The following is a 72,089-nucleotide window of genomic DNA, read 5'->3' on the forward strand; positions in this document are numbered from 1 at the left end:
AAGTTTATTTACATTTGTAATTCATTCTCAAAGTGTTGTTTCCTAACTCTGTGTTTTAGAAATGTTACATCTACAAATTAAAGATGTATGTAAGAGTAAAATCTAGAGGGTATTAATTACTGTACCGGTGATCATAAATGGGGGTTAATTATTTAAATAAATATTTCACATATATACCCGGCAGGGTACATCATACAGTTGTATGTATATTTATACATCATTTGCAATTGCCACATGCAGTAAATACGTCACCGGTAATTGGTTACATTGTTAGAATTGATAGTTTAAAATTCAATTATGCAATTTAATATTTAAACATAGCCAAATCATTTAATTTGCTTTTCTAGTGTAAATGTATAATAATCAATATTATCAAAATTATACATGCTGGAACGGCGCCGTGATCATGAAAACCGAGAAACTGCGTAGAACGTACATGTATGCCATAATAGTTTCGATGCATTTAAAAAAGAAAGAGTTTTATCTTCTTCCTTGCACTTCATTTAGCTAGGAATTAGGTGAACGTATATCTACTCATTTTAAATTTATTAATTATTAATAAGTAGTAGTAGGCCTAACAATTTCCATTTAGGTATAATATATTTTTTTCACTGAAGACCAAGTTCCATATTTTACTCTAAATACATGCATGCATGTAATTTATAAATTACATATAACTGATTGTTACAAACTGAATGGAAGTCAAAATCTTTTCAAGTAAAAAATACACAATCATTACATTGATTCAATAGCCACTAATTTATAGAAAAAAAATACTCCTAAAATATATGTTGACGTGGCGCAGAGGGAGTGAGGTGATGCTAGTAAACCAAGGGGTCCAGGGTTCAATCCTGCTCATGGGGTTTTTAATTTCTTTTTTTTTCATTTTATTTTCTAGAGCAACAAGAGGCCCAGGGGCCACATCGCTCACTTTCATGAGCAACAATTGCCTTAATTCTGATCAAATTAGCATTACAGTATCAAAATATCTTGACAACTGAGTACAGTAGATCTTGCTAAAAAAAAAATGAAAAATCTGCCAATTTGTATCCACCTCTTATTCTTTGGTAAATACCAAGCCCCTTTTGTTGTTGTACCTGATAGAAGGTTTTTCTCTATTCCTATATAACCCCCCCCCCCCCAATTTCATGGCCCCACTTTTCTCTAGGGAATCATGGTTTCATCAAACTTAAATCTGCATAACCTGTGCTTTCACACTAAGTACTGAGTTTTGAACCGAAAACTTTCCCAGAATACTTTTAAAGATTTTCTCTTTATATTCCTATGTAAAAATTCAAACCGCCATCACGGTCCCGCCCTACCACTAGGGACTGTGATTTTGCAAACTTGAATTTACACTACCCGAGGATGCCTCTACACAAGTTTAAACCTTTTCTGGCCAAATAGTCTTTAAAAAGAAGATTTTTAAAGATTTTCTCTATATATTCCTAAGTAAAAATTCATCCCCCATTGTGGTCTCACCCTACCCCTGGACTATTATTTAAACAAACTTGAATCTATATGATCTGGGGATGCTTCCACTCAAATTTGGGCTTTCCTGGCCTAATAGTTTTGAGAAGAAGACTTTTTAAGATTTTCTCTATCGATAAAAATTCATCCCCCATTGTGACCCCGCCCTACCCCCAGGGACCATGATTTGAACAAACTTGAATCTACACTTCCTAAGGATGGTTACATGCCAATTTGCTTTCTTGGCCAAATAGTTTTAATAAGAAGATTTTTAAAAGATTTCCTCTATATATTCCTATATAAAACTTGATCCCCCAATTGTGGCCCCAACCTACCCCCAGGGACCATGATTTGAACAAACTTGAATCTACACTATTTGAGGATGCTTCCACTCAAATTTGAGCTTTCCTGGCCTAATAGTTTTTGAGAAGAAGACTTTTTAAGATTTTCTCTATCGATAAAAATTCATCCCCCATTGTGACCCCGCCCTACCCCCAGGGACCATGATTTGAACAAACTTGAATCTACACTTCCTAAGGATGGTTACATGCCAATTTGCTTTCTTGGCCAAATAGTTTTGAGAAGAAGATTTTTAAAAGATTTCCTCTATATATTCCTATATAAAACATGATCCCCCAATTGTGGCCCAACCCTACCCCCAGGGACCATGATTTGAACAAACTTGAATCTACACTATCTGAGGATGCTTCCACTCAAATTTGAGCTTTCCTGGCCTAATAGTTTTTGAGAAGAAGATTTTTAAAGATTTTCTCTATATATTCCTATGTAAAACTTGATCCCCCAATTGTGGCCCCGACCTACCCCCGGGGATCATGATTTGAACAAACTTGAATCTACACTACCTGAGGATGCTTCCACTCAAATTTGGGCTTTCCTGGCCTAATAGTTTTTGAGAAGATTTTTAAAGATTTTCTTTATATAGTCTTATGTAAAACATGATCCCCCTATTGTGGCCCCACCCTACCCCCGGGGACCATGACTGAACAAAATTGAATCTACACTACCTGAGGATGCTTCCATTTTAATTTGAGCTGTTCTGGCCTAATAGTTTTTGAGAAGAAGATTTTTAAAGATTTTCTCTATAAATTCCTATGTAAAACTTGATCCCCCTATTGTGGCCCCACCCTACCCCCGGGTACCATGATTTGAAAAACTTGAATCTACACTACCTAATGATGCCTCAACACAAGTTTAAGCTTTTCAGGCCGAATAGTTTTTGAGAAGAAGATTTTTGAAAAATACCAACAAATTTTCAATAATTCTCAATTATCTCCCCTTTAAAGAGGGCGTGGCACTTCATTTGAACAAACTTGAATCCCCTTTACCTAGTGGTGCTTTGTGCAAAACTTGGTTGAAATCTGCTCAGTGGTTCTTGAGAAGAAGATGAAAATGTGAAAAGTTTACAACAACGACGACATCAACGGCGACGACAGACAATGGACAAATTGTGATCCTTTTGCTCAGGTGAGCTAAAAAAGGTTAAGTTTACAATACAATAAGTTGTTAAAGTTGGTTTCTGGAAGAACAGACTTTGAAAATTTTCTTAATAGATATTGACAATTTTTATTTACTTTTTTAATCTTTAGTTTTTAAGATCTGTGTACAAACATAGAATTGTGAGCAAATCTCTGTATCTTGCTTATAATTCGAAGCTTACCACTCAAATATGGTTAGTAAATAGAAATTGTAAACAATTAAACACAAGAAACATGCACTATAACAAATAAAGAATACAATTTATTTTTTCGAAATGAATCATATATATACATGTACATGTATATACCTACATATTTCCGACAGCGATATCAAACTCTATTTAAACTGAATAAACTCGAGAAAATGCCGAGCATCTCAACAAAACCTATTGCATTAATCTACCATTACGCAAAAGATAATGCCGAATTACCGATAGAATGAATTTTATTTCAGTACTTTTTTGATACATCATATTTTGCTTAATTTGCGCAGGTAAACAGTAAACTGTTTGATTTACCGAAGTCTCTGTTTGATTTGATACGTAAAAATCACGAAATACAGACGATAGTTCCCAGGTTACAAAGCATAAATAATGAAAACGAAACGAAAATCAGAACAAGCTAACACCAACGTCATGTGTGAAAACTGTCAACGCATTCATGGCATTGAAATATTTAGCCTCAATTTACTTCACAAAATCGGCACGAATATATTTTGCATGTTTAAAAAATTTCCCTTCATTCGCGAACTGTTGCACAACAAGCAAATTCATCATAGTCAGATCGACCCTTTTTCGTATAATGTCATGGCTGCTTTAAACAAAGAACCTCGTTTTAGAAGTATGAAATACGAGTCTTGGTAAAATGGGTATGCAAACCCGGGCCGTGGCAAAATAAAAGCCGGGGCAGATCGGCAATCGTCAATTCCAAATACGCATTATTTTGCAGCAATATTTACAGCAAATACAAATATACTGGTCCATCAAATATCCTGAAAATTTAATGAGATTGGCAGATTAATAACTGCCAATCTTTTGTTTTGCCCAGGCCAAGTCTTGTCTACCAATTTTATCGGATGCCGAGCCCGAAGCTATTAAACGGATTGAAACACGCCTTTCCTTTATTATTATTTTCGTAATAACTCAGATTTGAAACAGAATCAGACCTTAATTTTTGCAATTTATATTTTCCTTCACATAAGGATAATTTATGCTAAGCTACGTTGAATTGGAATTAGTAGTTCTTGAGAAGAAGATTTTTAAAAATGCACCCCCCTTTTTCTACAGTTTCAAGGTTTTCTCCGCTTTGAATACAGATCGGACTTTTATTTCTGCAATTTATATTCGCCCTCCCATAAGGGTGCTTTGTGCCAAATTTGGTTGAAATTGGATAAGCGGTTATAGAGAAGAAGTTCAAAATGTAAAAAGTTTACAGACGGACAGACAGACGGACGGAAAGACGGACGGACGGACAGACGGACGACGGACAAAAAGTGATCAGAATAGCTCACTTGAGCTTTCAGCTCAGGTGAGCTAAAAACAGTTAAAATTCCTTTTCTGTCTTAAAGTTAATACATTTTGTTGGTAAATTAAGAACAATATTGAATTTTAAAATTTTTAATGGCTTAAAGGTGGCTTAAAGATGTTTGGACATTAAGGACCTATAAGATGTCTTTAAAGGTGGCTTTAAGGTGGCATAAAGATAGTATTTAAGCGGCCTTTAAGCCATCTTTACGCTTTCTTTAAGTCACCTTTAAGCAACACATATAGCTTAAAGGTGGCTTAAAGATCGTCTTTAAGCTACCTTTAAGCACCTTTCAGTTATCTTTAAGGAGAACTTAAAGATGTCATTCATCCTGTGTCCACTTTTTCCTTTCATTAGGATGTATTGGAAATCAAAACAAGCTGCACGTTCCTTTTGCCCCTGTCATATGATTGCACCCAAATACAAAACAAAGTGGCATCTCGTCTGCTGTCCGGAAGTTGTATATCGAAAGTGAAAGTTAACGAGACTTTCCGACCCCATACTGATACATCTGGAATTCCGACAAAATTGTAAGTGGATTTCAAAAACAAATTTCTGTTTCATTTAGCAATTCGTTATAATATTTTACGTTTATAACTACAATTTGTTCAAAGCGTCAAAAAGGAAGCGTTTTAGAGAATTTAAGAATATCACTCCTGTTGTTTCATTATCTATATAAACGTTGAAGTTTTCTAAATGGCATTGCATAGTAATTTTTTTCGCTACAGCTAGCATTTGACATCGGTCATATATAACCTTTTAAGAATATAACTCTAATTTAGGTAACATCTTAAACTATCCTTTTCTATTATTAATATCATTGGAATATTTTAAAAATTATGAAATTTCCTTTGTGTTGTTTTGGTTTTATATTTCATTTTAAACTACGGTTGTTCTTACTGAAAGCTTGAACGTTTGTATTGTCATGTAAGTCAACATTTTTGTCTATCTCTTTTGCTCAAAACATAATGATTAAGATATCAATCTATTACATTTACAAAGACTAATTCTTTTACGGCTTCCCAAAAATTGCAAACGTATTTTATCGTTTCTGTTTACGATTTCTCATTTTTAGTTTAAATTCTAGCGTAATGATGATTCATTGAGTGTTTGTTTTCTTATTTTACTGATTAAATAGAATGAACCAAAACCGGATTAATGAAAAATGAAATGGAACAAAACAAAAGTTTTACTCAAAACGTTGACACAAGACAATTGACAATCCAATTACATTGAACTGGTTTTTAAAACTTATCCTCACGTGTACCATTTCTTAAACTCTGTATGTGGAAAACATTTTAGCAGTCAAGCTCTTTACACATAAACTTTAAATGTCCGTTGTCAAAGGCTGACTCAACAATTTGATATCTCATATTTCTTTCTTTTTAAATCTAAAAATGTTTAAGGCCCATCTTAATAGGGCTGAATTTTAGTTCTGAGATATAAGAAAACGACAAATGTTTTGGTCTAGTTGTTTTACCTGTGATTTTTTTTTTGGAAATACGATATATAGATGATAAAGTCATACAATATAAGGGTTTTTAACAATTAACGCAAAATAGGGGAAATCTCATAATATGATATTTAGGCATTATAACTTGTTAACCAAAATCAAATGAATCTAACATTTTTTGTATTATAGAAACCAATTACAACTTATAAGCAAGCATCAAACATTATTGCTGAACGTATTAAAATAATCAATAGATTGACATATCAAGGATAACTGTATTTGTTGGAGAAAATATCAGATTACTTTATGACAAAATTCAATCAACGAACAAACGCATATACAAGAACCAAGGTTCCAAATGAAAGTTGACTTTGTACGAACCATTTTTATATATTCTTGTCACTTTTAATTTTTTTTATTTTATTTTATCTGAAAACTAAAAGAAAACAGAAGAAAACCATTGCATACTATCTTGTAATTGTTACAGGGATAGATATCTCATGATTTTCAAACACAAAAAAGCCATAGAATATAATTGCAAAAACACCGTTTCAATACTACAGATAGATGGTGGAGATTAATGGAAAAATATTCGATTTGTTTCTATATCAGAGAAGAATATAGAAACTTTACTTAAAGAATCAAATATTCAGCTGTACAAAATTTAAGATGCAACCAAGCAAATCAAAGTACTGAAAGTACACATAGGAGTTGAACATGGCGAAAATTTAAAAGCGATACCACTTAGAGTGGGAAGTTTGGTTTGTTTGTTGATTAAGAATTTTACACTCATATGGAGACGCAACCACTTGCTGGTGGAATATTGCATTTGTAACTATGCTCGGCACTAGGGCCATTGAGCAGTGAGGAAATTTTTCTAGTCTCATCCGAAGGACCAGTCTCCATAAGGTCCTACATGGATTTAAATCGGCGACAGAAAGTTTAGTGATCAAAAATTATCATATTTTACAGTTAGCTGTAGCAGATATTCATAGTATTGCACCAAACTTGAATTGTTTTAAAAGTATTTGAATATAATAATAGGCTCTTGGACCACAATGCTCGCCTTGTAAATCTAGTCCCGTTTTTGTTTTCAAAATCTTCACTTTTATGAAAGAAAAGTGACAACATACATGTGGAGTATGTTTCAACTAATCTGTCTTTTGCCTCACAGCGGACCGAAAGTGACGCACGATCATGGTTTTACCTGATCGGCACTAAGAATTAAAAAAAAATTATTCCTAAAAATTTCAATGTTCTATCTTTAATCGTCTTTTAGAAAAAGGGACAACAAAATCACCTTTTTAAAAAAGAAAAACGAACATAACGGCCAACCGGAAGTGACATCATCAACAAAAATGTACGTGATGAAAAACCTTGATATCTTGCAATGGTATTATTCGTAAAAATTTCATAAAAATCCGTTGTAGCATATTTGAGGTATTTGAGTTTAAAGAAAAATTTTAAAGTAAAAAAGGATAATTATAATAGTGAAAAATAGAGGAAAAAAAACCCTAACAAAAACAATAGGGTCCTCCGTTGGAATAACATTTCAGTGTATTTTTTAGAACAATAAAATTTATTTGATAATTAAAAAATCAACTCTTCTCCACCTAATTATGGCCTCATTCTCCCCCCGGGAATCATTTAGTTTGAACAAACTTGAGTCTACACTACTTAAAAATGCTTCGATCGATGGTAACCGAATAACAAAACTTCATGATAAATGCGATGTCTTCAATTTTTTTTAAGTCAACTTTCCTTACTTATGTAGCAATATACCTCCATCACCTGTATATAGTGTTTTTGTCTCTTAGTTCATTTGATATGCAAGGGTAAGCTCTTCGTATGAACAACTTTTAAGACGAGGCAAACTGCTGACAAACAAGTTGATAAAACATGACTATCAACAGTCTCGTTCGAAGTCATCTTTTCATAAGTTTTATGGTCGATACAATGACCTTGTCAGCAAATACAATCTTCAGTTCTATCGTATGCTGACTGACGTTTTTAATACTAGTTAATAGACCGTAATTAATCATCAAATACTCTACGTGTTTTCCGTGTGTTTTTTTGATTACGACAAAGAGCAAATTTCGGGTGTAACCGGTCAGCAGAAGATGGTCACTCCTCCGTGGCACCTGATCCTACCTCTATTTTTGGTCTGTGTTTGCTCTGCTCCTTTTTGTAATTTTCCTTTTCACTTTTGATTTTGAACGCTATTCGTTATCGCCATATGTCATTCCACACAAGATACAGTTTGTGTAGCCAAATTGTTTTCAAGAAAATTTTCAAAGATTGTTCTTTATAGAATACATGTCAAAATTCGACTCTCCATTGTTATTGCAGCCTTACCACAGGGATCATGATTTGAACAATTTTTGAATCTACAGTACCTAAGGATGCTTCCACTCAAATTTCTGCTTTTTTGTTCCCTATTTTTTCTGAATTTTTTTTGTTTACAATCGATGCAAAAATGCGGGTTAGATAAACCCAAAACATTCCAGGAATGAAACGAAATGGTTCCCTTTCTAAAGATGCAATTGGTGTGGGGGTTTTTGTGTGCTCATGCAGAAATTATTTTTATTCACTTTGAATATTTTAAAATTTGAAAGGTCACCGATTTTGCTGATGTAGATAGGCGAAGTTCTAAAGCTTTCTTACAAAATTGGGTCATTCATAAAATATTTCACACTGTAATGGCAAAAATAAATCGAACAATGCAGCTCTAACATAATTGACGTATATATATATATATATATATGGCAATATTTAGTATATACGTCCTTAGTATTACCAAAGACACACTCCTGAAAACCTCGAATATTGCTTTTTTTCAGATATATAATAACATTACCGGTTAATTAATTTCTACTATGCCGCAGACAATGCAAGTAGGTTTCGCCCTATATTCTGATCTGCGTCACTGTGTCGATATTTTTGTGCATATAATTGTTGTTCGTATTTTTTATCGTTAACAGATGGCGCTACACTACAAATTAGGTTTGTAACGCAAATTAAGGAGACATTTATGTTCTGTATAATTCAGTATTACTTTGAACGAGATAAAATATTCATGATATGTTTAATATATAGTTACATTTGCTTACACTTTAGATTATCAAAATTAGATCAGTACAGAAAAAATGACAGGAACTATTTGGTGGCGGATATTGAATTTATATATGGCTATATCAAGTTTCACACGAGTAAATCAGCCGACACAGGAGGCCCCATTGACGGCCACTATATAATCAATACAAATTACATCGCATGAAAAGTGCTGGATGACCAAATGAGATTTGCTATTGTTCAACTCCCAAAAATTTTAGACCAATTGTTTTCAATCAATTAGAGGTCTTTTTACCTTATTATTTTTATATATAAGACATTTATACTTCGATAGTATCGATAAAATTCTTCATTTGCGTAATGTTGAAAAAAATGATTTAAAAAAAATTTTAAATATAAATTTTGGTTTTGAGCAATACAGGTTATTTAATTCCAATGCTTCATATTCAGTACTTTGTGTTTAATAAAACTAACTATCCACTGTCTGTTGTAAATCAAATCAAATTTATCAATTTAAAATGCTTTTTCGTGTGTTATACCCAAAAACGACCGTTGACTTGTTAGATAATTTCATCTAACATTTGAACCTTTATTGCACAGAATCTTCGTATTCTTTTTGTAGTTTTGTTCATATATGCATATCAAAAATATGAGAAAAGTTGTATATTCGTCATCTTCATCCAAGTTGATGAGATTTCGAATCACCAGATCTAAGGAAAACGAGTCACAAATCCTTTTAACAAGACCTTGGACTTTTATAGGATGTAGCTATCTATTTCTTACGTCAAAACAAGTTAAAAATGACGCGGTTTCAAGCAAAATATGCACCAATGGCGTAGTCTTAACTTAAAAGCCAGACAGATATTGTTGATTTCCGAGAGCCATGGCTGAGTGGCTGACAATGAAATAGACAGGCCTGCGTCACATTGCTATTAAACACAACTACCCAAAGTCCAAGCTCTTGTTAGAATGGTTCTATCTGGATCGGAACATGCAAAACATTACCTAGACATTGACTGTCAAAAATATATTTCTTTTATTCAATAGAATAGCTGACAGGCTGAATGCCTTTTTATGCGTATAAGACAGTAATTTTCCTCTGCGTATGTGTATCATACGATTGTGGTCATTGTTCATTGCAGGAAATATGTCGCATATTTTATAGAAGTTACACAATTGTAGAAGGAAATACTGAAAACTCAGGCCAGTAAATTTACTGGAGATAATCAAACGTTAATCAAAGAGTATAACGCTAAGTGGTTTTTTTTTTGTTTTGTTTTTTTTTGGGGGGGGGTCCTTTATCGAATTGTTCTGTGCTGGAAATGAATAAAATTTCACGTTTGTCATATATCTATACTTTCTTCTCTTACGATCATTTGAACAACATCCCTCCGCGACGCAAAAATAGGACTTCATTGGAACAGACAACATCGAATCACGGTATCTATTGTAACCAATTTTAACCGGAAGTACCCCTGCTGAACATTTTTATTAAATCATGTGACCGCGGTGACTAAACGAGAAATAAAAACAGTGTTCCGGACGAACTCGAAACGTGTCTATTGTACATGGTGTTATCTAGTTCACTTCATGCAACAATAGTAAATTACGGTTCTCTCAAAGTCATATGTTTTCTTTGATTATTGGGAAACTTAAAAAGAAATTTCTTCATAATTTCTTGTTGCTTGTTTTAATAATGCAAATTCTGATGAATGTCTCAAGCTTACATAAATATACCCGTCTTTTTTTTATCAATTTATAGTACTCCTCACTTATCTTCCTTTAACTCTAGGCACTTAATTATTTTTATCTCTGCTATCACTATACATGTCCATATAAGTTACATACATTTTCTTCCTATTTTAACTATTACATCAAATATTTCTTCAAAGAATTATGAACAAGACTGATGAGTGTGTCGAACAACTGTATTTCTGTTTACTTTAGGAAGTAAATCCGGTCAACATGATTAGATACCTACCTTGTTTGTTGGTGGTCCTTATCAACTTAGAACCCACCATGTCTATGGACATGCGCTGTAAGTAACCATAGTAATTTAAATCATTGTAACAGAGCCTATAATTGTACACAGAAATCAGAAAAAGAAGCTTTGGTTTTTGTGTAAAACAATGAAGCATACATTCAAATTCCAATAATATTACTTTGGCTCAAAATGGTACATTTCAATTAAAGCTATAGATGTAGTATAACCCTAAAGACAATTGAAACTAGAAGCTAAAGTAAAATTAGTTTGAAAAAAAAATATTATATAAGCAATTTTCTTCACACTTAACCAAAGATTTTACAAAAAATCTGCTTGATATGTCTTTTAATGTTTTACATCGCTGAATTCACAATGGTACATGCATTTTATCTTTGCTTACGACATTGATAGATAACATGGACAACGTGAACACTCCACAAAGTATTTGTGGTTGCAATATAACGCTGCCTGTCGATAGATACAAGCATGAGCTTGTTTCGAAAGGTGAAGCAAACAGTGATTGTTCCGTCACTATGATGGTGGGCCTTTCCTCCGAGTTCAGTTGCAAAATCTGCGTCCATACGGTTGAATGGATTATGGAAGCAGATGACGTAATGAACATCACTTTCATTGGTGAAGCAGACAAGGTACGTCTTAAATATGACATATGAGCAGGTAAATAAAAATATCCTTTATATCAAATGTTGTACCTGTTGCTTTGATGTCAATCATGGTCTTAATACATGTAGTGTATTATATCTCTTGTCATTTAAGACGTGACAAAATGTTTTAATTCAATGAATCACTTCTATACTAAATATTGTTGCAATGTAGGAATTTTAGCTGTCTGCTCATTTATACCTTTCATTCAGCATAAGTTATCAGTCATTTTTCTAGACATGACTCTTTTATTTGTGCTTTCCATTCAATGACAAACCAAAAGCCAATAGAAAAAAGAACATGACCCATGGGTCTTCTTATAGGCGATTTCTGTGGAATCATCATGGTTCATGGGGGGGGGGGGGGCAATGTTTGTACCTTTCGATGGTAATCCTTACCCATGAAATGTTATCAACGCAAACCTATTTACAATTATTTGTTTAATATTTAGGGTCTTCCGTTTTCAACGGAAGACCCTCTTGTTATTCTTCGGTTTCTTTTTAGGGTCTTCCGTTTCCAACGGAAGACCCTCTTGTTATTCTACGGTTTCTTTTTCTTTATTCCTATTATTCTTTTTTTTCTTTTTCTGACTTTTTTGGAGCTTTATTTCTCAAAAACTACCCAACCGATCTGCACGAAATTTTAAGGAGTGATAGAACATCATCGTCGCTACATATCATTAAATTTTCAATTGATGACGTCACTTCCGGTTTCAGATATAGACGATTTTGTAAATTTTTAAGGGTCATTTTGTCCACGCATCTTCTCCAAAACTAATCAAGATAGAAGCTTGAAATTTTCAGGGATTGTAGATGAATGTCTGTAGATGTACCCCCATGCTTCCAATTAAGAAAAATACTCAAGGCCTCGAAGCTCGCCTGAACCTGAAAATTGGCACCAAATTTTTTCACGAAATTTTTGCACATTTTCTGTAATACCTTTTGATGTGTACATATTTTGTTAAAACATGTAATGCAAAAGTTGTTTCAATTTGCACGGGCTTTCATTTGATATCAAGAAAAAGGGGCTGATCCTTCAAATTAGGGGCCAAGAGGGCTCTAAAGTCTTCTTACAGTAACTTTTTACTGAACAATAATTTGTTAATAATTATAGAAGCAAAAATTTTCATTGTACAGCTGTTTATCTATACAGTACCATACTTAAGTCATATATTACGTAATAAGGGGTTTCAAGGGGCCAGAAGTTCAAAACTTTGATCATTAATATCTGAAAAAGGAGAAATATTTTGAAAAGCAATGTAGAACAAAAGTTGCTCAAAATAATGTTCTGTACAATATGCTACCTTAAATGTTTTTGTTTATGACCCCATATAGGAGTTAAAGGGTCGGCCCCTAAAACACATTTGTACAGATATCTCAAGAACGGTAAACATTTTGTGAACATTTGTTGAACAAAATATGTTTATATTTACAAGACTTTTAATTTGATATCAATAAAAAGGGGCTGGCCCCTCAAATTAGGGGTCAAGAGGGCTCTAATAACTTCTTACAATAACTTTTTACTGAACAATAATTTGTTATTAATTATAGAAGCAAAAATGTTCATTGTACAGCTGTTTATCTATACAGTACCATACTTAAGTCATATGTTACGTAATTAGGGGTTTCAAGGGGCCAGAATTCAAAACTTTGATCATTCATATCTGAAAAAGGAGAAATATTTTTAAAAGCAATGTAGAACAAAAGTTGTTCGAAATACTGTTCTAAACAATATGATATCAAATATTTTGTTGTTAGTGGCCCCGGTAAGGGGTTAAAGGATCGGCCCCTAAAACACAGTTGTTTAGATATCTCGAGAACGGTTTACAATTCGTGAACACTTGTATAACAAAATATGTTAATATTAGCGAGACCTTTTATTTGATATCAAGAAAAAGGGGCTGACCCCTCAAATTAGGGGCCAGAAGTGCTACTAAGTCTTTTTATGATAACTCTTTTCTGATCAATAATTTGATACTAATCATAGAGCAACAAAGAAGCTTTTATTAAGCCTAATTTAAAACTGAAATCCGTTTTAAAATCTGACGATGCATTACAGAGATATTGGGGTTTAAATATTGATTTTTCCGGAAATTTTGATTCCGCGTTATTGGTTTAAAAATTAGTGCAAAATTCACACTGAAAGTAACTCCTGCTGAAAACAATTCGTACAGGTCATAAAACCGAACTCCTTTTTTTTAATGTTAATCATAGTGTTTATCGAAAAGATTTCGTTAATTCGATCGATAATTACGTTGTTAGTTTTTATTAGTCTTATTAGTTTTAATCGAAATAATTATCGTACGATTCCCCATGTCAACTCGCCATGTTTTGACTGCGAACAACAGCTGATAGCGGTGTGTCAACATTTTTAAAAGAAGCATGGCCTGCAAGACGTCGATAGTGGAAATTTCAGCTCAACTAACGTATGACAGGTTATAAAGGTATGTTTCAATACAGGATATGTCGTATTGACTTTTTCTTTTCAAGTATTTGCACTTTTCAATGTAACCCGAAATTCCTCTGACTCTAACCTCCGCTTTCGACGTGCGTCACAATATAAAATCGGGCGTTAGAGTCAGAGGAATATCGGAATATTATCTGTCCAGTGTATTTTCACGTGTGTGTTTTGCACACCACTCTTTTGATCTTCTATTTATTATTTTATATATGTATGTCTTATTTTGTATTGAACAATACACTGTAAAACAGTGCAATTAAAAGGGGTGGGGGTCCTAAGGTACACAAGATTAGAATGTTGTAATTAGAGTGCATGTTTGCATGATGATAACTTTACCCTAAATATTTGAATAAAGCAGATCTTTACCATATCGCCTTCACTTAATTAATGAATAATAAACTCAGACAAGCTTGTGCTTAATTAAATAAATATATTTGACATTGTAAATATTCAATCTAATTAAAATTAGACCTTTCGCCTGGTTCTCTGTTATATATGGTTATCGCCTGTGAAAGAGCATGTAAAACAGATCGCAAGATGAAAAGAACTTCAAGTTCAGATTTTAGGTTAATGTTCCTTGATATCTATAAAACATTCCTCTCGAGATTTGATTATTTCACTGTAATTTTTTTTAAAGATTAGTTTATCTTTTATATATGTTGAATTTATTGATTCATTTTAGGTCAACTTTGCATGCATAAAACAACTACATTGTAAACAATTTTTACATTAAGACATGAAATGTATGTAATAATTTTTACTGCCTCAGATCTCTCTCTCTCTCTCTCTCTCTCTCTCATGCTTTTAATCTTGGCAAAGCATCACAGAGCAACATCATTTTGTGCATATCTCTATCTAGTAAAAGAAATCAACAATGCTTTAAATTTCAAAATGAGCATGTATTATCACGCAATCCCTCAGTTTTTCAATGTGCAACCAAAATCCAAAGCTTTGTAAAATTGTTCATGGAATTTTATGCACACTAAACATAGTATTGTTTTTAAAACATGTAATTAATAAGAAAAGAGAAAAAAAACCTCGCTAAATTTATTTGCCCAAAAAAACCCCAGTAGAATTCATTTAATAAGAAATGGTATAGCAGAAAATTATACTTTGACGCTGTTCGGATGAAATATTGTAAGTCGTTTTAATTGTACAGTGTTAAAATTTCACGATTTCTACTAAAGTACCAATTGCGATGGTTTTAATTTCACGCTGATTAAAAATTCAATTGATCAGAATATAAGCATTTAAATGTTTTTTAAAACTAATGATAGTATTCACGATGGGTTTAATTGTGCAAGAAAATATTAAATCGCGAACATAGTAAAATTAAAACCATCGTGATTATTTGCCGATCTACAGTATTCCTTTGTAGTTTACGAATTGAAATATTGACTGTTGCACTATGAGAAAAACAATCTCTCTCTCTCTCTCTCTCTCTCTCTCTCTCTCTCTCTCTCTCTCTCTCTCTCTCTCTCTCTCTCTTAATTTGATATGCGTCTATGCCTAAGAAAATTTTTAAATGCTATATTAAGACTTGATAAGCAAAGTGACTAAATGTTAATGTCATGTATCGGGATATGTCATACTAATTACACTGTATGGTCAGTGTATTTTTTCCAGAAATACTATGCATATGTTAATGTAAACACAGCTATTATTAGTACATATATGTTAACACAGCTTATTGATTTTTTTATTTCAGCTATTGGTGGCCACATGGTTTTTACCTGTTGATTCTTTTCAGCTCTTGAGGTTAACCTGTTACCTCTACCCACTATTCCTTGTATTCTATAGACAATATACCGGTAATTCAAATTAAATCGGGTAATTCATGAACAGTTACTTTGGAACTTTAAGAAAGCATCATGCCTTGTTGTGGTTTGTATTTGATAAGAAATTATAACAAACAAAATTAAGGCTGTTTAAAGTAATTTACAATTGTTAGCTGTGAAAATTTGTTTTTCAATAAAAGTATGCAATTATGTTTCCTTTTTTTTGTTTTTTATGATTTTATAATGATATTTAGATGTGTATACATAATTGAAAAATCGCCCCACTCTTTCTAATTGTCACCATTAAGATTACATGTAGGATATGTAAATGTACATTTGACCTTAAAATAACATCTGCCATGATAATTACTTTTGAAATGAACAAGAAACAACCATATATGCATGCAAATATAGGAAAACATGTAAAATTTGATCATTTTTCATTGAAGTCTCCCTCGTCTCCAGCTACCCAGGTGTGTTTGAATTTAATTTTAATATAAGGCAGATGTTGAACTTGTATGCCTTACTGTTTAAGCATACCTAGTTAAAAGGAGACAAGAATCCAGAGTAGATTTAATTTTTACTAAATATGATTGTTAGCTTATTTTTTTTATGGAAAAAAGAATTCACATGCAGGAATACATGTCTATCTGTTAATTAAAATGCTACAAATCATTCAATAAACAAAAAAAGATCAAAATTTAGTATCATTGATGATTAATTTCAAATATGTGTGAAAAGTGACTCAAAGAAATTGCCACAAGTTTCATAAAATTAGGTAAAAGATTTCAAACAATGACTTTTTATGAAAATCAAAAGATTGGGGGGGGGGGGGGGGGTATACAGTGTACATGTAAAGGCATTTCTAAGTGATGTGATGCTTTTATCATGATAATATCATGTAGATGTATGTTGTATTGAAAAAGGTTTCTTATTGAAGGAGGTTGAGCATCAATTGACCTCTAAAAGGTTAGGCAAAGATGTTTTACTATGGGGAACCCAATAAGGCTGTGTTGAAAAGAGGAAATTTGAAATGGTGGGTTCACTTCAATGGCCATATTTTTCTTAAACCTCAATGGAATTGGGAATATGGGGTATACTTTTTCTCAGAATTGCATTAGCTTTCTAAGTCTAAGACAAAACATCTTTTCATTAAATGATATTGACGAAGTTAAAGGTAGCAAGGGACAGTTTTCGAATAAAGTACCCATTAATAATTTTGTAAAATTGAGAGTTGCTGTACTTGAAGGCTTATGAGTGTTGTAATGATTCATGAAATTAATTTTAATGATTATTTTTAGTTAGAGGGATGTCTCCTGTTTGAATTGGTATGCAATATGAAGGCTTCTAATGTTAAGTGCATGAGAAGCAGGAGTAAATTTTGAAACTATGAATGTTGTGTTGACTTAACACAATGATATTGCAGGTTACAAATGGGAGGTCAATCAGGTCATATAACTCAAAATGTAGGTGGATGGGACATTATATACCTTTTTACTGGCTATAAGGATGTAGCAAGTTTATTTTCCCCCAAGACAGTAACTAAATGAGGCTTAGCCGACGGAAATAGTTGCTATCGAGGGGGACAATAAACTTGTAATTGTCCAAATAGTAAATATTTATTTTATTATCCAAAAAAAACTTTATTTGTCGGCAATGCAGAATTTTTTTGATGATAAACAAATCGCAGTTATCGGACCAAGAATTAAATGCAGCGATCGGAATACATCAGAGGTGTTTCGTGTTTGAAAATGAGGGAAATTGAATGAATCCTGCTGGTGAATGGTTTTGATGACTATTCACCATGGGCAGATAGCACGGAAACTATTTCACGGTTACATGTAGATAGAAAAGCATATTTATGCGGGTACCCTATAGTGATCAGTACCCTATAGTGATCAGTTTGTCCGTCTGTCCATCCGTTTGTCTCTCCATCCAAGATCACTTATCCGGAGCATAGCTTCTCTCCCTTTGGCTCAATCTGGTTTATACTTCATCCACAGAGTGCCTTTGGGTAAATGGTTTGCAGTGACCTTGAACCATATTTATAGGTATAAGGTTAAGGTAATTGCAGAGTTACATGTATGTATTAAATCCTTGTCTTTTTATTTTTTTCCAACTCAAATATTTCAAAAACACTTGCATCGATTGCTTTGAAATTTGAAAAAAATTATTTGATGACGTCATCACATTCGTCACATAATAACGTTTTTCATGTTTTAAAAAACTGATCTTGTCCGGATCATTTCTCATTTTTGATTAAAGATAAAGCTATGAGATTTACAGAGAAGAACTATCATTTTACTTATGACATAAGGCAGGAAACTAAATACGGATACCCCCGGTCGAAACCGGAAGTAAAACCATTTTTTTTAGTTTTCATGTTTTTCAATATTAAAAATTAATCCGTTTTAAAATCGGACGATGCATCAATATAGCTGCAGAACTGTAGCTCTCCGGGGATATAAAATATTGACAGACTGGAGAGCTACAGGGCCACCCATTGAAAAAATTGTATATTTATTGCGCAGAAAAACGTGCGCTAGTTTTGGACTGATTTACCTTATTTATACGCAAAATCTGTGAAAACAATTAGTACCATTAAATTCTTCATGCATTTTACTACTGTAATCGCCTCTTTATTTGCCTCAGACTTTCATCGAAACACGTTACGGACCTCGGAAAATCAAGTATGTTGAATTTACATCGAGATCGAGAGTCGCCATTTTTACACGTAAACAAAGTGCATCATATGTTACGGGACTGGCGATGGTGTTTAAAAGACTATCCGAGGCAAGTAAACAGACGATATTAGTAGTAAATTCCATGAAGAATTTAATGGTACTAATTGTTTTTACAGAATTTGCGTATAAATAAGGTAAATCAGTCCAAAACTAGCGCACGTTTTTCTGCGCAATAAATATACAATTTTTTCAATGGGTGGCCTTGAGCTCTCCGGTCTGTCAATATTTTTCCCGGAGAGCTACAGTTCTGCAGGTAGATGCATTACATAGATATCGGGGTTTAAAAATTGATTTTTCGGAAATTTTGATTCAGCGTTCTCGGTTTCAAAAATAGCGTAAAGTTCAAAATAAAATTAATTCGTTCCAAAAATAATTCGATTTTTGTTAAGTCGTACTTAAACACATTCTGAATTTTTTTGTTAAGTCGTTCTTGGAATCGTAAAGGTTTTTGTTAATTCGTACATAAAATCAATCGTATTTTTTTAAAGTCGTTCCAAGAATAATTCGATTTGTTTAATCTTTTTGTTTAAGATGCTCTATTTATTGATATCTGCTTCTTGCAGGAACAACCAGCTTTACTCTCGACATTAAAGGAAGACCCACTCGTTGCTTTGCAACGAGCTTTGCTCTAGTTATTATTATTATACTTTTTCTTTTTTTTTTCTGACTCCTTCTCCGCTTTATAACTCAAAAAGTTTCCAACCGATTTTAATAAAACTTTCAGAGATAATGTGAAACTATTATCCCTCAAAGATGTTAAAGTTTTCTTGACAACGTCAATTCCGTTTTGACGTAACGTCATTTTTAAAATTTTCAAAAAGTCATTTTGTCCGCGGCGTTTCTCAAAAACGTTTTGAGATAGAGGCTTGAAATTTTCAATGGTTATGATTTGGTCGATTTACCTCTGTAATAAGGCTGGAAATGAAAATCTGTCACTTCCGGTCGAAACCGGAAGTGAAACAAATTTTTCGAAAAAATGAATTTTCTGATCAAATCGAAAATGAATATGTGTTTTGTAGAGCTAATTAAACTGAATCTAAAACTGAAAGCCGTTTTAAAATCGGACGATGCATTACAGAGATATCGGGGTTTGAAAATCGATTTTTCCGGAAATTTTGATTCCGCGTCCTTGGTTTAAAAAATAGCGTAATGTTCAAAGTAAAATTAACTCGTACCAAAAATAATTGTTAAGTCGTACTTGAACACATTCGGAATTTTTTTGCTAAGTCGTTCTTAAAATCGGAAAGGTGTTTGTTAAGTCGTCCTTAAAATCATTCGTATTTTGTTAAGTCGTACCAGAAATAATTCGATTTTTTCATCTTTTTATTTAAGTTACTCTTGTTATTGGTTTAAGAGCTCTACTTCCAACAGGAACTCCCAGCTTTACTTCTGACATTAACGGAAGACCCACTCGTTGCTTTGCAACGAGCTTTGCTCTAGTTGTTAATATTTTTATGATTACACGACCAACGAAATCCAATTGTTATTTGCAAGAATGTTCTGCATTACTATGACTTTCCATATAGGTAATGGAGAGAGGAGGGATAATTGCCTTTGGGCGAGTAAAATGACGATATCATTCCTGTGAAATTTTATGTTTTTAATCTTTTAAATCAATGTAAATCAATTCCCAATCTTGAAAATACACAGTATTTCCAAGAGGACAATTTTTGTTTGTTTTCACAAAAAAATCAAATTTGAACCTGATGTTGTTAGTTTTTATTTATGAATTTTAGAAAATCCTGAAATTTGGTGATGAGAAGTTTAACGAGACTTGCTTTGAAGGAAGAAGATTAGATATCCGTGTCATTGTGGATGAGGAGTATGCCAGAAAATGGAAGGAAGATAAAGGGGGTGCCGGCAACGATTTCAGCTTCAAGTTTGCTTTAAATCCAAATTGTACAAAAATTCCAAAGAAGCAAACAAGTATGTTTACTTTTGTATCTCATAAATACTGTATAACTCAACATGCAGTTATAAGGCTCCTCTCTCTTTAGGTTGTTCTTAATTATTACTTAAAAAGAAATATTTCATATCTTTCGTTGTTCTCTAAACTGTTTCAACACAAAAAAAACCCATACACCACTGTGATTTGGACTTGTCCTTAAAGATTTGTAGTAAGTAAAGGATAAAGAAAGTATACGCAAAATAAGCAACATATATATATATATATATATATATATATATATATATATATATATATATATATATATATATACATATATATAAAACTTAAATAAATGAAAACACAAAGATCGAGTAAAACATAAGCGCTTTCATTTTCTTCAGATGTTTTACAATACTAACATGGTAACGTTTGTTATGACGTCATAATAGTATAACGGCGTCTTCAAGTCTCTGAATGACGTCATATTTTCCCGTATTTTCAGATATCACAATACTAATAATAACATATTATATAACACGGTTAAAACATGAATAAAACATTTAGAATACTCAGATGTTACATTAAGCTATTCAATTTAGGTTTAAAAGTTCTTATAAAATGTTTTTCTTTATCACGCCTTTCAACAGTATTAGAATTGTACATTTTATAGAACGGAAAAACAGTGAATGATTTTTTCCCGCATAGGTCAAGGTGTTCACTAACTTTTAGTTTGCGGTATTCCGGTTGGTTGATGTGCTGTTTGTGAATTCGGATTCTTTCCCGTAAGGTACTTCCCGTTTCTCCAATATATAGTTCCCCGCAACCTGAGCACGTGATAACGTATAATAGATTTCTGGTTTGACACGACATGTTGTTGTTAACGATAAACTGTTTCCCACCAAAATTGAAATGATGTCCTTGTTTAATATAGGGACAAGTGCCACATCGCGAATATATATATATATTTATATTTATTTCTATAAAAAATATAGTTAATGTGTGACTATCTTGTATATATTTGAGGATAAAAATGTGGACATTTCTTGAACTGGCTTGTTTCTGCTCAAAACAGACTAAAACTGTTGTCAATTAGAAAAGCAATAAATATGAGATTCTACATGTTGCTTTGTATGTAAATCACGCATACAAGATTCGAATAATGCCAGTTTAACACTCTACAACCCTTTGTTGAGAAAAAAGTCTAAAATTGCTTCTTCAAGTTGTATCTTTGTCTTTTAAGAGAGTACCCTATTTTTAAAAAAGAGCTCAAAAACCATCAACTCGCACGAGATATCATTTTCTCGCATTATCACCTGTGTGAGATCGGTTTGTCCAGTGTGAGACAGCAGTGTGAGATTTTTCTGTCTTACACTGTGTATTATTGCGCCGCGACCGGTACTACTTTTAAAACGTAAACAAATATCGTCTGCAGTCGTAAACAATAAATCATGGAGGGTGCAAATGCAAGTGTTAGATTCAAACCCGTTGAAACGTCAACTTTCATTGAAGCAAATGAAACCTCGAATACAATAAGAAAAACACTGGGCCATTTAAACATTTTGCGTGAGTATTTCGAATTGAAAGGGGAGACCAGAGAAATTTACAACATACCCCCTACTGAACTTGACCCCCTCTTGGCAAACGTTTTGGTTAGCGTTCGTACGAAATCGGGCGAAGAGTATGAGCCCTCGACTCTGAGGGGTATGTTGGGAAGCTTTGAAAGACACTTAAAACGTCACCGCTACCAATATTCATTAATTTCTAGCTTCGAATTTGCGCAGTGCAGAGAGGCCCTAAAGGCAAAACAAAAGGATTTAAAAGCACAGGGGAGAGGAAACAAACCCAAAAAATCCGATTGTTTAACACCCGAAGAAATAGAAAAACTTTATTGCACTGAACAATTGGGAAAAGCGACCCCCACCTCTTTGATAAACACCTTATGGTTTAATAACACGCTCTATTTTGGCATGCGAGGGGGGACCGAACACCACAAAATGAAATGGGGTGACGTTGTTCTCAAAAGAGACGAACAACTCCAGCTTGATTATTTAGAGTACAATGAAAGGGCAACAAAAACAAGAACCGGTGTGGATGTCTCCGACAGCCGGGCATGTCCCCCTCGCATGTATGCAACCCCTGATAACCCTGAAAAATGCCCAGTCTCAACTTATGTGTTGTATAGAGTTAAACGGCCAGATGGTTATCCCAAGCATGATGACCCGTTTTATATTTCAGTCGTTACAAATGAAAAACGGCCGAGAATTCAGGATAGATGGTTCATTAGTAGCCCAATAGGTGTTAACAAATTAAATGATATCATGAAAAAAGTGTCAAAAAATGCTGGCTTACCGGATAATAAGAGAATTACAAACACAAGTGTCCGGAAAACGCTGGTCCAAAGGATGACCGATTCGAATGTCCCAGACACCTTACAGGTGTATGTTACGGGTCACAAAAACATTCAATCGCTGAACAATTACCGCACAATAAACGATACACAGAAATTCGCAATCAGCAGCATTCTTTCCAAATCCTCATGCAAAACTTCTTCATTGGTTCCATTTTCAAACACTGCACAAAATACTCATCGGCTTGATACACCAGCAGCAGCCATGTCCTCGTCTACAATGGTAGATGTTCAACCACGCTTTGAAAATGCCGCCATTGAAACTCAAAATAATAAGGTCGCACAGTGTTCCTCTTCAGCAAGTGCTTCCCATTCCATGGGATCAATATTCAGCGGTGGACAGATCTATGGGAATGTAACTGTCAACATCACAAACAACACAGTTCAGTCAAGAAAGAGAATTCGTGTGATTGACTCCGACTCCGATTAGCCTAACTTAAACTTGATTCAGCATCCACAACAAACGCATAGCCTACGTAAGACATGACCCAGTTTTGAAATAAACATTCATTCATTTTTAGAAAGTATTTGATACCGAATACAATTAATTCAGTTCTTTTAATTTTTTATTTTAAAGGTTTTAAATTGATAAACTTGAATATACCTTTAAAACGTAGTTGTTTGTTCTTTTTATGACTTAGCACTATATGCCACACGCGGATGGATAACTCTAAATACCGTTTAACATGTATGCATGTGTTTAAAAAAGAGTCGTCTTTACATTGTTAAAATGATTTTGATGAATATGTTGATTTTTTTAAGTTTACACAAAAGTGTAAACCATTTCGAGATATGATCTCTTTGATGGTGCATTTATTTTTTTAATCAGAATTCGAGAAACAATATTTAGATTTTTCAAGGCGGTACCAGTCAATCCGTTTATGTTGGCATGTTCGTAAAATAATGCTAGAAAAATAATCATTCATTATATACTCGTGTGAGATAGTGAAATTCCACCTCGGGGCCAAGATTCACGGTCTAGGACTCGGCAAAGCCTCGTCCTAGACCGTGAATCTTGTCCCCGAGGTGGAATTTCTCTATCCCACACTCGTAATAATGAATGATTCTATTATTCTTTGTCTATGGGAATGCATTGGAATTTTTATTGAAAAATATATCAGTCTATAATTTTTAAGTAAAACAATTATTGTTTCGGATCCCTTACCCCACTTCTAAAAAAATTAGACTTAATTAATACTTATAGAGCTAAAAAAAACAAAAAAAACTTTGGAACTGGTATAGAGATGTCTGTCACATTCAACACAGATTGTTTTGAATTTTTTTAATGAAAATATAACTTCAATGTGCCTTTATAGACACAGGCATTCTTAGTATTGACTGGATTTTTCTTCTTCTAAAAGTAGATCCAAAGCTGACTGATAAAGATAGCGTACCCTATTTTCAGGCCCAGTTACTACAATAATGTGCAAGATTCAACTTTTTTTTCTCAACAAATGGTTGTAAATAGGACTCAAATTAGCCCCTTCTTATTTTTTCAAACCTTTAAAATATACCTGCAGCTGGGCAGTTCTACAGCTATTCTTAGTGATTAAAAAAGACATTGTTCAGTTCTTGTTCTGCGTAATATTCATACAAAACAACATATAGAACCTCATATCTATGTGTTTTTATCTATTGACAGGATTTTTTGGCGCGTCTTGGACAGAAAAGAAGCCAGTTCAAGAAACGCTTACAGTTTTATAACCAAAGTACAAAAAAAATGTTTAACCTCCTTGGTTTTTTTAGTTACGTCAGCTGTCCAAATCAACACTGTATCCATCACTCCTTTATTTCATATAACCAGTAAAAAATGAAATGTGGTAATAACGAACAGTATTAAAAAAAATTCAAAGAAAAATAACAAAAAAGGAGCAGTGCAAACACGGATCTCTAAGGGTAATAAGAGGTAGAATCTTATGTGCTACGGAGGTGTGAACATCCTCTGCTGCCCGGTCATACCCGGCGTGTGCTCATTGTCGTAATCAGGAAAAACGGTAAAATCCGTAGACAATTCGGTGATTAAAAAGGACCTAAAATTAAGTAAGAAAAACGTGAGTCAGCATTCGAAAGATTGTATAGAGAATTAATGTTGACAAATGTTTACTTGTAAGCTTGCTAAAAATGAAAGCAGTGTTATGTTAAATTTGATGAATATACATGTAATGATAATGTATGCATGCACAAATAACTAAACTGAATTTATTTCAATATAAATAACCGCCAATTTTTTTTTCAACCTGAAGGAGGGCGACCTCCAATTTACTGTTGATCAATTTTCAAATGCACATTCTGTGATAAATGTATGTATCATACATTGATAATTTATTAGTTATTATTAACAAAGTAAGTAAGATACTTTAAGATTGTTCTTTTAACCGGTGCATTGAAAGCCAAACACTAAATTTATTCTAACTGGTAAGATTAAATATAATACAATATGTAATATAATACAAATATAATAAAATACAAGAATAATGTAATACGAATACAGTCTTACACTGGGTGGCATGCTGACTGACGTTTTTCATATTAATTGTTAGACCATAACTAATCACCTAATTGTCTAAGGACTTTTTCAGTTTTTTCCCGATAACGACATAGATCACACGGTGGTTGTGACCGGTCAGCAAAGGATGCTCACTCCTCCTAGGCACTTGATCCTACCTCTATGTTTTTGGAGGTCCGTGATGTTCTGCTTTGAACTTGTATTTCGTTTTATGTATTTTTGAGATAGTTCACGGTTTGTTATTGTCATTATTTCATTCTATAAGTTTTTCTTAGATTAACATAAACAGTCTATCAAGAATAACGCACAATTTGCATCTGCATAACTTTACGATTAAACTCCAAAACTTTGGTTATTCGAGACTGTCATGAGACTTTTGGCATGAAGATCATGCTATTCATATTAGGGGAATGATTAAACAATAATATGTTTCAAATTGAATATTTCAGTCTCTTAAGTGCACAAGTAAAATGATTGAATTGAATAAAACTAAAAGGATTAAGATGGCATAAATTTGTTTAGAATTTGTTTATGGCTTGTAATCAGCTGCAAAGGGTAGAATAAGACAGTCCATTGTATCTTCACTTTCGGATTTCGTTTTATATTCTTGAACCCAGCTTAAATGAGACTTCGGTATTTTGATAAAGTTGTCTACCTTATATTTCTAAGCTATTTTAAAATTGGTACATGTAAAGTGCAAAACGAAATAGAAACGAAACAAAACGAAATGAAACGAAACGAAATCTACCAAAACGAATCGAAACCTACCGAAACTAAACAAAACGAAACAAAATCAAATTAAAACGAAACTAAATCAAAACAAAACTTATCAAACGAAACGAAACAAAAAGATATCGAGCAAAATAAGATATATATTGTATAACCATTATGTTTTCAAATTTATTTTATAGTGTATATTCTAAAAGTAACAAGTCTTTTTTGAAACGGAGCAAAAGTAAAAAAAATATGCGCGTATGTAAACTTGCAATCCTCTGCTGACCGGTCACACCCACGGTGGAAGCCATTCCCCCGGCCAATCTAATGCTATGCTTTCATAACTAGTAAATTGAAATGGCGGAAAAGAAACTTTTGAAGAAAAAAGATGGTAAAATTGAATTTAAAATGCAATTTACTCTCAGTGATAAGACTCCGATGCATAATTTCATCTCTCTCTCTCTCTCTCTCTCTCTCTCTCTCTCTCTCTGTGTTTCATTCTTGACTATTAATTTTTTTATTTAATGTGAGGAAAAATAGCTATTGGTCCTTTTTTCTTAAATTCATAATCATTTATTCAAAAAGCAGTAACAAAACGATAATGTTCTCAAATTTAATATTTCCTGCTTAAACATTAACTCTAATGTGAAGCAACTTTGCTTTTACCTCTTCCGGTATAATTGATACCGACTCTTTGGAATTAACCAGCATATCTTAAAATCTGGGATTTGTTTTTGCCTCAAACAGACATTTAGCAAACTAAAATAGGCATGTTGCCACATTTTTTCTTTTTTTCCCATATACACTATCGCGATTTTATATTTCGAATTCGCATTACAACAGTATAATAACCATAATTCGGATAGCAACACCATTTTGCTCCGTAAATAAACAAGCTTGTTCATGTAGAATCAATTTTGGAAAATGTGTTGTATTTAGGTGATAAAGGACTGAAAATAAGAGTAAGAATACTACACATATTTTGAAATAAGTATTTTTTGAATTAAATAGTATACACGAGCATATTTGCAGCTAGCAGGTGATTTACAGTATGCACGTATAAATAAAATACGTCAATAGAAAAGCAAGTCTTAATAATTGTCAAATTTTATATAACAAGTGCTTGATCAATGTAAATTTTATATGAAATAAAGAATAACGCATTCTATATATATATATATTTATAGGTTTATTTCTGATGTTCATGTAACTGAAAAACTTTTTGCAACTAAAAACTTGTTACAAACAGCTAAGAAATATAAGCTCTTCGATGTGATTTTTAACGACTGTAATATTATTTTTAACAAAAAAGAATATTCAAAATTGGTTATCAAAACAATTTGGGCAGAGGAAGAAAAACAATGGCATAGCTCTCTCTGTGTGAACCCTGAACTCTCTTTTTTTAGTAGAATACATACGAATTTGTGCCCTAATAAGCTTTGGCAAATTGCTAAAGAAGAACCCTCAAAACGACTGTTGATCAACTTTTTAGTTCAAGTTTCATCAATGAAAACTGTATGTAAAACTTGTCCTTTATGTTATAAGGAAACAGATAGCTATAATATGCACCTTGTTTTAAGCTGTTATAATCTTTTAGAAGACAGAGAAATTATGCTTGAAAACATTTTAGAAATTCTTGACGTCAACGAATATATATTGTTTGAAAATCAAGATCCAGAATTACAGTTTTTATCCCTTATGGGATGTGTCAATGGTACAAGTTTTGAAAATATATCGTATACAATATGGAAACAGATTATGTTAATCGTTGCATTTATGTTGTATAAAAACAAAGGTTTCTTTGCAATAGATTGTCGTAATTTATAAATGTCTATCAAAATATGTACATATATAAATATGTTTTGTTTCTGTTCTATTTTCACTTGAGTTTATAATTTGATTAAGTAATACTCTCCACTAATTTGGAGGAAATAAAGAATATCTTATCTTATCTTATATATATATATATATATATATATATATATATATATATATATATATATATATATATATATATATATATATATAATTTACCTTTATTGATTTCAAAAAAATATTCTGATAGTTTCGTTTCGTTTTAATTTTGTTTCGTTTTGGTTTGTTTTGGTAGGTTTCGTTTCGTTTCGGTAGATTTCGTTTCGTTTCACACTTAACAGGTTCCCATTTTAAAATATCTTCATTTGACTTCAATTCATAACATTATTTCAAGTGAGAATCTTCTTTCCATTTGCTTCATAACAGTTTCTTCAATATTTTACCCCCTTCCGGACTTCATTTTGTCCCGTACCAGAAAAAGCAACATAAGACATACAATGTGGTATAATACCAACTATTTTCACAGATCATAGCCTCTCGATTACTCAGAAGAATCAATTATTTGATTAGTGCTTTTCTACTTGTTTAGATTATTAAATTTAAACCTCTGTAAGGACCAGTTTCTGACCTCTTGAGGTCATGATTTGGGAAAACTTAAATCTACCCATACAGTACCGATCAGATCCAACCTAACAACAGAGTAAACCTAAACTAAACCCCGGGTTTACTGTTGGAAAATGTGTGTCCATTGGGGTTTACTTGGGGTCCAATCAGGGTTTGCTTTGGGTTTACTCGCGGTTTGCTTTTGTGTTCGTCTTTAAATTTGAAATAAAAGCAGACCCGTATTTATCTAGTTATCTTTCTGTCTAATTCCTACCCCGTTTATATTCCAAACACACATGTAGCGTCTGGGTCAGGGGTCTATTTCTAATCGGGGTTTACTTTGAGGGTATACTTTGGGTTTACTCTGGGTCTGCTCTAATAAACCACGAGTAAACCCTGAAATTTAACCCAGGGATAACTTGGGGTTTACTTTCTGATAGGTTGGGTCTGATCGGCACTGTATATAAGAAAATTAATGTAAAAGTTTAGATATTACTGTCTATTTTATTTTCAAGAAAATGTTTAAAACATAACACCCTGTTTTCATTCCTTCCGCATTATCTCTACTTTGAAAGGTACTTTGCCCTTTTTTGAACAAACTTGGAAGCCCTTTCACTTGCTTGCTTTGTGCTTAGTTTATTGAAATTTGCCCAATGGCTCCGCAGAAAAACGTTGAAAGTATGAAAGCTTTACAACGACAACGACGACAACCACAACGACAATAAAAGCGCCAACGACAGAGAGGGGCAAAATTTGATCAGAAAAGCTCATTTGAGCCTTTGGTTCAGGTGAACTAAAAAACTCAGTACTCAATTAATTCCAATGAATAACTCATTTAAAAAGGTTTTCGTTTTGACAGCTTTTCATACTAACAAAATGTAGGCCTTGTTTTCAATATCGCTTAAAAAACTTCTAATACGGCAAACATAAGTCTAATTTATAGAGTTTCAGTGCCGAATGCTAGATATTGAATATAATTGCTAAAATTTCAAGCATTGATTTCTGACTAGTAAAAGTTAAATCAATTGGTAATATAGATTTCTGTAACTCACTGTTTAAAAGATGTGATGGCCTAACCTTAACCCTGATTGTAGTGTGATCATATTGCCTTTTTATCCCAGATTGTTTTGAAAATGAAGATCGGTTTCTCTTTGAAAGGAACATTATCGTCTTTTCTTGTAGGTTCTAATACAAAGTACGGAGTAATAGTGGGCACCTCCATCTCTATCGTCTTTCTTCTGGCCGTGAGTTTTTACTTCTACTACAAACGCCATCAACCTAGTAAGTCCACACTCTAAATAAAATTGTAGGATTCCTTTAATTGATTTTGTTGTTGATGAAATTAAATGAAAAATATAAGGAAATAATCCTAAACAGATTAAGGTGAGGTTTGCGGCTTGCGTTTTTTAAGGAATTGTACCAATGTTACAAACCATTTTGTTCACTGTACTACCGTGGTTTCATTAATATTCAAGGGTATCAGTTTTCGTGGATTAAGTGAAAATCACAGTTTCGAGGATACGTAAATTCGTGGCCAATGACCCCATCAATACAAATTGATAGTAGAAATTGCATTTTACTAAACATTAAATTTCATGGATATTCTTAACAACGAAATCCACGAAAATTAGTATTCAGTGAATATTGATGAAACCACAGTGACGTCTTTTTTCACGCAATTCAAATGATTTTGCCGGTCTCGTTCTATAACTACAAAAGGTCATAGTTCAAGATTTTTAAATTTTCATGTTGATGGAATGTATATAATTTGGTGAAAATATGTACACTTTATCTGTGACTATTTTTGGGTTTTTTCTGCGTAAAATATTCGAAAATTATGTCATTCTTCATATCATGATTAATTTTTTTCAATTTTCAAATAAACTAGTCAAAAAAAGAATTAAATGCAACAAAATAATTAGTTTTGGACAACTATTATGCAACCGAAAATATCTTATTTGAATCCTTTCCAAGTCCTCCGATTTCAGAAAAAAAGAATCTTGGTATATTTGTGTAAGCTGATGTTTCTTAAGGTGGAATACACATGCACCTAAAAAAAAGTTAATTAACTGTAAATTATTTGATTAATAAAAAGATATTATAATACATAAGCAATACATATGTCAAATAAGCGAAAAATTTGCATTTTGGGGATAAAAAATGAATATGAAAAAAAAATCAAGTCAGTAAGTAACAACAAAAGCCCCTGCGGGATTCAAACTCGGTATGTACTGATCACAAGCCCGACACTTTATCCACTCGGATATGATGGAAGTTATAAGTTGCTGTCGATATTTTTTTAAATAGAAAATAATGTCGTTTCGATTAGAGGTCAGCCATTTTATGACAATGTGTTATTCAACCTTAAGCACTCTTCAAAACCATTGGATGTTGACAAATTGATAAAATGCTTGTGTCCTGTTATATTTTAAATGAAACTTTAAAACTCCACAAAATAAAGAAAAAAAAACCCTGAAATCAATTTTGACGGCATATAAATTTTGACGTCATAGCTGAGATAAATGGTACTTCGTATTACGTCACAATGAAAATATGTGAGTTATCTCCCTCTAGCCGCAAATCTTACCTTAAGTTAAATGTAATGAGTTGATATAGTTTATTAATTTTTAAATAGCTTTGGGTTATTTTAAAATGTATTATTTAAAGGTAACTCGGTAAACTATTAAGAAGAACTCCTAGAAAACATTGTGTAGTATTTCAATAAAAGGTCATGCAAATAAAAACTAGCTATTGTTCCTATTTCCAAAGGTTTGTTTGACAATATGACATTTGTGTTATCCTGAATATCGAATATAAAATATGTGCAAGAAAGTTATGGTACGAAAGGGTTGAATTGCTGATACATATTATCTTTATTTCGCTTTTATATAATATAAATGCATTACAGAGAACAAACAAAGTGATGACACCACAAAACTGGTCTACACAAGGCCGAATTGAGGACAAGTAGAGAGGGGAAAATCCATTCACAGTGTAGTTATATGTTATTCAGTATATAACTGAGAGTTGGGTTATCACACCGGAAAAGCGAGATTTGTAAGGAAAGGCAAAGTTGTTTTAAGGAATGCAAGTTTGAAACAACGTTTACCACATTTGTGGGTTTTTGTTTGCTTGGTTTAATCAAACCAGGCAGATAACGGTGTATTACATATAATAAAAACATTAAACAAGTGCTTGCCTATCGCTTGATTCTTTAAAGTAAATGGTCCAGAAATTCGCACTGTTTTGGGGGGATTTAGGGTCCTTGGTGTTTCTTTTTTTTGTTGTAAATAGCTCGTGTTAATGTAGGCCAACTTGCATGACGATATAATATATCAATTAATTTGTTATTTTCAATTTTCCAAGTCTGTAACACATTCATTTAATTGTTATGTAAATAAATGGAACGTGAACTAATTTTTTGTTAGAATACTAATAGAAGTCAGCAAGATTTGCTTAAAAAAGACAGTTTTTGAATTATTATTTCGTAAGAATCGCGAATAAAAGCACACGTTTTATGTTAATGGTAGATAAATGTCTTTCTAAGAAATATAATACGATATCAAAGTTTGTTTGCATTCATGACTCACATGACACCTTTATTTGGAGTAAGGATGTTTCCATTTTTATTTTTAAAGAAATTCAATTTCCATTAGATATTTTAAGTTAGGTATTTTAAGATGGGAATTCTGGAAGTGTTTTGCTTGTTTTTAATGTAGAAAATGTGTCACATTTGTCTATTTCCTACCAATTGCAAACTAAGTTTATTAATGCTTTTATATACTGTATTAAAATTTAATATCATCTATGTATCTCTTGTGTTGCTCTTTTGCTAAGGCGTCGATAAAAATATATACGGATTGCAGAGTTGAACTTTTTTCTCTTGTCCATTAAGTTTTCATGTTACCTTGATTATAACAGTGCTGTATATTTTTTTTATAAATCCTAATTTTATCTGAAGTAAAGAAGATAAGGGCATGGTATTTCAATAATAAGTAATGATGCATCAATGTTGATTCAAACTATTTTTTTAGGCTGTGAACTTAATAAAATACAGTGTTGCATGCTAGATGTGTCGTAGTTTGGACAAATTCATACCTGTACCAAACTAGATACATCCGGATCTACGGAAGCGTAATAGTGCCACATTGAATATTTATTTTTCTTTATAATTCTAACTTTAAAGTTGAAATTTTCTAATTTAATCTTGGAATTTCCATTTTTAATGTTGATTTTTCAAACTTATTATTTAAAAGTTGATTTTTTAACTTTACAGTTGGAATTTAAGTTAGAAAAATCAACTTTAAAGTTGGAAATTTAAAGATTAAAGTTGGAATTTTAAAGAAAAAAATACAATGTGGCACTAATACTCTTCCGTGCGGATCAATGAACCATAAGTCAACATCTCGACTCATTGTCAATATCCGTAACAAGCTAGACTTAATCCATGAAGGCACTATAATAATGAAAGCAACTCAAGGAAATGTTTAAGTTTTGCATTACGGATACTTCAAAAGTATTTGTTGCTTCCCTTTGAAAAATATAGTTTTTACATAAATTACACCACTGGTCTAGGGTTGCTGTTACCCTAAACGAGAGGCTCATGGGCCACATTGCTCAACTCAACAGCAGTTCTTGTGTCATCTAATTAGGAAATTTTTAGATAAAAAATTCTTATATATTGTAAAACTCTCATATATTCTAAGATTTTACAATATTTTGAACAGTTTATAAAATAGCCTACTGTTTCGGACACCATATCCTAAGATCTATAATACAATAACTGACTAATCTAACTGTCCTATGCCTTAACATTTTGACGATAACAAAATTGTAAAATGAGCTATAAATAGATATCAAAAATGAAAGAAGGTCACTGTTACCTTGATGTGAGGATAAGAAGATATGATGATGCTTACATAACGAAACATCTTTCTTAAGGCCGTAGTATTGGTCCAGGGGTCACGGTTTTAACAATTTAGAATCTACAACATCCGAGGTTACTTGCATAGTAAAATTTTATAAATAGCACTGTAGTTTTTTTTACTGCAACTGAGCTGAAAGCTCAAGTGAGATTTTCTGATCACATTTTGTCTGTCGTCCGTCTGTCTGTCCGTGTGTAAACTTTTCACATTTTCTCTATAACCACTGCGCCAATTTCAATTTAACTTAACACAAAGTACCCATAGGCAAAGAGGATCTAAAGTTTTGAAAATTAAGAACCACGGCCTTTTAATAGGGGACATAGTTAGCAAATATTGAAAATATTTGAGCAATTTTCATAAATCCTCTTCTCAAGAGCCATTTGGCCAGGAAACCCGGGAAGCATCCTCAGGTAGTGTGAAACTCATGACCCTTAGGTGTAATGTAGGGCAACAATAAGGGTCAAACTTTTACATAGGAATATCTATAGTAAATTTTTGAAAATCTTCTTCTCAGAAACCAATCAGCCAAGAAAGCTGAAACTTTTGTGGAAGCATCCCCAGGTAGTATTAATTCAACGTTTGTTAAAATCATAATCCCCGGGTGAAGGTTTGGGCCACAAGGGGGGGGGGGTTAAATTTTACATAGGATTATATAGAGTAAATGTAATATATTCCTATGTAAAATTTCGATTCCCCCCCCCCCCCCAATTGTGCCCCACCTTACCCCATCTTGGAATATATATAGAAATCTTCAAACACTTCTTCTCAGAAACCAATCAGCCAAGGAAGCTTAAACTTGTGTGGAAGTATCTTCAGGTAGTGTAAATGTAAAGTTGAGAAAATCAATCTCAGAGAGAGCCATGATTATTGACATTTAGTTCAAGATTAACTTTATCTCATAGGAACTTCATGTTGTGATTTCGTGGTTTGGACACCAGTCAGTATGGGAGTTATTTGTATTCTTCGAGATGGCTCATGTGAATGCCACTTGAAAAACATGATTGAATTTGGTTTCAATGTTTTTACCCTCTCTTAATCAAAAGCTAGGCAGACATATTATACATGCAATTCGGATATTTTTTAATGCTGTTTATTTCCCTATTGGTACATTGAATTACTCTGGACAAAACGATTCATTTTGTAAACTGTTTAATTCTTTTTGCAACTTATGATCAAAGCAAACATCAGCATGCATCAGTTCACCAGTGTGAAAAAAGCTTGATAAGGAAGTGATCTTAACTACATATTATCATGTTGTTAATTCATTCATATTGTAGTGTAAAGAAAAAAGTTTAAAAAGTGCTACATATATCTACACTCTGTCCCAAATTATATTTCCATTATCTGTGTTTTTCATCTGATAAGATGGAAGAGGTGTTTCAAAATATTTTCATAATAATATCTTTTGAACTTTGTGGTAATAATAAATGTAAATTTAAATATGCTATAGGCTTAAGCAAAATGTCAAAAAATGTCTAAATGAAAAGAAATAGCTAAAAAAGAAAAGAAAAAAGATAAAACCAGCAAAAAGTATGCAAAATTATGAAGACTAACATATAAAATCTTAACTTTCAATATTACTGTATTACCAAACATATTTCAGTGAAAAACAAAATCTGAAAAGTTTAGTACGAATTTCCTCTGTTTTGATTAAGTCTAATTTTGTTTGAGCATAATTCCATAATGTAATAAAAATATCGAATGTAATGTCAATAATAATTCATTTCATAAATGCTTTTTTTGTTTAGAACAAATTTTACTCATGACATTGAACTTAATAACAATCCGAATTTGAGAAATCAAACCCTGAGTAAACAACGTCAAATCTTTTTGGAGGTCTTTGATTTGTTTTTTCAAATCATTAACACTTTCTGTAATATTTTTAAAAAAAAAAAGCTATCAGCAATTTTATCTTTAAATCATCCTAAAGTTGAGAAATGTTAGAGAATAAATGCCTTTATCTGTAGGCATAGATAAAAAGTTAATTGCCACATTCTTCCAACTGGACAGACAGAAAATTGTAAAAGAAACTCCATTTCTACTGAAACGTCACATTTTGAGTAATGAAATTTAAAGTTAATACATTTATTTTTCTTTCCCTTAAGAGTCAAATAAAAAAAATCTCCAATGAAGTATTTCATTTATTTAAGAACATGTGTATCTTTTGATTTTATCCTGTAAAGAAACGGCATAGCAGTGGTCTTGATCAGCGTTGCTCCCTTGCACATCTTTTGTCATTTATGGTTCCATTGTGAAAGGTGTTATACTCTATTCTTTAATTACATATATTAATTAAGATTATCTCTTCCGGTCACGTGAGCATGTAGGTGGTTGTTAAAAAATTGGGCAGAGAATTTTTCCCCTTAAAATCCCAATAGGAGCGTAGATCAAGCGTATTTCTAAGTACAAATGCTTGCAGTAACAATTCTGTTCTGAAGGATTACAAAAGTGACCAAAAAAGTGACCAAAAAAATGGCGCAAAACGGACCTTTGAAGAATTCTCTTAAAAGACACAGTGCCGGTGTTACGTCAAATACCGTTAATTCTACACCCGGACTCAGTGGAGAGGTGAGCAGCGCTCTTCAGTCGCTGCCAATAATTCAACAAAGCCTCCAAGATATACAGCACAGACTTAACGGTCTTGAAGAACTCCGCTCAGAATTACAAAGCGTGAAAGAAAGTCTGAGAGAGGATTTGTGGGGAACAGACGGCCTTGAACAAAAGATTGAATATGTTGCTCAACAAGCAGAGGACACAGTGCAAAATGTTGAAACTATTCATAAAGAAAACAAAAATCTCCGTCGTGAGGTTGATTTATTAAAGGCAATAGTCATTAAGCTTGATAGAAAAGTTAGCGAACAAGATAGAGAAATTATTGACCTTAAAAGCCGCTCCATGCGAGATAATATACTAATCCATAGATTCAAGGAAAGTTCCAATGAGAACCTTATGCTAGATATCCCAAGTGCCATTAAGAAGGTTTATGGTGTAGATCTAAAGTTTGTCCGCATACATCGTATTGGCCCACCCAGGCGCGGACCGGTACCACGCACAATAGTGGGGAAGTTAGAGCATTACGACAAAAAGGAGGAAATTCTACAAATTCAGAGGGATTTCAGGCGTTCATCAAAAGAAACTCCTTTCCATATATCCGAACAATTCCCGGCAGCCCTAGTAGAGGAGAGGAAACATCTGTTTGCGCTCCAACGTAAATACACGTCTCAAAACGTAGAAACGCGTGTAAGAGGAAACAAACTTGTTTTCAAAAACAACGGAAATGTATTCAGAGAAAAAGTACTCGTCCCCCGGGCTGAAGATGTTATACAGTGCGACGATGATGAATTAGACAAGCTACAGGAAATACCAGTAGTAACTTCAGAGGAAAAACGTGAGCGGGGGAGTAAATTCGTGGCAAGCGGGACCCCCGTCAAAACCTATGGTGAAGTACGCAATTTTTACAAAATGCTGTGCTCTCTGCCGAGGCATGCACAAGCACACCATCGCATTCTAGTGTACCGCTTCCGGGACAAGGATGGTAAGGTGATCGATGGATCGATGGATGATGGGGAGTTTGGTGCGGGAAGGAATCTACTAAAGCACTTTGAGGAACGCGGCCATGAAAATATTGCGTGTGTCATTACAAGATGGTATGGCGGTGAGCACCTTGGTGTTGCACGGTTTGGTCTAATGAGGGAACTTGTAGATCAAGTCGTAAATGACATCGAAAAATAATGTGAATATTCCGGAACTATCGTTTCCGTTCGTATTTAGACTTGGTTCCCAAGGGTAAGAACTGTGCACAATAGAACTTCCGGTTTAGGGACACAATGTTAACAGATGCTCGCATTTGTAAGTTTATTACTTGTTTATGGGTTGGGGAAAATTTCAGAGCCCTATCGATTTGATTGGGCCGTTTTTTTTTGGGTTTAAATCATGCTCAGTGTTATTTTTTCATTGTATATATGTTATTTCAGTTTGTGTGTTAGTATGAGAGGAAAAAATGTACAGAGTGGAATTACATGTTTGTGTCAATATACGTTTCTCTTCTCTTCTCATGAGCCATTTTCAGTCATACATAATGCATATTCTGATTTAAGAAAATCTGCAATTATTCTTAACATTTTCTATTACAACGGATAATGAGTTTGTCTTTACTATCTTTTAACTGTAGAGGTATGCATGGTATAGAAAAGAGAAGGGATGTTTTTAACTTTTTGAAACAGAAACAAAAGTCAATTTATTTTTTACAAGATACACATTTCACAGAAGATGATGTTAATATGGTACGATCAATGTGGGGATATGAAATCTTTATTAGCCCAGGTAAAACTGACTCCAGAGGGGTGGCAATCTTATTTAATAATAATTTTGAATATGAAATCACTCAAGTAACAACTGATGAAATTGGTAATTATTTAGCAATTGATCTAAGAATAGAAAAATACAATATCCTTCTTATCAATATATATGGCCCTAATCGTGACTCACCTGATTTTTATGAAAATATTCAAAGTAAGGTTGAAAACTTTTATGGAGACTTTGTTGTTATAGGTGGAGATTTTAATTTAGTTCAAGAAACATCTCTAGATTATTATAACTACAAACTAATAGGAAATCCAAAAGCAAGGAAAATAGTTTTAGAATTAATAGAAAAACTTAACTTAAAAGACCCATGGAGAAGCTTGCACGAAGATCAAAAACAGTATACATGGTTTGGTCCATCCAATAAAAAAAAGCAGAATAGATTTTTTTTTGGTCTCTTCACATTTGTTGAATTTTGTACATAAAGCAAAAATAGATATAGGGTATAGGTCAGACCACTCTATTGTACTTATTGATATTGTTTTCTCACATTTTGTCAGAGGGAAGGGATTTTGGAAATTTAATAATTCTCTGTTGAAAGATAAAGAATATGTAGTTGGGGTGAAAAAAGTTATAGTTTCTCTAAAACATCAGTATGCAGAAAAATCAGACTCACTGGAAGCTATAGAACAAATACCTGATGCCCTGTTATCTCTAACTATTGATTACCAGTCCTTCTTTGAGCAGATCTTACTCCATATTAGAGGATATACAATTGAGTACAGCTCGAGAAAAAAAAGAAATAGAGTAAATATGCAAAAAGAAATAGAAGAAAAGATGAATACTATAAGAAATAATGAATATGAAACTAATAATGATGAACCTATTCTTTTGCAAAATGAGTTAGAATTAATCAGAAAAGAACACATGAAAGGTTTAATGGTAAGAGCTCGTGCTAAATGGATTGAAGAGGGCGAAAAGCCTACAAAATATTTCCTTGCTCTTGAAAAACGAAATTATATAAATAAAACAATATCCAAAATTGCCAATGACAGTGGAGTTCTAATCACAAATCAACAAGAAATACTTAATGAAATTAAATACTTCTATCAAACCTTATATAGCAATAAAGATAATGACTTGAATGATGTTGATATAGAAGAAATTATAGATAAAAGCTTTGTAAACATACTTGATAGTAATATGTGTGAAAAACTAGAAGGAAAAATAACCTATTTAGAAGCCTTAGAAGCTCTAAAAAATATGAAAAACGATAAATCACCAGGTTCAGATGGCTTTACCGCCGAATTTTTTAAATTTTTCTGGAAAGATATATGCCACTTCTGGTTAATGTCAGCTAATGAAGGCTTTGAAAAGGGACTACTATCAACAACTCAGAAACTAGGAATAATATCTATCTTGCCAAAAGAAGATAAATGTAGAGAATATTTAAAAAATTGGAGACCAATATCACTTTTAAATGTATCTTATAAACTAATATCAGCATGCATCGCAAACAGACTAAAACAAGTACTAGACTACATTATAAATGAAAATCAAAAGGGTTTTTTAAAGGGTAGGTTTATCGGAGAAAACACCCGTTTTGTTTATGATATTATTAATAAAACAAAAATAAGGCAAATTCCTGGAATGATATTACTTATTGATTTTGAAAAAGCTTTTGACTCAATATCATGGTCTTTTATGTTCAAAGCACTTAAATTTTTCAATTTTGGTCCAAATATTATTAGATGGGTGAGAACACTTTATACAGATGCAAAGTTATGTGTGATTCAAAATGGAATTTTTTCAGATTTTTTCAATATTGGGCGCGGATGTCGACAAGGAGATCCTATTTCACCATATCTTTTTAATATATGTGTAGAAATCATGGGTATTATGATAAGACAAAATAGACATATCAAAGGAATACACATACAAAGAGATTTCTGTTTGTTTCAATATGCAGATGATACAATTATGTTTTTAGATGGAACTGAAAAAAGTTTAAAATCAGCTTTAGATCTTCTCTTTCAATTTTCAAAATATTCAGGGTTAAAACCAAACTTTGGAAAAACCAAGGCCATTTGGATAGGGTCAAAGTTAGGAAACAAGGATATTTTATGCTCTAGTTTTAAAATACAATGGACAAACGAGGATTTCAATGTATTAGGAATTAAATTCAACTCAAGTCTAAATAATATTACAAAAATAAATTTTGACCATAAACTTTCTTTGATAATCAAGGAAATTAATAACTGGAATAAAAGGCAGTTAACCCCCTTAGGAAAGATAACTGTTATAAAGTCAATATTACTACCTAAACTGACACATCTTTTCATAACGTTGCCTACACCAAGTAAAGAGAGGTTAAAACAACTGGAAAAAACCTTTTTCCAATTCATTTGGAATGGAAAAAATGATAAAATATCAAGAGCACTATTAATTCAGAAGTATACTGATGGGGGGCTCCAAATGGTACATTTAGATTCATACATCAAATCACTGAAACTGTCTTGGTTCAGAAGAATTTTACAATCAAAAGATAATCTACTGAGTACTCTCTATAGCGTAATTACAAGAAGTACAATATCTAAACTTTTGCAATTGGGATCTGATTATCCAAAAAATCTCTCAAATAGTATCAACAACTTATTTTGGAAAGAAACTTTATTATCATATAGTGATTACATTGACATTGTACATAAATCATTGGATGCACAACACATTCCTGTCTGGTTTAATCCTCAAATCAAAATTGATAAAAAATCACTGTTTTTTGAAAGTCTATATAAGAAAGGCTTTATGTATTTGTCTGATTTTTTTAATGATCTTGGAGAGTTTATCCAGCTTGATGAATTTGGTGTTAATCTGCCATTTACCACTGTACTTGGATTAAAAAAAGTCATTTGTCTACATATTAATGACAACTATTATGCACATAAGCAATTTCCTCTCCTACCAGCATCTATAAATATTTTACAAAAAAATAACAAAGAAGTGTATAATGTGTTTATTCAAGATATCCATTTTTGTGCTAAACATGAACATAAATGGGAAACTTTACTTGAGTTAGATGATACATTTAGTTGGAAATCAAAGTATAATGCACTTTTTAATTGTACAAAAGATAGTAAACTTTTATGGTTGGAATATAGGATATTCCATAGAATTCTAGGAACAAACAAATATTTATTTAATTGCAAAATCACATGCAATAACAAATGCAATCTTTGTACAAAAGAACCTGAGTCAATTGAACATTTATTTTTTTATTGTCATAAGAGTAAACAATTATGGGTGCAATTAGAGCATTTTTTGTCTTTTTATTGTCATTTTGATATAAACTTCTCATTAAGTGAAGTAATATTTGGCTATACAAGAGAAAAAAATGATATTGTTAATATTTTGATATTATTAACAAAACAATATATTTTTTACAAATCAAGAAAAAGTTCTGATCTGCATATTAGTGAATTATTGAAATCAATATTGGCATATTATTTGGTAGAGAAAAAGTTGTTTGCAATAAAAATGAGATGTGATGAATTTATTAATAGGTGGAAAACTATTGAGAATCTTATTGCAAACATTCATGTTTAATTATTTTTAATCATTTCCATATTTTTACTTGCTATAATAGGCATTATACATATATCTATATCAACATGTAAATTTGAAATGCATCATATACTGCAGTAACCCCTTAGTAACCGTGGTAAATGTACATTTAGAATGAGTGTGAGCGTGAAAGTTTGTGTTCTGTCTTTTTGGTGTGTTTGTCTTTATGTAGAACTATTGTATTGAATGGTAATAATAGAAATAAAGTATGAAAAAAAAAAAAAAAAAAAAAAAAAGATTATCTCATTTAAAAATTTTGCAAGCAAGAGCAAGTGTTCTGATGTTTCTGTATGAGAGTGAATATGAAAAATGTATAACCTTCTTAGGAATCTGAAACGTCATCGCCGTGTTCATGATTTTGCCTTCTCTTCTATTTCTTTTTCAGCGAGTCTGCGTCTATAACATTGATTGACAAAATGTTGCAGTTTTTATTTTGAAAAAAAAAGCATTTGCCATATGTGATATATGTTGTTTTTAAATATCAATACCAGTACTTGGAACCAGAAATTATTGTTCACATATATCATTATTAACAACGTCCTTATTTTAGGAAGAGAAGGGTTATTGTCATAGGTTCATAAGATTAGAATTAAAATGTACTATCCTACAGCTAATAAAAATAGTAAAAAAAAAAGTAAAACAATGCAAAATGCAGATAACACCAATCACCCCTCCTTCATCAACCAACTCTTCTCTCGCGCAAAAACACACCCCATGCATTCAAGAGTTTATATCAGATATTATCACAAAAATTATATGCTGAAAATTTTACTCAAACCTGGCGATGAATAGTATCCTTTAAAAAATCTCGTTAAAAACACAATCCATTAAGGGGAATGTCTACACCAAATAAGTGTAAGAGATATTTGTTGCATGCATTTGTTACTAATAATAGGCACAGTATTCAATAATAATAGACCTCAAAGTACAATACTCCATATTTTATTTTTTAGATAATTTTTAAAGTATTAGTCTGCTTACAGATAACCCTTTAAATGTCAAATGTTTAAACATTTCTATTTTAAAACTCTTATGAAAGTGAAATGTTATAAAGTTTGAAAATGAAAAACAAAATAATCTTGAATGAAGTTTGTATTATTTTTATTGGAATCTACATAAATATGAAACTAAAATATTTAAAAATTCTTTTAACGCAAACTGCTGAAACAAATGTCGAAATCGAGATCATTTATCCCATTCTGTTTACTGGAGCTGAGTAATAAGCGCTTCCGGTTTATCACTCCCTTTCGATCCTCGTTCATCACGTGGGTTGTGATAGTATATAAGCGGCTACAACGGAGGTTGTAAGGCAGTTGCAGTCTGAAGCTGAAAGTGTTCACTTCGTAATAGGTGAGAACAAACCCTTGATATTAGGATAAGTCTTATGTGCCTGAATAAGGCTTTCGAGACTTGAGTTGAAAATTATATTTGCTTGTGATAGCTGTTAGGGTTAATAGAAAGCGCGCGCGCTCCATAATAGAGTGGGATATTGTAAATATTATTGATTAAAATATTTGATTGAGAAAGTTATAGTTTACTTACATATTTCTTAAATTGCTCAGGCAGAGCAGCCGAATACCTGAACCCAGAAACGTTACATAAATTTGGTGGCAGCGTCGGGATTCGGCAAAAGAAATAATCTATACTAATAATTTTAAATCAGTATTTACAATGGAGGAAATAGTAGATGAAGAAATTTCATTTTTGGAGAGCAGTTGCGAGCGATTGCGCAAGGAGATAGAGAGATACTCAACACCGTTAGATAGACGAGCGCAAGCGCGCGATTAGGGCATAGCGACTTTGGTTGGTGCGATCGGGGACCAGAGTCATGCAACTGATGATACAGTAGTACTGCAGGGAAATGAGCAAAGTGGAAACATTGTTGAAGGAGTATCCAATGAACATGTTACATTGCGACCAGCGAGAGCGCAAAACAGAAATGGCAGAAGAGAAACAGAACTTGCGGATGCGCTGTATAATTACAGCTTTAGGAATGATGAACATCCAGTTATGGTGAGCGCACAGCGGAGAGCGCGAGCGCCGTCGATTGTGAATGCCTCTGCTTTATTAGCGAATGCGCCAAATGATAGACAGAGAGATTTCCATAACAGCGCACAGACGCATAGCCTGGGAGCTGGAACCAGAAATTTGATAAATGAAAATCGACTACGAGAGGAATTTGACCACGGTAATAAAAGTTCAAGGTGTAACATCAAACCAGCGACATTTGATGGAAGTAATTCTTGGCTTGACTATAAGTCCCATTTTGATGCATGCGCTACTATAAACAATTGGTCGGAAAAAGAGAAAGGCCTGTATTTAGCTGTATCACTAAGAGGGACAGCTCAGGGCGTACTGGGAAATGTTTCGAAAGAAACAGGGCAGCATTATGACTTGTTGGTAAAAGCTCTTGAAGAACGATTTGCTCCACCCAATCAGACCGAACTTTACCGGGCGCAGTTAAAGGAGAGAAAACAAAGAGCGTCTGAGACCCTGTCCGAGCTAGGACAGGCCATCCGTAGATTGACGTGCCTTGCTTATCCTACGGCGACAGCGGAATTAAGGGAGACGCTTGGTAAGGACGCATTCATTGATGCACTAGTAAATTCGGATATGCGCTTGCGCATTAAACAGAATAGGCCTGAAAACTTAAATGATACAATCCGACTTGCTGTAGAACTAGATGCATACTATAGAACAGAAAGGCGAGGTGATTTGCGGATGATTGAGGGTAAGGAACGCGAGTGCGATCAACCCGCACAATCAACAGAGCTTATTGAATTAATGACGAGGATGCAAACCCAGTTAGATAATTTGGAAAAACAGGTCCAAGATCAGAATTTTCAGAGGAGACGAACATTACAGTTGCCAGTCAGAAACACAAATGATGGGGTGACTTGCTATTACTGCAAGGAAAAGGGACACATTCGTAGAAATTGTCCGAGACTTAAAGATAAAGAAACAAACAGAAACAGTAATGCATCAGCGAAGAAAGGTGGCAATGCGCGGCGGATTCGTAGTGAGCGCAGGAGGAAGCAGCGCTATGCGAAAGGACATGTTGGTGGAAGCACCATGATAAACGAATCTGGTATTTTTGTTGAAGCTGATATACATGGAGTACGGTCAAAAATGTTGATTGATACAGGTGCATCATTGACGTTGATCTCAAAAAGGGTGCATGATATCATTTCAGCAGAAAAACGCCCAGCACTAGAGGAGAGTGGACAGAAAGTTTTGAACGCAAGTGGAAACCCACTTTCTCTATATGGAAAAGCAGAATATCATATCAAAATTGGGAAGACTGAAGCATTTATCCCAGCAATGGTTACAGATGTTACGGTCGATGGAATCCTTGGTCTAGATTTTCTGAAAAAAGGCAAGGGTATGATAGATCTCAACTCTAATACAATACGACTTAACAATGAGGAATATCGCATTTCTTGTGAGGGGACCCTGGGTTGTTTTCGTGTTGTTGCGGCCGACGATATTTGTATCCCTCCTAGGAGTGAAATGATTGTAGAGGCTAAAGTTCCAGGACAGAATACATTTGGAGCCTCAGACTATATTGTCGAGCCAGAAGAGAGATTTCTTGAGAAGGGGCGTGCTTTCGTAGGTAGGACATTGGTTAAGGGGAGTGAAACGGTGCCTGTATGTTTGATGAATGTTACAGACGTTGCTCAGCAAATATACAAGGGGACTTTGATGGCAAAGATGACTGCTGCTGATGAAGAGAATCCGGAAGAAACAGCGGTAGTAAATAGTTCAAAACTACGACCTGATTTGCGAGAATTGCTTGATCGATGTAAGGAAAATCTATCTAATGCACAAGCTATGCAAGCCGATAAATTCCTTCAAAGGTATCAGCACTTGTTTGCTTCTTCGAACTTTGATTTAGGTCGAACCTCAGTAGTTAAACACAAAATCAACACTGGGCCTATAGAGAAACCAATTAAACAAGGGGCACGAAGAATTCCTTTGCAAGAAGTTGATAAACAGGTAAACGAAATGTTGGAGAAAGGGGTAATTGAACCCTCTAATAGCCCCTGGGCTTCACCTGTGGTTCTTGTGCGCAAGAAAGATGGGTCGATGCGCTTCTGCATAGATAATAGACGACTCAATGAAGTCACAGTTAAGGACGCGTATCCCCTTCCAAACATAGAAGAAGCATTTGATCATCTGTCAGGACATGCTTTATTCTCTACGCTTGACCTCAACAGCGGCTACTGGCAGGTTGCAATGGAAGAGGATGACAAGAGTAAAACAGCCTTTGTAACGCGCAAAGGTTTATTCCAGTTCAAGGTAATGCCTTTTGGTCTTACCTGTGCGCCTGCGACATTTGAACGCTTAATGGAGACGGTCCTTGCAGGTCTACAATGGGACAAATGTCTTGTATATCTCGATGATATTATAGTTATTGGTAAGTCATTCGACGATATGCTTTGCAACCTTGAAAGGGTATTTGATAGACTGCTGAGAGCGGGGCTTAAATTAAAAGCAAGAAAGTGCAATCTGTTTGCCACTAAGGTCTCGTATCTAGGGCATATCATTTCACAAGAGGGCATTGCAACAGACCCGGAAAAAATCAAAGCAGTTGCGGAATGGCCAGTTCCGTCTTCTGTGTCTGAGGTCCGCTCCTTTCTAGGATTGTGCAGCTACTATAGGCGATTTATCAGGGACTTTGCTTCAGAAGCAAAACCGTTGCACCGCTTGACAGAGAAAGGGCGCAAGTTTCAATGGACAAAGGAGACACATGATGCATTTGAAACACTTCGAAACAGGCTGATTTCTGCACCAATATTATCACTGCCAGACATATCTAAACCATTTATACTTGACACAGACGCAAGCAATTGGTCTATAGGCGCAGTGCTTTCTCAAGAAATAGATGGAAAGGAGCGCGTGATAGCTTATGCGAGTCGCACACTGACAAAAGCCGAAAAACGATATTGTGTGACTCGAAAAGAGTTACTGGCTGTAGTGCATTTTATTAAACACTACCGCCATTATCTGTACGGCAGACGGTTCCTACTAAGAACAGACCATGGATCGCTTAGGTGGTTGCTTAAATTCAAGAACCCAGAGGGCCAGTTGGCAAGATGGCTCGAGGTCATTAGCACGTATGACATGACGATTGAGCACCGCCCAGGTATGAAACATGGAAATGCGGACGCGCTTAGTAGGATACCCTGCAATCAATGTGGATATGTCCCTACTTTGGAAGATTCGCCTCTTCCATCAGTGAAAATTTTGCAAGCGTTTCCAAAACTCAATAAAGAGTACTCTAAAGCAGAAAATGGAAATCTACTGGAAGCGCAAGGAGGTAACAAAGATATTCAGCTAGTGCGCCAGTGGGTCGAAAATGGCAGACGACCAGCATTTTCTGATGTGACACAATATGGTTATGTAGTGAAGTCACTATGGAACCAATTTGAGAGACTGAGCATTCAAAATGGATTCTTAGTACGGCGATGGATTTTGCTTCCTTCAAACCGAGAGACATTTCAAGTCATAATACCTGACTCAGAGAGGAGGAATGTACTAAAGATGTGCCATGATAATAAAACATCAGGTCATCTTGGTGTTACGAAAACATTGGCCAGAATTAGACAGAGGTATTATTGGCCGGGATTACAACAGGACGTCCATCAGTACATAGCAGGCTGTGATGCTTGTAGTAGACGAAAGAATCCAATCCCTAAGCGTCGGGCACCAATGCAGATTCTAGCATCTGGTGTGCCAATGGAAAGATTGGCCTCTGATATTTTGTGCGAATTACCCGAAACAGACAGGGGGAATCGTCATATTCTCGTCGTCGCAGATTATTTCACGAAATGGACGGAGGCGTTTCCTCTACCGAATATGGAGGCAGAAACTATCGCCCGCACAATCATAGAGCAAGTGATAGTAAGATTTGGCGTCAGTATGAAAGCAAGCTATTTATGGAGATGTGTCGGTTGTTGGGAATAACAAAAACCAGGACTACCCCATATCATCCTAAATCGGATGGGATGGTTGAGCGCTTCAACCGAACGCTGATATCAATGTTGAGCACTTATGTTCAAGAAAATCAAAAGGATTGGGACTTGCATCTTCCCTATATCCTTATGGCGTACCGCTCAACAGTACATGAGAGTACCAACTTTTCTCCAAATATGCTCATGCTTGGAAGAGAGGCAACAACACCTCTAGATTTAATGTTTGAAATGCCAACAGAGATGAAAGACATTCCAGCGCATCAATGGGTCTGGGTTTTGCGCGAGCGCTTAGAAAACGCGCATGCGGTTGTGAGAGAACATATGCCAGGTGAGATGCTTCGACAGAAAAAGTATCATGATACTAAGGTGTCTTGGTCTTCATTCGAGACAGGAGATATGGTTTATGTATACTTTCCGGTAAGGAAGAGTGGATGCTCTCCAAAGTTAACATCTTTTTGGAGAGGGCCTTTCGAAGTACAGAATAAACTGTCTGATGTTCTTTACACGGTTGCATGCGGGTCTCGCGGGAAGAACACAGTAATACATTGTGATAGAATGAGAAGATGTCAACCTCAGATCCTTCAGGGAGAAACTGAGGAAGATCTGGTTGAGAAAGAGGATGATCAGATTGTTGACGAGCAATCTCAAGACAATGTTCTTGTTGCTGAGGGACCTTGCGCATTAAAAGAAGAAATTGGCGCATGCGAAAATAGCAGACCGCGGCGTACTAAAAACTTACCTAAATGGCTGCAGGACTATGAAGTCAATTACAGCGCTTAGAGCTTTAAAATTTTGTTGATATGTGTAAATACAGTGTTCATTCGAGTTTTTGAAATTAGAGTAATTGTAGCATGTTTGTTTTCTTTTCGTAATAGATAATGGTGAATACAAAAACAACACCTAGGATGGAAGGACATCGATGTCCAATGTGTAATGTCAGGATTGCAAATGAGAGCGAGTGGGAAAAGCATGTGGTGGAATGTGGAAGAAAGCGAAGGCAGAAGAAATTTGAATGCGCCGATTGTGACTATGCCACGAATAAGAAAAGTGACATGGGGAGACATCGCCGCACTCGACATAATGAAATTGTTTCAGTTACGGCTGATAGCGGAACTGATGATTGGGAGCAACTGGACCCAGGGAATATGTCGGATGTAGTTGGAAGTACACCACAGCAGCCCCTGGTTGAAGAAGTTGTCCAAAGAAAGCCGACAAGACCGACTCCTGTTTGCGCGCCAGCAACAAAGTCGAAGGTTTCTCAGGATCTTCTGACGCCACGCGCTCCTTCCCCGTTTCGACACCCAATGACCACTCCAAGAAAACGCTCATCCATTAATGCAGTGCCTGTATTGTCGTCTCATGATGCAAATACACAGACTCAGCATCAACTTGTCGATGCCAGTACCCAGACCAATAGGCAGTTCGAAGATGTGGGTACGCAGACTGAAGGACACAAACGGCGGAAACTGGATCGAGTGCAGGAGACGTATCAAAGAGACGGAAAAACAGTTGTTGAAATTCACGAGGACGAGAATTGGTTTTAAAGAAAGCGTTTTGGCAATTGTTGACTGAAATCTTTTAAGATAATAACATATTTTTTTGTGATCATAAAACAGCGGCGCTTGCGCCATTCATAAATCATTGGCTGATTTGTATTATGATGGGTTTCTTTTTACGACAATGGCTCTTTTTGCTGATTTTATTTGTTCATAGAGCATACTCTATTAATCATTTGTTGATTTATCAGAATAATTGAAAGTCGTAAATTTAGTCTTTTGTTGTTGTCATTATTATAGTTTTCATGTCCCTTGCGTGATAGTTAGACCAGGTTAATGATTTAAATGCGAGACGCATTTCCTGGAGGCGTGGGTAATGAAACAAATGTCGAAATCGAGATCATTTATCCCATTCTGTTTACTGGAGCTGAGTAATAAGCGCTTCCGGTTTATCACTCCCTTTCGATCCTCGTTCATCACGTGGGTTGTGATAGTATATAAGCGGCTACAACGGAGGTTGTAAGGCAGTTGCAGTCTGAAGCTGAAAGTGTTCACTTCGTAATAGGTGAGAACAAACCCTTGATATTAGGATAAGTCTTATGTGCCTGAATAAGGCTTTCGAGACTTGAGTTGAAAATTATATTTGCTTGTGATAGCTGTTAGGGTTAATAGAAAGCGCGCGCGCTCCATAATAGAGTGGGATATTGTAAATATTATTGATTAAAATATTTGATTGAGAAAGTTATAGTTTACTTACATATTTCTTAAATTGCTCAGGCAGAGCAGCCGAATACCTGAACCCAGAAACGTTACACTGCTAGATGAAATCCCACAAAAATCTGAAAATAGAAACAATATTCGTTGGTTACTGAGTTGAAAAAAAAGAAATTGAATGAAATTGAAAAATTAAAAGAAATACTGAATTATTGCAAAAATCTTGGTTTGAAAGATCCTGTCTAAGAGTTGTCTTTCTTGATTTTACTTGGTCTCAAATATCTTGGGACCAATTTTCTAATAAAAAAATCACTAAAGAAAAGTTTAAAAAAGGTAAAAGTATATGCTTTTAATGAATGCATTATATCTATATTTAACTCTTTAGAACAACATGTTAATAGTTACACATCGTCTCAAGCCACGGGTTTTGTGTCCATTCTATTTCCACAAACCCGTGGCTACGTCCTGGGAAATGCCCACGTTTTACATGAATATTCATAAATGCTTTTAACCAATGAAGTGTCTGTCTGAAGGAAAGAGTAAGAAAAATCTGTCCAATGAGAATCAGCGTTGCAAATTCCAGTTGGAGCAACTCACAATATGGCGGAACCCGAACATCGAGAAGTTCAACGTGTGTTTGGAATCGATAATTTTACACATATTCAGTCGCAGACTCTGAAATATTTGTTGGAAGGAAAGGATGTTTTCCTTTCCATACGAACCGGTAATGGAAAGTCTATGACTTACCAAGCTTTTCCTTTCTTAGCCAAACCAAGTAATCCTTGTCAGGTCTTGATAATCAGTCCGCTGTTGTCCACCATGAAAGAACAGGTTTTTTTTATTCTCTTAATTCTAATCTAATAAAATGTTTTGTAAAACATTTTTACGGTATGCTCTTAACATATATAAATCCATACGAAAGATATTAAACTAAGAAGAAAGTGTTGACATTCATCACATGCATTTTTAATTTACCAAAATTTAGAATTTAATCAGACTTAGCGAGGATTTATGAATGAAAATAAAGATTATCTATAAAAAAAAAAATGAATAAAAGTATTTGGCCGAAAAATATTGTATGTTGAACTGGCGGTCAAGTGATTCATTTCATGCTTAGAGAGTTCATCTCTGAGTGGATATTTACATGTTAGGGAGGGGCATCACCCTAGACCCCCTCCTTTATGCCAAAATTGCTAGATCTACCCTTGTATTACATGTATAAAACAACAAACAATCCATTATATCCAATTTTTGAAATAAATCCCAGTTTGATAAGGAGTAAAAAATTAAAAATTGTGTATATTTATTGGAAAATGTTCACCAGCTACACCATTTTTTTTAAGGTTTCCTATCTGAGGTCACTGGGGTTTCATGCAGATTACATTCACAAGGAATGTGATAAGGAATCCATAAAAGCAGGCAAAACAACATATGTGTACACATCCCCTGAGGCTGTACTATCAGATGACATGTGGAGGAGCATGTTCATTGAATCTTCAAGTTTGAAACTATTTGTGGTAGACGAAGCTCACATGGCTATTAACTGGTACGTGTAATAATTATAACATCTAGCATGCCATTTTTATTATCAATTTTATTTTTTGAAAAGTACATGTATAAACATAAATAATTTACAATAAACTCAATTCCTCTTATCTGGGATTTTGAAGAGGGGAATATATAATTTTATAGTGATCTGAGAAATTCATTTCTTAATATAGAAACAGTATCCTCATAAATCCTTGAATTGATTTATAATCTTTAAACTTATTACAGGGGTGAAAGTTCTGGAAAAAGTGAGCCATTTCGGGAATGGTTTGGTAGACTTGGTGTAATCAGGTCCCTGATAGCATGTCCAGCACTTGTCATCACAGCAACGGCCAGCAGAGCAAGTAGGAGAAAGCTAAGAAAGAAGCTTGCACTCGTGAACTTCCATGAAACTGTGGAGAGTCCTGACAGAAAAAAACATTAAACTTTTTGTTGAAAAGATAAAGGTGAATGAAAAAATCAGTGTGACATTTTCTTGGCTGATTGACATGGTCATGGATCAGGGTGGTGAATGCCCATGACATATTATCTTTTGTCCGAGCATAAAATTGTGTGCAGATGTGTATTTTGCTTTTAAAGTAAGCTTAGATGAATGTATTAATTATATTGAAATGTTCCATTCTTGTACAACTGATCAGGTGAAAGATGCAATAAGAGAGGATATGGAAAATAAAGATGGACATATTAGGGTACTTATTGCAACCAGTGCTGCAGGAATGGGGTTAACTACAAAAGTGTTAATAATATTATTCATTATGGACCACCCAAAGACTTAGATGGCTTCATACAACAGTTAGGACGTGTTGGTAGGGTTGGTAAGAGTCTTATGAATTACTTATCTACAGTAGTAGACATTTACGAAAAAACTGTTAAAATCTTACAATTCTGTTCCAAGTGCTGATTTAGTTAAACATTTGTGCTGTGATGTTTGCGAAATGCAATGTGACTGTCATGAAGTAAATGGCAAGTCCTTTAGAACTATGTATCATATTTATAAATCTGAATTAGACATTGAAAGTTCAAGTGAATCCAGCATGTCCAGTGACAATTATAGTACAAATACATCAAAAACTATAAGTGAATCTGAAAGTGATTAAGTATAAAATTATGTTGAAATACATAATTTTCCGAACTGGTTAGTAATAACCATGAACAAAACAGTATGAACATTTGGGAATATCAATCAATGAGGCTGTAAGAGGGGAGAGAGCGCTTAAATTACAATCGCACACCTACAGACCTATATTCCAGTTTCATTGTCTTCCATGTCTTTCAAAGTAAAGATCAGAGATCAATTTAGCAGGCTTGGATTGAAGTTTATGACAAGTCTCTTGTCTTTAGACCTTAAAGTTAAATTTTGAGACACAACTATATCTAAAAATTTGTTAGTGTTATGTATCCTTAAGGATTCTCATTGACAAAATTCATGTGTTTTAAAATACCGAAATATGATTTAAATAATCGTTTGATAATAAACTCAATTAATTAGAAAAAATCCATTTTTAACCATAAATCATGATCTAGAGTGAGGAGGGGGCACCCCCCCCCCCCCGGCAAAATTTAAATTTCTTTAAATTACATTATAAAATAGAATTACCAAAAAATATTCCTTGGAAAACCTACCCCTTTGAAAAACAGGGGGTAAATTCTGTATCCGTGCATGATAAATGATTAGGAAAATAATTAAACTGCACATTACTCATATATTAATGATATTTTAAAAGACTCCATGAGATTCCCTATTAATAATAATTATAAACTTACAATTGAAACTTGAAACCAAAACAATGCTGAATCAACATGAACTGTAACTGAACTCCAAGATAAATAATGTCACCAGGAGGAAATTCATCTGTCTGTGGAACCCTCTGGTCTATGTATTACACCCACTTAATTCTAAAATTCAGATTTGTTGTTGAACATTGCCAACTGTGCACCAAAAGCACGCTCGTTAGTGAGTACATCACCTCCGAAGACTACAGGTTCGCAAATCTCGTTTGAATCTAAAACACAATGGGGTACAACAAGGTTGTGTATATTTGCAATATGTGTATCATGCCTTCAGTTGAATTTTCACTGGCGTCAATTAAGTCAGCATTAAAGGAAACAGTCTTTTGTTTGGTAATTTCTATAAATTCATGAGAGATGTACTTTGGTAATACTTTCTCGAAATGCTTCAAAGCAGCAACATTTTTCACCAATATTTTGGCAATAAGTATTTTCAAATCTCTATGATATCTAAGAATTTCTTCATCAGACAGTAACCAATTTGAAGCTTCCAGATGAAGAATATCTGCAACTCTTCCAGTAAAGTTAGTCTGGGGCTGTAATTCTTTTCTGTGTTAATAAAACCAAGAACCAGTGCCAGCTTTTCTTCTGTCGATCTGTCGTCATGTCTCCTGGACTCACAAGTAAATCTAAGTTATCTCCCAGCACTTCTATTGCCTTTACAAAAGTTAGTTTGGGTCTCTTGATTTCCTTCTTAAGTCTTTCCACTGATTTTTCATGTGATGCTGTAGTGTACATTTCTGAAGAAAAACTTCCATCGGGCACAATGCAAGAATTGGACACAGACTTCTTACCATCTTTCACTGAAATGTCAAACCTGGATTGGCTGGAAGAGTACTCCGTACTCTCAGTTAATAATGTTACAGAAGTATTTGCAGTACTGTATGGCTCCAAGCATGAATTATACAATGCTGTAGTTTCACACCCTGAATAGGTGGCTCCACATCCATTTGAAAGAATGGCCAACTTTGATTTAGCTGATAATATGTCTAAGTCAGCAAAACTTTGATGATCACACGGTAAAATTTCATCATTTCTTTGAGAGTCACTATCAATAACAGCTTTCCCTAGGAGAATAAGTTTTCGTTGTTCTGTGTATGCTTGTTGCTTTTATTCTATCTTCTTACTGTTTCACCAAAATCTTTTTCTTCTTGGGAATAGTAGAACGAGTAACGCTAATTCCCATTTCATGCAGAATGGAAATAGCATAAAATATTTTCATATAGATAGTTATAACATCATTTTTTTTCAAGTCTGGTTAATGTTAAATATTTGCATTTGCTTATATATTTTTTTAAATAAACCTGGCTACTAATTTTCAAAAGCATTAAAATATGTATAAACTTTTTTATCGGTCTAGGGGTTAAATTTATGACATCACAATAAACAAAGTTTGTTATTCAAGTGTTATATTATTATTAAAATGAAAACACAGTTATACTTAGAAAATCAATTGTTATAACTCTCTCAAATGTATATATAAGTAATAAATAGCCATGTTAAAAAGTTTACAGGGATATGAACTTGGTTGGTACGTGATCAAATCTACTGAGAAGCACTTTGCGCTTTACTTTTTTTCTTAAATATTCGAATTCTGCATAATCTATAGTAATGCTGTGAACATTTATATTTATCAGATTTACAGAGAAAACACAACAAAACTACAAAGTAAAATGTAAGTTTGTCTTGTACCTCTTTGGTGGCTCCACACTGATCAAGAACAAAGCCGATGACATGTTGAATCTGCGAAAGTTGGTAGTGTCCACCATATAACAATACAGAAAGTGCAGTACACAGGTTGTTGGTGTACTGTGTACTACTAGAGGACTTAATGTCTTTACTGACAAAGCTTTCAAAAATTCTGACTATAGATGGTGCTTTCAGAATAGGTTCATCTAATATTTGTTTCAACTTGATATTGTTATCATACTTCAATAAGGTTTTGTCTTTTCTACACAGGTTGCACACCTCTTTTCGGATTTCCTTACATAAACAATCAAGCAAAGCTGACTTGAATTTGTCATCTTTTGTAAGAGACTTTATACACGTATCAGGGTTCCTGTTGTTCAATATTGCCTTACAGACAGATTTTTGAACCTCAATGTTAATAATACGGGATCTGTAGTTGCTTCCATACTTGACAGTAATCTGAAAAAAATATTAATAGCTAGCGCAGCTCGCCTGCGCGCAGCGCTGGTGCGAAGCGAGCTCTACCGGCAAGGCGTGCGAATAGAAAATTCGGACTAGTTGGACATTCATTCAACGGATTTTTTTGGCGTCAGTAAATCGGACCAGTAATGCCTTGATTAATCGTCCCAGTAATTCCCTGTAAATATGGTTTCCCATTTCACACTCTCACGAGAACAAGATAAAAGACAATGTACATCATGCATTGTAAATAAAATAATTCCATTACATAAGACTAACAGAGTGACGTCACAATGGATTTCTTACACATTGATCCCACAGAATTTTTCGGCGTCAGTAAATTTCGACCCACAATGCAATTTATCAATGTTGGACGATCTCACTGGACTTGATTTCTTCTCGCGAGAATCAAAGTAAAACTTTCGAGAAACAGTTGAATTGTGTAATTTCAAGAAAATCATGCTTTTTAAGTAAACAAAACAGTATATTTCACATAGGTTTTTTTCCAGGTTTTTTTCAAAGAGACAGACGACACTTGACCGACGTGAACTTTGACGTCACAATAAGGGGAAATTACTCTAAGTAGTTATTGTAAATCTGCTGAAATATAAATACCAAAATCTTCTCAAATCTTGCAAAGCTAACGAATGGGGACATCTTTTTTTTTTAAATAGGAAACAGTTGTAAGTTGCTCTCATTTGGATGAATGCTCACATTTATTTTATTCACTATATATTTACAGTAATTAATTTCCAGGAACGTTTTTAAAAGGGGGCGCGGTAGCATCATTCAAAAAATATTTACAAGCAAAATGAAAAGGAAATTCTCTAAAGCAGGGAAATTCTAATCCGGGTGAGGAATTGTGAGTGCGTAGTATGCATTTAACTTTTTAACTGCCCAATGGTATCTTTATTTTCACATTTATTACATCCTCCCGGGGGGGGGGGGGTCCAAATCCGTTTTTCTTATATGTTCAGCAAATTTTTTTTATACGCAAATTATATTTTTTTTTAAACGGACTCTATGATAAGTCAATTTTTTATATGTAAGTTTACGAAAAATGTCTGCGGCAAGAAACGAGGAAATAAACTGCAATAAACATTATGTTAAAAAATCTTTATTATTCAACCACATTGTATCTGAGATAAATTCTATTTAGAGAAATAAACAATCTTATAAATTATGAATAATGAAAATTTACTAGAAAAAATAGGCATGTTTATATTTTATTTTGCATTCAAATTCATTTACGTTACGTTGATACTTTTATTTTTATTAATTTATCATAATTCATGATTTGATCACATGCTACGCTCGCCCCAACGGTCGCACCGTTAAACATATTACAATACAAATGAAAGCGACAAGCACTTAAAGACCACAAAAAACCCCACATTACTATAAAAGTCTCGTGCAGGAAATCGTGGTTCATGTCTTAAATATCTCATAAGATGGGCAAGCTAACGCTTGAACATAATAAAAGGCATGTCTAACAGTCTATAAATGTGCAGATCTAGAGTCTGGGTCAGGGCGGTCCCCATCCCTGCAAAATCAGATTTCTTTAAATTTACAATATAAAATTACCAAAAGAAATACTTTTCTGGATCCGGGCATACTATAGCTTAACGTAAAACTTGTGTTTCTCAATCACATAATAAAGATCTTACCTTCACAGAAAAATCCTTCTCTTCACTGATTTTAGTTTGAGTTCAACTGTCAGCCGTTATAGGCTTTATTGGTGGAGGATCATCGTCGATGGTTGATGGTATAGCACCCCCTTCTCTGCTTGTTTTGACACAACTTGGTGAGCACTGAAACGAGGCAATATTCTCCTTGCCTTAAATTTACTAGGTGTAGGAGTCTTTGAAACGGCTCTATACTCTCGCTTTGAAAAATTTTTAACTGGTGTTTGTAAGGATGATTTAACACTTGAAATATTTTGTCTAACACTTGATACCCTTTCCAGATCTTCAAATATTTCACAGCGCTTCTGTTTTGAAACGTCTATCTTAGTTCGAATTTCCTCATCCAATCGAACAAATCTGTTAAGTTTATTTACACAGAATTTACAAGCGTATCCCTTTCGTGCAACACTTAAATCAGTTAATAATGCACTGTATAACTTACTGGCCTCTGTTGCTAAAGATCGACAATACTTTAAATCAGTTATTGGTTTCAAACATAATTCACATGTTTTCCCACTGGTCTGACTGGACGTCGCCATTAAAATATTCCTACATCGTTAAGAATCGTTTTGATTAGAAATCAGTGCGTACGTCACGTAATAAATATTCATGATTTTATTCATGTTAAACGTGTGCATTTCCCAGGACGCAGCCACGGGTTTGTGGAAATAGATTGAACACAAAACCCGTGGCTTGAGACGATGTTAGTTACATTGCCTTTTACTTTTTTTATATATACAATACAAATTATAAATAACAATATGCATATTTATACATACATTAGATGTCCAAAGTGATACACATGTACGTGTGGTAAATAAAAACATGCTCTTTTTCTGGCGTTGCCTTATTTGGCTTGCGAATCCGGGCTTCCACTTCTATTGCTACCTACCTATATCTTTTTAAAATAAAATAAATAAGTTAAGTGTCAAACTTTCAATGCAAGTCTTATACTGCAAATGTTTTAAATTTTGGAAGTTGGGATCAATTAATACAAGACAGATGATACTACGGAACTTCAGTTTTATATCAGTCTTGCATATAGGGTTCAAGTGAAAATATTATATATCGGCTCATCTTTATCGATAATCCGTCACATAATTTGAGCGTCTGTTGCAGATGACATGACAATAGCAGGAAAGCAGTATTTTATTTTGATTTCACGTTTTTTGTACATAACAGCTGATAATCAGTTAGTTGAAAGCTTTACTCACGAAGGGAATTGACATATTTTCTAAGCGTTTTGGTGATTTCAGTCTTATCTCATCTCCCTCGTCAGAAGAGTTCAATTGAACGATGTTTAGCTATTTTGTACCACGACATAATGCTATCAACCCGGAACAAAATGGCGTTTCAAACGGATGTCACACATATTGTGACGATGTAGCCTTCCACCTTAACTTTTCACGTGGAAAGGACAGTAGAGTGGGCTTTGTAAATACACCCTTTGATGAAACACCGTGACCATGAATTTCGCTTTTCTTGTCTATTTTTTTTTTAGTAAAACAGGTAAAACTGCATATTTACCTGTACCTCTATATTCACTTATTCTTTTCCTTAGGTTTTATTGAAAATCAAATGCTTCACGTTCTTTTCGCCCCTGTCATATGATTGCACCCGAAGACAAAACAAAGCGGCATCTCGTCTGCTGTCTTGAAGTGTATATCGAAAGTGAAAGTAAACGAGACTTTCCGACCCCACACTGATACATCTGGAATTCCGACAAAATCGTAAGTGGATTTCAAAAACATATTTCTGTTTCATTTAGCAATTCGTTTTAATATTAGTTTATAACGACAAGTTGTTCAAAGCGTCAAAAAGGAAGCGTTTAAGAGAATTTAAGAATATCACTCCTGTTACTAACGTTAAAATTTTCTAAATGGCCTTGTGCAGTAATTTTTAGCTACAGCTAGCATTTGACATCGGTCATATATAACCTTTTAAGAATATAACTCTAATTTAGGTAACATCTTAAACTATCCATCTGCCTTTTCTATTATTAACATAAGTGGAATATTTTTAAAATTATGAAATTTCTACATTGCCATATAATGTTAGTTTCCTTTGTGTTGTTTTGGTTTTATATTTCATTTTAAACTACGGTTGTTCTTACTGAAAGCTTGAACGTTTGTAAGTCAACATGTAAGTCAACATTTTTGTCTATTTCTTTTGCTCAAAACATAATGATTAAGATATCAATCTATTACATTTACAAAGACTAATACTTTTACGGCTTCCCAAAAATTGCAATCGTTTATATTTTATCGTTTCTTTTTAAGATATCTCATTTTTAGTTTAAATTTTAGCGTATTGATGATTCATTGAGTATTTATTTTCTTATTTTACTGATGAAATAAAATGAACTTAAACTGGTTAAATAAAAAATGAAATGGAATAAAACAAAAATTTAGCTCGGGAAAATTTGACACAAAACAATTGACAATCCAATTACATTGAAATGGTTTTTAAAATAATCCTCACGTGTACCATTTCTTAAACTGTGTATGTGGAAAATATTTTAGCAGTCAAGGTCTTTACACATAAACTTTAAATGTCAGTTGTCAAAGGCTGACTCAACAATTTGATATCTCATATTTCTTTCTTTTTAAACCTAAAAATGTTTAAGGACCATCTTAATAGGGCTGAATTTTAGTTTTGAGATATAAGAAAACGACAAACGTTCTGGTCTAGTTGTTTTACCTGTGATTTTTTAAGTTTTGTTGGAAATACGATATATAGATGATTTAGTCATACATTTAAGGGCTTACAACAATTAACGCAAAATAGGGGAAGTCTTATAATATGATATTTAGTCATTATAACTTGCCAAAACTAACCAAAATCAAATGAATCTAACATTTGTTGTAGTATGGAAACCAATTATAACTTATAAGCAACCATCAAGCATTATTGCTGGATGTATTAAAAAAATCAATAGATTAACATATCAAGGATAACTGTATTTGTTGGAGAAAATATCAGATTACTTTATAACAAAATTCAGGCCACTGACAAACGCATATACAAGAACCAAAGTTGCAAATGTAAGTTGACTTTGTACAAACCATTTTTATAAATTCTTGTCACTTTTTATTTTTTTATTTTATTTTGTCTTAAAACTAAAAGAAAAAAAAGAAAAACATTGCATAATATATTGTAATTGTTACAGGGATAGATATCTATTGATTTTATGTATATTTTCAAATACAGAAAGGCCATAAAATATAATTGCAGAAAAAAAGCCTTTCAATACTACAGATTTCAGGAAACAGTATTCGATTTTATTCTATATCAGAGAAGAATATAGAATCTTTATTTAAAGAATCAAATATTCAGCTGTACAAAATTTAAGATGCAACCAAGCAAATCAAAGTACTGAAAGTACACATAGGAGTTGAACATGGCGAAAATTTAAAAGCGATACCACTCGGGGTGGGAAGTTTGGTTTGTTTGTTGATTAAGAATTTTACACTCATATGGAGACGCAACCACTTGCTGGTGAAATGTTGCATTTGTAACTATACTCGGCACAAGGGCCATTGAGTAGTGAGGGAATTTTTCGAGTCTCATCCGAAGGACCAGTATCCCTAAGGTCCTACATGGATTTAAATCGGCGACAGAAAGTTTAGTTGACTAAACATTATCATATTTTACAGTTAGATGTAGCAGATATTCATAGTATTGCACCAAACTTGAATTGTTTTAAAAGCATTTGAATATAATAATAGACTCTTGGACCACCATGCTTGCCTTATAAATCTAGTCCCGTTTTTGTTTTCAAATCTTCACTTTTATGAAAGAAAAGTGACAAAATATATGTGCAGTATGTTTCAACTAATCCGTCTTTTGCCTCACATCCAATATTTTTTTTTAAAACAAGAGACCAATTGGTCACATCCCTCAACGACAGCCATGATAAAATCAGTTTCATAGAATCATTATACAAAAACATCTGAACATTGTAGTAAAACAGATCCTGTATAAAAAGATTTCAAAATTGTCTTCAGATAGTCTTAAGGTAAACATTTAGCCCTTTCTGTAGCTGGTTATATTATATATAGTCATATTATTTATTAAGCATTGCATCCCAAGAAGATCAAGACCAACTATTCATAAATATATAAACAATTAAGAATCACCAAATGTCAAGAGTCTTGCAAATCAGTAATACATGTACCTTAAATAATAACATTTTAGGATTTTTTTTAGTAAATAAAATTTATTTAATAATTAAAACTTCAACTCTTCCCCACCTAATCATGGTCTCATTCTACTCCCGGGAGTCATTTAGTTTGAACAAACTTGAGTCTACACTACTTAAAAATGCTTCGATCGATGGTACCCTAACAACAAAACTTTATGATAAACGCAATGACTTCAATTTTTCTATAGTCAACTTTCCTTACTTATGTAGCAAAATACCTTCATCACCTGTATATAGTGTTTTTGTCTCTTAGTTCATTTGATATGCAAGGGTATGCTCTTCGTATGAACCACTTTTAAGACGAGGCAAACCGCTGACAAACAAGTTGATAAAACATGACTATCAACAATCTCGTTCGAAGTCATCTTTTCTTCAGTTTTATTGTCGATATAATGACCTGTCAGCAAATACAATCTTCAACTCTATCGTATGCTGACTGACGTTTTTAATACTAATTGTTAGACCATAATTAATCACCTAATAGTCCACGGACTTTTCCGGGGGTTTTCGATTACGACAAAGAGCATACCTCGGGTGTGACCGGTCAGCAGAAGATTGTAACTCCTCCATGGCACCTGATCCTACCTCTTATTTTGGTCTGTGTTTGCTCTGCTCCTTTTTTGTAATTTTTCTTTCGACTTTTGATTTTGAACGCTATTCGTTATCGTAACCTGTCATTCCACACAAGTTACAGTTTGTTTAGCCAAATTGTTTTTAAGATTTTCAAAGATTTTTCTTTATATAATACATGTCAAATTTCGACTTTCCATTGTTATCGCAGCCTTACCACAGGGATCATGATTTGAAGACTTTTTGAATCTTCACTACCCGAGGATGCTTCCACACAAATTCCAGCTTTTCCGGCCATATGGTTTTTTAGAAAAATATTTTTAAAGATCTTTCTGTACAATGTATTCTAATTGAAATATTCTATCCCCATTTCGGCACCACCTTTACCAGGGGATCATGATATGAAGAAACTTCAATACCTTGAATTTTTCAATAATTCTTAATTATTACTTTTTAAAGAAATATGGCCCTTTATTTGAACACACTAGAAAGCCCTTCCTTCGAGGGTGCTCTGTGTCAAGTTTGATTGAAATTGGCCCAGTGGTACTTGAGAAAAAAGATAATAAAAAAACAAGAGGCCCATGGGGCCACATCGCTCACCTGAGCAACAATGGCTTAATATGGGTGTTCAAAGGATATTGTGCCATATAACCCCTCGGCAGAAAAACAAAAAAAGAAAACCATAAAATAAACTGTATCCAAATTTTACACTTATTTTCCTACACCTTAGCTATGACATTATACCCTTATGAAATACCTTTTTTACCAAAAATAAGATCCTATGCAAGATAGAAAAGAAAATTTTGATAGGGGTACACTCTTAACTTCCAATTCTCTTCATATTAGTTCTGCGCCCTCACTTTATCAAACGATCAAATTATATATGAGAATATGCATATAGGTACATATTTATTTTCAACTACATTGTACTAGCTAGTTATTGTATTTTATTTAAAAAGATTCCTATATGTGAAAGAGGAAAAGTATACCTCAATGTGCTCAAATTAAAAACATTCAAATATTTAATTGGTCTTCCACATTATAAACGATTGTTGTTTACCATGCGTGAACTCGTGCTACGTGTTATAACCTTACTCACTGATCGATGAATACACTCAAATGAAAAATGTTGTCATGTAATATGTTAAAGAGCTATTACATGTATAATCAATGCATAGGCGTCGGAACTGGGTGCAAAGTTAGACATAGCTATACTCAAAATCTTTTTTTTTTGCTTGTCAATCTACCCCCCCCCCTCCCCCAATGAGCCTCAGATTGCAATGTATTGACAGGTTGACAGGCATATCGCTCTATTTTACTAAGGCCCACACTTTATTTTCATCTTTATTCAAAATCAACGTTAAAAAATGGCTACAAATCAAGATGATTTTCCGCTGAAATTATTTCTTAAGAATAGCAATATTAGATTTATCCCCGTAACAGTAATGTTTTAAACTGTTTTAAAGAGGTCGTTTTAATTTTATTGTGTCTGAAAAAACCATCAAAGTTGGTGTAGATTCATCGTATAAGGAGGGGGCCCCAAAAGGTGTTATAGAATATCATCCTTTTAATTTTTCTGTACAAGTATTTAACGTTTAGTGAGACATTTCTAGTGATAAATCAAAATTTTAGCGTCAATCGTAGAATTAAATGCAAGATACAGAACTCACAATTCTGCCTGGTTTGAGTCAATTTTCTGTTCACAAGAGTTAATTACATTCAACTTAAGATTGTTAAACTTGGTATTTCCTATTCAGAATGAACAAAAGCTTGACCTCAGTTCAGGGAGCAAAGCTCTGTTTCTTGCTTATAATTCGAAACTTGACTCAGCTGAAAATGATTAGTAAAGAGAAAATTGTAAATAAACAATTAAAACAGAAGAAACATGCACCAAAATGAAGAAAGGTCACATTTTTTTTTTCATAATAAACATATACCTATATATTTCTAGCAGCAAAAACAATCTCCGTTTAGACTGAAAATGCAGAGCATCTTAACAAAACACGTTGCATTATAATCAACCATAATGTAGAGATCGTACCGAATTACCAATAAAATGTATACCAGTAGTATTTACAATATGATATGCTGTTAGTGCATCAGATTATGCTAATTTTGCGCAGATAAAATATTAACTGTCTGATTTACCGAAGTCTATATTTGATTCGATACGTAAGAATCCCAAAATACAGGCAATATTTCCTCTCAAGTTAAAAAGCATAAACGAAATTCAAAACAACGTAAAACCAGAGAGAAAAGGTCACCGCATCGAAAGATTGAATCTGAATTGACTTCACGAAATTGGTACAAATATATTTAGCATGTTTCAAGTATTCCTTTGCATGTAAACTGTTGCACAACATGCAAAATCATCTTTGTCAGTTTGACCCGGTTGCCATGTGTCAACATTCAAACTTGGCTGCCTTATACACAATGAACTTTCGTTTTCGATATGGAATACCGAACCCGAAGTTATAAACTGATTGACAGCGATTATCTCTTTATTTTTATTTTTGTTAATTACTCAAAATTGAAACAGAGTTCGCCAATCATTTTTTTGCAATTTATGTTTTCCTTTCCATAAGGATAATTTATGCAAAATTACGTTGAATTTGACTCAATAGTTCTTGAGAAGAAGATTTTTTAAAATGCACCCCTTTTTCTACAGTTTTGAGGTTTTCTCCGTTTTAAATAAAGATAGGTCTTTCATTTCTGCAATTTATAATCACCTTTCTATAGGGATGCTTTGTGTCAAATTTGGTTGAAATTAGCGAAGTGATTTTAGAGAAGAAGTTCAAAATGTGAAAAGTTTACAGACCGACGTACGGACAGACAGACGGACAGACGGGCGACGGACAAAAGGTGATCATAAAAGCTCACTTGAGCTTTTAGCTCAGGTGAGCTAAAAGCATAAAAGTTAACGACTAAATATTATTCATGGCAAATCCATTTATTGCATTTTCTTGATTAGAAAGGATCACTTCTAGCAAGTGCAATATGTGAAAAGTTTGTAAACAGACGGGTAGTGGACAACAAATTATTAGAGAAGCTAGCATACTTGATCTTTCTGCGTAGGTAAGTTTAAATTGAAATTTAAACCACTGCATTTATTTAATGTTATACATGTATTGTAATCTAATGTGCACAATATGTATATTATTAAACCAATAGGCAAAATTGACATGGGGAGAATTAACCACCCATGTATATCAAACAGACATTGCAGTAGCTTTTCTGGTCAATTAAGCCAAAGGACATAAAAAAAGCATCGCGTTATTTCGCTTCATAAAAACTCACCCTGACGTTGAGGTGAGAATGATTTTATTACGATTTTTACATCGTTTTTAAAAGAAATCATAATGTTTTGGCAAACCAGAAATAAACATGTGTACATGCTGTTCCCTATTTTTCTGAAATTTGTTTTGTTTACCATCGATGCAAAAATGTGGGTTAAATAAACCCAAAACATTCCAACAAGCCAGGCAGAGCTTGTTGATTTCCGAGAGCCATGGCTTAGTGGCTGACAATGAAATAGACAGGCCTACGTCAAATTGCTATTTAACACAACTACCCAAAGTCCAAGTTCTTGTTAAAATGGTTCTATTTGTATCGAAACATGCCAAACATTACCTAGACATTGACTGTCAAAAATATATTTCTTTTATTCAATAAAATAACTGACAGCTTGAATGCCTTTTTATGGGTATAAGACGGTCATTTACCTCTGCATATGTGAATCATACGTGTGTGGTCATTGTTCATTGCAGGAAATACGTGGCTTATTTTATAGAAATTATACAATTGTAGAAAGAATTACAAAGTCAGACCAGTAAATCTGCTGGAGACAATCAAATGTTAAGCAAAGAGTATCACGCTTGGTTTTTTTTTTTTTTTTTTTGGGGGGGGGGGGGGGGGTTATTATCGAATGCAACATAAAAACCGTTTACCCATATGTAGGATTGAATAAATTTACTTTCTTTCGATATATTCTTTATACTGTTGTTTTGGACTAGAAATGAATATGACAAAGAAATACCGGTACATAAAGAGCAATGTATGAACATTTTATTCTCGATCAAGGCCAACATTCCTTCAATTAGCAACATCACTGATATTATGGTGTTTTAATGACCATAAACTGTAAATAAAATTAGAATATAAATCATTGAACTATCTGCTAAATAGACTGATATAAAATAAACTAGATGCTGCCATTAGACAGTAATACCCGCACCAAGTGTTTGCCCCTAAAAACACTGTTCTTTACCAGTTTAATTAAAAATGAAGGCCACATGCAAGCTCTGGTAATACAAATAAAATTATGAAAAATTTTAATTTTCATAGCTGAAGGATGAGATCCCTTCCCATATGATAATACACATGAGCAGCACTTTATGTAGAATTTGGGGTTGAACTGTTTGCAGTGATTTTTCAGATAATCAACAACCTTAACATTTCATGTCATAGAAAGTATAATGGTCTATATAATTATTACAAACAACATTAAAAATTAAATTATGCCCCCTCCCCGTTGTGATTGCCCGTTTTAGATTTGCTTCTGTGTGCCTACATGTACATCATCGTGTGCACAGACTTAGAGAAGGGATGGGAAAGAGGTGTCCAGACCTCCCCCCCCCCCATGAAAATTCATTTATATCAATAGTAAAATTACCAAAAATACACCTTGGACCCCAATGCTCTTACAGACATGTAAACGCTCTAATCCATTGCGCTTCAATGTTAGGTAATTTAGATATTTTGGGGGTAAATATTTAATTAATATTTATACATTATTGTTTATCTCAATAGAAAGTATACATCACAATATGCAGGTGTCCTGCACCACCATAAAGCTGTTATTTACCTAATAAAATAGTGCAAGGGGTAAAAATGCATGCATGTAACAAATAACTGATCTTTGTCTGAAGTAACGTACACAACACAGGCCTGCAGGTCTCATTAGCGGGTACTAGTTTTACCCAGCTCTTCGATTAGATGGTTTATGTATGCGTTTTCCATAAACAGAAAAGGATTAGTTAAGAACAGCGAAAGGAATTCATAATTGTGCTTTAATTGGATTTTCATTATGATGTTGACCAATATAGGTAAGCATAATACATGAAGTAGCAGTAGCACAATATAATGAGATGCCAGCATACATGTTTTACTTTCACTTTCTAAATGTGATCTCCCTTTGACAGCATACTGTATCATCATCTTTTGATATTTAAATAAGCTTATCATCGTTACATATCCTATCGCATTTGTAAAGTTTCTGTCATTTTAATTGCAAAAGTTATTTTTTTTTAATTTGTCAGACTTACGCAATTGAGTTGACCCCATATTGACACTGTATAAACAATTTCGTATTAAATTTGTATATTACATGTAAGTAAGTGTAGACACTTATCATTTGTATATGAGTTATAGTAGGAAGGAAGGAGTATTTCTTTCTTAATGTATTATAATGCATCAAATGCAATGTAGGTCTTGACCTTATGGGACTGTTTTGACCCCGAGAAACAGGAAAATGCAAAATACCTTCTACTGTCATTATGATGCATCAAATGGTGTAAAGTACATTAATAACCCCCGGGTGTTGTCTTTAACCCCCCCCCCTCCTTTATGAAATAGGAAATGATGATACACTGTATATTTTTTAACTTCTGAGATCCTCATCTCTAAACCTGCTCTTTGTGCAATTGCGCGTCAAATTGTATATAGGTTATGCCCCCTTGGAGACACTCTGACATTCTAGAACTAGAAATAATAAAGTATGTTTTCTCATTTATATGTAGTGTTTGATCCATGTGGGTAACTCCTAGCCTAATGATGACATGGCTTTGTTTAGGAGACTTTGCAATTGCCCCAAACAGGCAAATACACATGGATAGAACATTTTGTTTATAAATCTTAAAAATTTAATTAAGCAATTTCCAAAATGTTAATGTGCATCAGGAGAGAAAATGCTATCAAGAAATGATTTAAAATTTGCTATTGTACACATGTAAGAATATATCAAGAAGACTGAATCTTTATAACCAGGTTAGATTGAGGGGGGGGGGGTGACGTGGAGTATAAACGTTTATAATTTGAATCATTTAGTGTTATTGATTTTAACTTGTCAATGAATATAAGTTATTGATCCCAAGGTAGAAATATGACCTCTGATCATATCTCAATAAATCATTTGTCAATTATGCAAGGTGTAATGTACTTTTTTTAAGAATAACATTTTTTACAAGTTTATAAAAGTTTTTAAACACCCAAATTATATTTTGATTTTGATAGATCATTCGACAATTAAGGGGGGAGAACAGTTTATATTTTTAGTTTGTTTGGGGGTGGGGGTTCCAAGTCATATATTTGACAATTTTTTGATGTAATTTAAAATAAGACTAAGCCATATACTATAGTCATGAACATGAATAGTATAGAACAAAACACAAACTAATACATGTATATATACATAGGAAGTATTACAAAACATAGATGATTGATCTATATCTGGGTTCTTAAATTGAATCATATATCATGTACATATTATATTATTGTTTCTTTGTTCAAGGCATTTCAGATGGTATGTAGGTCATGATCCCAAGTGCTCTTCCTGAAATTATCAAATATCATAAAAACCATTTAGATCCTCACCTAAATCCAAAGATATTATTCCTCCTTAGGTCATGGCGCATCTGATCATCAAATCGTTATGGGTCATCCTGACCCCCTTAGAATCAGAAAGTGTCAATCATCTTTAAATTATTGATGTTTGATGATCCTATCCCTCTTTAATCTTAATTATTAAGTCTCCCGAATGAAATTTGAAGACTTATTATTTTTGTACGGTTCTTAATACATGTATTATTATTCTTCGACTTCTTCTTTTTCTTCTTTCCCGCTCTGATTTCGTTTCTCAGAGATGGCTTAACAGAATTGTACAAAACTCTAGGATATGATAGGCCTGCATATCAAGTTGTGCACCCTGGTTTGATTTTTCTCATTTTGGGTTAGACAACCACTTTTCGGGGGGGGGGGGGGGGTCAAAAGGGTGTGGGGTCTAACATTGAACCTTGTAGGAAGAATCGTAGACTCTATTGTAAATGGTAACTTGAAAACGGACAAAGATAATACATTGTAATATAGGGTTTTCATAATCATATATTGACTGTTACAGGCAGGGATGGGGTAATGGTAATTTGTAACGGTAATTGAGTGTAATTAATTACAAATTTTGATGTAATTAAAAGTAATGTGTAATTGGCCATATTTCCAATTACATGTAATGGTAATTTAATTAATTACTTTCAAAAAAGATATGTAATTCCAATTACTTTTCAATTACTTTCAATTACACACTGATGTACATATAAATATGAAGCTATCCACTACCCATTGTTCCCCACACTATCAATGGTACAAGGTCAAGATAAGAAGAGTAGTTAAAAAGTATTGAACTATTGTTATATTATATATATCATGCTAAATATTTTTATTTTAAATTTATGGCAAAATTAATAGCAGAGGGATATTACATCTTAATCATGTTTCCCAAATTTATATAAGTACATGAATTTGATGATTTGCTTGATTTTATTTTTCTAAAAAAATACTTGTTTCCCTTCTCATTAGAATAATTAGTCTGTCAATTATCATTGATTTAGTTTTAAAAAAAAAACACTGTTTAATTCACAAACAAAATCAGTGTTACCTAAATTGTATAAATTCACTTTGAGGTCATGCATGCTTTGTAATTGATAGCCTAAAATACCAGGAGCTAAAATGCATGGCTTAAAATGGGTGATGCCTAACATGTCTACAGGGTGTGTTCCCTTATTGCAAACATTTGATAATTACATTTTGGTACAGAACAACATGTGTGAATTGTGTTTCGATAACAGTTATAGTCTGCCCTCTACCTGAGATTAGCCTGTATTTTGGCATTGTATTAATAAAGAAAAAATAATGGATAAAAATTCAAATGAGAAAGTTTTCATATAACAGTTTTGCATGCAGGAAATACTTAAGTTGACATTATAGGGGTAGGTTAGGGAATACGACTTTCAAGTTTTTATTGAATATCAAGGTGGTATTGGACACCTTTATATTGTTACTACCGGTACCTGCGTTTTGAAATAAACAAAACAACCATATATGTTTTCTTTCCCAAAAAATTGTTACTTAATATCAGAGTACAAGTTATATATTGCAAATTCTCAAACAGTGAAAGTATTTTGACTTTTGACACAATTTTATTCACATAATTATGGACATACCTCCTTAAATGTTTGTGTTGTAGATAAATCATGGTTTTAGTAAAATTTGATGAAAATGTAATTTGTAATTTAATTAATTACATCTGCAAAGTAATGGTAATTTAATTAATTACTTTTGAAAACTCTTGAAATGGTAATGGTAATTTTATTGAAGAATTTAAGCAAGTTATTGTAATTTAATTAATTACTTTCCATTGTAATTGGCCCCATCCCTGGTTAAAGGCAATATATAGGGTTTATTAGATCTCACCCCTGGGGTCATCCCCACCTCCAAGGAATTTTAAATTACCATATATCTCAGAAATATATAATCATGACCCCTAAACCATAAATTTTCATGTTTCTCATGTCAAGGGGCATCAAATGTTATTTAGGTCATGGGCCCCGTGGGTGGTCCTGACCCCCTCGAACAGCAAGTCCCTTAATATCTTCAAAACAGTTGAGATCCCCACCCTTAAACCATATATATTCTTGTTCCTTGTGTCAAGGGGCATCAAACAGTATGTAGGTCATGTGCCCCGGGAACGGTCGTGATCCCCCTCGGACAGGAAGTGCACAAATATCTCGAAAACGGTTGATCGCCACCCCTTTACCATATATTCTTGATCCTTAAAAGGCATCAAAAGGTATGTAGGTAATGGGCCTGAGGGTTAAATTTTATTTTTCAAAACCGTAATGCACATCTATGAAACAGTTCCTATCATATCCCAATATATGATGTGTTTATCCATTAAATCATAAAAGGAGTTCTATGATCTCTGTTTTTTGGAGTGATAAACGTCAATTGTCTGCTACTTTTTGACTCCCTGGATAAAATTTAAATTTTTAAAACCTTACTGCACATCTATAAAACAGTCCCTATCATATCCCAAGATATGATTTGTCTATCCATTAAATAATATGAGGAGCTCTTGGATCTATGTTTTTTTTTTGTTTTTTTTTTTATAAACGTCAATTTTCTACTACTATTTGACTCCCTGGATGAAATTTAAATTTTTAAAACCTTATTGCACATCTTTAGGAGAGCCCCAATTATATTCCAAGAGATGACATAGCTACTCCAAAAGTTGTAAGAGGAGTTCTGGGAACCATACTTTTTTGCAAAATAACGTCATTTTTTGTTGCCCACTGATCCCCATAATAAAAAAAAAATCTGGAACCTGATCACACTTCAATATGACACCCCCAATCATATTCTAGAAGATCATTTGGCTACTGCAAAAAAAAATGACGTTTTTGAAACCAGTTTTTTGGTAAAAAAAAAAAAAAAAAAAAAGGAAGTCATGTTTCAGCGATTAAATGACCCCCAGGACAAAATTGAAAATTCCGAAACCTTATAACGCATCCATAGGATACCCTAAAACATATTCCAAGAGATGATTTGTCTACTGTTGAAAATGTAGGAGGAGTTCGAGGTAGAAGGTTTTTTGTGAAAAAACGTCATATTTTACCAATTATTTGACCCCCAGGACTAACAGAGAATTTTTGAAACCTTTTTACAAAACAACATGATACCCCAAATCAAACTCTAAGAGTTCAGTTTGCTGGTTTATAAGATGTAAGATTAGTTTGAGAAAGTATAAGTGACAGACGGACGGAACAGGGTTACTACAATATACTCGAACTTTCTTTAAAAAGTGCAGGTATAACAAGTTCAATGGTAAATTGGAGTACATTTGTACATACTACTAACCACAAACAGCATGAAATTACTAATTTCTTATCGGAGTTATCTTTCTATAATTGGCTTATTTTTATATTCATTGGGACCGGTTTTAGATATGAACTTGTTAAGAGGTCAGCGATATTCGATTAGGCGTAACAAGTATGTAATATACTAACTAGATTTTATTGGTAAATCTTGGTAAAATTATAACCCACTTTTTTTTTACCAATCCTGGGGATCCAGGAGGGGTTTACTGTTCAAAATAAGCACCTTTCTATTATATAAAAAGAACTATTATAAAAAGAGCATAAGCTTAGTCTGGACTAAATTAGGGACTAAACCTCAAAACCAGACTAATTTGCGTTTTACAAAAAGGCGGAAACTTAGTCGGGAATAAATATGGGTTTAAATCTATGACTACTAATGGGAAGGCGTAAGTCATTAGTCTGCACACAAAATGGGGAGTGTTTTGTTTCTAAGGCAAAACAAAAAGAGAATTATAATTTTGGGTTTGTTTTACGTGTTATTAAGGAAAATATTCACATTTATCGAAATATTTGTACTTGTATAACTGAATAAAGGTACCTTGACAAAAATACC

The 72,089-nt window shown here is 33.6% G+C and overlaps 3 protein-coding genes across 3 annotated transcripts in view; all 3 read left to right on the forward strand.

The window, feature by feature from the left end:
* Positions 1-4,967: 4,967 nt before the first annotated feature.
* Positions 4,968-32,339, forward strand: LOC136275006 (uncharacterized). Its single transcript, XM_066083243.1, has 6 exons — positions 4,968-5,020; positions 10,963-11,053; positions 11,411-11,646; positions 20,378-20,567; positions 29,757-29,855; positions 31,483-32,339. Exons 2-6 carry the CDS (start codon positions 10,981-10,983, stop codon positions 31,533-31,535), a joined length of 651 nt encoding a protein of 216 aa, XP_065939315.1. The 5' UTR covers positions 4,968-5,020; positions 10,963-10,980; the 3' UTR covers positions 31,536-32,339.
* LOC136274345 (uncharacterized protein KIAA1958-like) lies at positions 21,693-24,483 on the forward strand. Its single transcript, XM_066080899.1, has one exon. The coding sequence runs from the start codon at positions 21,978-21,980 to the stop codon at positions 23,364-23,366; it is 1,389 nt and encodes a 462-aa protein (XP_065936971.1). The 5' UTR covers positions 21,693-21,977; the 3' UTR covers positions 23,367-24,483.
* Positions 32,340-58,452: 26,113 nt separating the features above from the next.
* The window catches only part of LOC136275152 (uncharacterized), a 36,156-nt gene continuing 22,519 nt past the window's right edge, over positions 58,453-72,089 (forward strand). The window contains exon 1 of the mRNA XM_066083482.1: positions 58,453-58,506. The gene's annotated coding sequence lies outside the window, so the exon portion shown is untranslated. The remainder of the gene's footprint in view (positions 58,507-72,089) is intronic.

Source organism: Magallana gigas, chromosome 4 (assembly GCF_963853765.1).
Source record: "Magallana gigas chromosome 4, xbMagGiga1.1, whole genome shotgun sequence".
Classification (NCBI taxonomy): Eukaryota; Metazoa; Mollusca; class Bivalvia; order Ostreida; family Ostreidae; genus Magallana; species Magallana gigas.

Bases quoted from the DNA above. Each gene is read 5' to 3' on its own strand.
- LOC136275006 (XM_066083243.1), top strand. From the start codon at position 10,981: ATGATTAGATACCTACCTTGTTTGTTGGTGGTCCTTATCAACTTAGAA. The intron at 20,568-29,756 runs GTATGTTTACTT...CTTTTCTTGTAG, and splicing joins AATTCCAAAGAAGCAAACAA to GTTCTAATACAAAGTACGGA. The intron at 29,856-31,482 runs GTAAGTCCACAC...AATGCATTACAG, and splicing joins CTACAAACGCCATCAACCTA to AGAACAAACAAAGTGATGAC.
- LOC136274345 (XM_066080899.1), top strand. From the start codon at position 21,978: ATGGAGGGTGCAAATGCAAGTGTTAGATTCAAACCCGTTGAAACGTCA.